General features: G+C 35.6%; 1 protein-coding gene across 4 annotated transcripts; it reads left to right on the top strand.

Annotated features, from left to right (window-relative positions):
* Window positions 1-27,608: 27,608 nt before the first annotated feature.
* LOC140763772 (SNF1-related protein kinase regulatory subunit beta-3) lies at window positions 27,609-39,084 on the top strand. Of its 4 annotated transcripts, XM_073102119.1 has the most exons (5): window positions 27,609-27,791; window positions 31,956-32,027; window positions 34,687-34,753; window positions 34,843-35,147; window positions 38,599-39,084. In XM_073102119.1, the coding sequence occupies exons 3-5, from the start codon at window positions 34,730-34,732 to the stop codon at window positions 38,831-38,833; spliced, it is 564 nt and encodes a 187-aa protein (XP_072958220.1). In that variant the 5' UTR covers window positions 27,609-27,791; window positions 31,956-32,027; window positions 34,687-34,729; the 3' UTR covers window positions 38,834-39,084. The 4 variants fall into 4 exon arrangements, with proteins under 4 accessions (XP_072958220.1, XP_072958219.1, XP_072958221.1 ...); XM_073102118.1 differs by lacking the exon at window positions 31,956-32,027 and having other exon boundaries at window positions 27,611-27,791; window positions 38,599-39,077; XM_073102120.1 differs by lacking the exons at window positions 31,956-32,027; window positions 38,599-39,084 and adding an exon at window positions 36,024-36,045 and having other exon boundaries at window positions 27,617-27,791.
* The last annotated feature ends 33,005 nt before the right edge of the window (window positions 39,085-72,089 follow it).

The following is a 72,089-nucleotide window of genomic DNA, read 5'->3' as shown; positions in this document are numbered from 1 at the left end:
CACAATTTGAGAAATACATATTGAAATTTCAACTTCATCAAAGATAAAAAGATGACCTTGAGTCATTTTATACGTAGTCTCCATGAACATACTAGGCAAGAGTTAGTTTTTCAAGAGATAACTAACCATGCTAGACTAAGCCTATACCTTCGCACTAAATTAGGAGATTGTCACAAAACAATAACTAATAAGGCAACTCACTAGTCGAACCCTCCTAATCTTGCCTCAAACGGAACATGAACTTAAACATCAATAATACCTCCCGAAAATACTCAAAATATAGTGATGTTATGCAAGGCAAAAGGAAAAGACCTATAAGTGATGCTATGTCTACCAATAATCTCAATCGATGCTACAGACATAAGCAAGTGGGGGCATGTAGTCATGAACTATCCTAGTGAGACCCTATACCTTAGGGAATAGGAGAACACGATTGATAAAGTTGACATTGATGTACAAGTCTATGAATCAAACCCTATTAATGTGCAGGATAGTGATTAGGATTGTGGTCATGAAGACCACCCTGTAAGAGCCGTCAGAGTGCATTGATCCAACCGAAGGACACTAATGATTGATGCCCAAACATAATTTTTTTACACATACATCAAATGTAGAATTTGAGACTGCAAGATGATTATCAATATAGATAGTTATATTAACGCATTTTTTTCTAGCATAGTGTCCTACATGAAACTAAAACCTACTCCTTAACTAAACCTTTACATGGTATCTTTGGTTAATAACTCCTCCATTTCCATTAAAGAAAGATGGCTTGTTCTTATCCAATTCTTTCTTTTTACAAGGAAGACCTTTAGTGCGACATCATACAGATGAACATGGGACATATTATTTTGGATTGTCCTTGCTTGTTCGATCATGATGTGACCATTTTTTTGGCATTGGAGCTCGTGACTTTTATTTTTCAAAGGCATGAAGATCACGATTAATCCCATGCGTCCTATACTGGCTAGGAAAGAAATAAGAACATGGTTAACAAAAAGGGTTTACACATTATCAAATCAAAAAGAATATGAAAAGGAAGAAAACTAAAAAATCAATCATGTTTACCTTACTGGCTCGTGAAGCTGACACTCTTATTATTGCTCCAATTTCAAAGGAGATAGCTCCGTTATTGAAAGAGTTTCAAGATGTTTTTTCTCGAGATCTTTTAGATCATTACCACCTATTGTTACGATCCAACGGCATGGATTAAGTTAGTGAAGTCGGTTCAGTCAAGTCATGTCAAATTAAGTTAGTTAGTTTTATCTTATTATTTTAAATTTTAAATAACATAGATAATTAATATATAGATCTGATCTGCTAGGATTTTTACTCCTATAAATAGGAGTGGATTTGTGTTGATTATCATCGTTGAATGAATTTAAGTTTAGCCAAATTATTCTTGTCATCTTTATCTTTTATTATAGTTGTTAGATTGCCTTTATATTCAGATGAATAAATTCTAACCGTAAAACTCTTCCAAGCATCTAAACCCTAATCACCATTCTCAATCACGAGACATGACACATGTGCTTTAACACGAATCGAGTCAGATCAGATTGCATCATGAGGATATTGGATTTGATGATTTAAGTCTATTTATCTTTTTATTGATTTTTACTTTTCTTATGTAAGCCCTTAAAACAAGTCTAGTTATGTCATGTAAGCTCTTAAGGTAAGTCTAGTTAAGTCACTAAGGTAAGTCTAATTAAGTCATATAAGCCACTAAGATAAATCTAATTAAGTCATATAAGCCACTAAGATAAATCTAACTAAGTCATATAAACTATTGAGGCAAATCCTAATTTGAGTCATATAAGTCTTTAGGGTTAGTCCGAGTATGACTCATTGTACTCGATCTCTATATATAAAGAGAATAGGCTTCTTTGTTTAAGCATCCAAGTATTGATAAATTATTTTAGCCTTTAATTTATCTTAGGAGTAAGAGTAAGATATCTAGGAGTAGAAACAAATTATTGATAGCCGTTTATTTTTCTATGAGTATATCTAACTTAGAACCCTAATTTTACCTCCAAACTATAGCCACCATCCTCCACTATAAGCCACCCTACTATATGGTCGTCCACCACTATCCTTGGCTGTTCGCCACTCTTTGACGATCGTCGCAACGTTGGATATTTTAACTTTTATCCTATTTAAACCTTTCTTCACTGTTTTATTTTTAATTGTTCACCCCAACCTCCAATTCATCTAAAATAAAGCTATTAGAACCCTACATTATGAGGCTACCACTTATAAAAATCTTATAATTTTTTTACATCCATATTGGTCTAGATTAAGTTTGTAACAATGGTATCAAAGTCGGCATTTGTTGACTAATAGTATGAGATCGAAGAAGGTGAATGAATAAGGAGCAACTATGGAGAACCAGGAACACATCTTCATTCTTGTGGGTGTTTCTCTAACGCCACCATCACCACCGGCAACCATCAGTGACAAACTACCAACATGGGCGAAGGCATTGATAAAATCATCAAAGAAAGCCATAGAGAGCTCCAAGAGGGTTGAGAAGGTGATCCAAGCCTTGATAGCAGTTATCCTAGCTTGTCACAACCCCCTTGCCACCACCGCCACTAGCCATCACGAAATAGTTGTCACCTCACCTTCCAGCATTAACAATAGTCAAACCGTGGAAACCTTTCAAACGGCGGCAACCACCTTTCCTCTAATCGTGGTGGAGCATCCTCCATCCCTGCAGATTGAGCCCTTCGCCATAGCAAACCCAGAATAGTTTCCAGCAATGGTCACGGCACTGTCTCCCCCACCCACAGTGAAAGATAGGCTAAAAACCTTAGCTTTCCACTAATGGCAATCCAGGCCCCACCAGCCTAAACTATCATAACTAATCACTTACTTAGATCACCCGCACCTAAACCATGGCCTAAACTACATGTACTAAAACTTTGGGTCAAACCACTCGTGGCTTGGATTTGGCACGAGCCACCCAATGCTAGGGCAAATTATTTATTAAAAAAGTGGGCCCTAGAGTAGAAACTACCATAGGGCCCTCGTTCACGTGGTAGATGAGACCTATATAAAGATTGAAGACATGTAGTTCATGAGCAACGAAAAGTATGGAAACCACTATAGACACCTTGGATACAATGTGGTCAAAGGTGTGGTGGATTAATATGAACCGAGTCAAATCGGATCGTATAGTGAGGGCATTAGGCTAGATGGATCAAGTCTATTTTATCTTTTGATTAATTTATGCTTATCTCTTATGTAAACCCTTCGAACAAGTTTAGTTATATCATATAAGCCCTTAAGGTAAGTCTATTTAAGTTATATAAGCCATTACGGCAGATCCAATTAAGTCATGTAAGCCATTACGGTAGGTCCAATTAAGTCATATAAGTCATTAAGACAAGTCTAATTAAGTCATATAAGTCATTAAGGCAAGTCTAATTAAGTCATATAAGCCGTTAAGGCAAATCCACTTTTGTCTCATTCTAACTTTTCTTTACTATTTTCTTTTTAACTTTTCACCCTAATCTCTTGTTTATATGAAAATAAAACCCATTAGAACCCTAATTCACGAGGCTACCACCTACATCTCTAACCATTTATAAGCAAATTTCCAAATGGTGTACTTTGACAACATGCTAATTTAAGAGCTAGTCGAATGAACAACATTTGGATCATTTATGCTAAGTCTATCTCGCCCCACCCATTGCTAACATCAATGCCAATGGTAAAAATTATTATTTTCAAGTCATTTTTGTATTTGTAGTTTCATCAATAGGAATGTACAATGATCCCAAAAGAGTTAAAACAATTATCAATTGGCCCGAACAGCAATCCAACACAGTTATGTCTCCAATTACTAATTGCTTAAAACAAGTGACTTTAAGTGGACTCAATATATAAGTAAAGATTTTGAAGAATTCAACAAAATGACGGTTGAAGCTCTTGTAATATATATTCCTAACTTTTCTAGAGCCTTTGAGGTGGAATGTAATACTTTGGAATTAGAGTAGATTGGCCTCCTTAGCCAAGAACATCCTCCTATTGCCTATTTTGGTAGAAGCTGAATGAGGCCTAATAAAAGTATTCCACATATGACAAAAAATCTATGTTATTATCCAAGTTTTGTGTTAATGGCATCATTATTTACTTACATATGAGTGTGCGCTATATTCTGACCATGAAGCCCTTTGATGCCTTAAACTCTTAGATGAAGTTGAACACCAGGTGTGGTCGCTAGATTTTATTCTTACAAATATAAATTTTATTCTCAAATATAGGGCCAGAGTCGAAAACAAAGATACCAATGCACTTAGTTGAAGGGTTTTCCTTTTTTCCATACAAACTACCAAAGTCACTAAAATTGATAGACTAAAGGAAGATTACAACTTATGCCCTAATTTTGGAGAAGCTTACTTCACTCTATGGAATCATTTAAACATATGTGTAGATAGTTATTCCCCATAGGAATGGTATTTTTTTTTTAAGGTCAACAAGCTCTACATATCTTGCACATCAGGACATGACCTTTTAGCTTAGAAAATTCATACCGGCAACAAGTCATTTTGTATGAGATAAGACTATTAAGGAGGTCAAACTCCACTTTGATTGGCCAAGCCTCAAACATGATATAGCCAAATTAATAGGTGAGTGTCGAATTTGTCAATTAGCTAAGCATCACAAGCAAAACATTGGTTTGTACACTCCGCTAGTACTACTCCATCTTTGTGGTCATAGACTAATTTTCTAAAATGACTCATTTAATTTTCAATGTACTAAAAGTTCTAATGCATCAAACATTGCTAAACTTTACTTTGCCATCTAGTTTAACTTTATGGCTTACCTAAGACTATATGTGTCAGATTAGGATGTCTGATTTATGAGTTACTTTTGAAAAATATTATGGCACATGGCATGGGCATGGGCATGAAATTGAAACTTTTTGGTGTAGGAATGAAATTAAAAACATTATTTCACTATCTAGTCAAATTGTGTGGCTTATCTAAGACTATCGTGTCGAATTAGGATATTTTATTTATGAGTTACTACTGAAAAACATTACGGCACGTAGTATGTGCATGAAATTCGATTTTGTAACACTTTATCATCCTCGAACTAATGGTTAGACAAAGAACTGATGGTTTGAAAATCATTTACTTTGTTTCGTGATTAATCATAATAAGAACCGGTGGAATTCTATTCTTTCTACCACTCAATTTGCATATAATGATTATATTAATAAGTATATTAGCATAAGTTGATTTGAGGTTGTCCTAATCTTAAAGCTCATAAATCTTAAGATCTTCGATCCCTATTCACTTCATTCTGGAGTCTCTAAAACTATGAAATAATTTGCACATATGTTCATTCATTTTATTAAGAAATCAGTAAGAGAATTAAAACTAATAATCTTTCAAGTCGATTTGCATAAACATGCTAAACAATTTTATGTTAGAGATTATGTCATGGTTCATATCAGACCTAAGCTTTATCTATTTGGAATTGTAAAGAATAACAAGCTCGTAGTGCTGAACCTTTCCAAATATTAAAATATATGTGACTAAATATATACTGATTTTATTGATATCTCTCTAATTATGACATTAGTTTCAATGTTAATGTTGAAGAAAGTTTCTAATAAAACCTCCTTTGACCATCCCAGATAATCTATATGATATATTTACTTCTACCCCTTCTATATACGGTAAAGAAAAGATAAAAGCTATTTCCAATTAATACTAAAAGAGGATTTCATAATTTCTTAGTTCAATGGAGATTGATCTAAACATCTTCGGGTTCTACTAGAGTAGCTCTCAGCCCCACATGATTGAGTCGAGTTTCTTCCCCCTCACACAGGCGTAGTAGGACAGCAGCCCACTTGGTGTCTCTTTGGCTGTCTCTTTGGTAGATTGTTGCATTTGGATTTCACAAATTTATTCTCTTTCTTGTTGGTCGATACAATTCATTCTACACCAAACATCATCCCTAACTGAGTAAATATAGATGTTACAAAAACACAACTAACACCAACACCAGTAACCAGTTTGAAATCTGACTGCACTGCAAATTGTGTTACTGGACCCCCCCCCCGGATAGTACACTGTTCCATGACATTCCCCTAACCTACGTTGTGACCATGCATGCATGTCGTCTCGCTTTTGGGACCAAACTGACGTGTAGATTCATGAATAAATATGGGCACCGAAAGCAACGTATCGGGCCACGTACGATGCATCCGGCCTTAAATTTCATTAATTGGATTCATCACTCAAACTGGTGATCCATACCCGACTATATTTTCTTTTTTCTTTTTCTTTTTCTTTTTTTTTAATCTTACAGTTGACAGTTGTGGATCTCGGGGAACGATCCTATGCAACCCCCGACTGCACCAATTTGATTGGGTCGGGGCTCGCCGCCGGCCGCTAGGAGATCTTTGAAACAGGGGCTGGGCTGTAGAGGATCCGCTGCTGTTAGAGGGAGTTGTTGGTGGGTGACGTGGCAGCCACGTACGTTGGTATGGCGTCGTGTACGGAGGCAAATGGGACCCCACAGATATGGACTGAGGAGGATGGAGAAATATTTTAACCCCTATTTATTTCAAAATTATGGAAATTATATACTATACATTAGAAACTATATTCATATCTATTACATGGATAAGTTTAATTATAATTCTATCTTTGGTCTGATAAAGTTGTTCTAAAAGTTATCTTTCCTCTCTTTCTACCACCTACTTATTTTATTTTACAAACCTAAAGCTCAATTTTCTCGCTTAATCTTTTCGGTCTATCTCATCTCTCCTACTATTAACCTATCTAAGGACATGCTTATAAATATGCATTGCATACTTACAATAATAAATAATAATACTTTATTTTAATATAAATCTATATGTTCATTTGAACAAATCATCCCAATCTATTAGAAGATCTTTGGTGTATATTCTTTCATTTTAGTGTTGAAAAGTACAATAGTATAATGCATGTATTTCTTTCTAGTTCTTTGTCAGTTGTATTGAAATAATGGAGAGATGGAATACATGGAGTTTCGAAATGTCAACATGCTACCTTGAGAGAAGTAGAATATAAAATTAAATATTTATTAAATCCAAACGAAAGACTTTAAAAAATATAGGTCGCCGTTATAGTCCAATAGTTAAATTACATCAGCATATAACAAAGGTACTCTCCTCTCCTCGTGAAAACTTAGGATTGATATTTAGTAAATTTTTTACGGAACGATGTTTACTTTGTTTCAATTTTTTTGTGTGATGGAATCAAGAATTTTGATGGGACAATATTTCTAACCATATTTTAAAATTGATAGAAACATTATCTGTCATAATAGTCTAATTAGAGATATTTTATGTATATTAAAAGAGAACATATTTAGAGTTTTTCAATTAATCAAATTTGAATTTCTTATTATATAGTTTAGTTTTCAATGCAAAAATGTACTTATTTGGAAATAAAAAATTAGATTAAAGCATTTTTTAGAGAGATTAGTGCTACCAATAGAAATTTACTAAAAGATTCCTATGCTAAATAAAACAAAATCAATCACAGTCTATCAAAAAAACAGAAAGAAAGAAAGACTTCAGCAAGTATAAACTACAATAAATTCAATAATTAATTAATTAAAAAGTTTAACCACAATGGGCTTAGCCCAACATGAGGTAGCCCATGAACACTAGGCTTAATATTTTAAAGGAAGATAGAAAACTCTATCTTATTAATTTATTTTGATTCAAACCCTATTTTATCATTTTTTTATTCATAAAATACCTAATTTTACCCAAAAAAAATCCAATTAATACCTTGATTAATTTCACTTCATCTCATCTTATTATATAAGAATCTAACAATAACAAAAAAAAGAAGAGAATATTTGATCTTCTTCAAAGAATTTTTAATTTTCTAAGTTATCTTTATCAATGCCCACAATGAGTTCAAATGAAATGGTATAGCTCTCAGTCTCAATTCTTTCTTTCTATCTTTTATGTTTGTATTTTCAAATTAACTATTTTTATGTCAATCATTCAAAGAAGTATAATTACTTAATTTTGTCATAGTTATATCAGGGTGATACATGGTAAACAAGCATTTATTAGATTTTCTTTATAAAAGGCAGGGATTGTTTAAATGAGAGAAATAATGTCTATGTTTCAAAAATTGGCCTGGTTCTCAGCCTTGTAAGAAATTAGTTTGACAAAATTATCACTTATTATTGGGTTATTTCCATATGTATATCTTTTAATAATATTTTATTTAAGTGTATACCACTTTAAAAAGTTAATATATACTTATATATCTCTCAAATTTATACAAGTTGATATTTAACCTCAATACTCCATAAACCCACCTAACGAACCATTAAAAATACTATTATTTGCATCCATTCTTTTTTAATTAAGAGCATTAAACATCTTTTTGTTTGCTCGATTACTAAAACTTAATAACACTCAAAGATGTTTACATATATATCACCACTCACCAACTCTGGAATCGACATTGCCGACATCCATTACTGGGGTACAAGTGAGAGGGGAGAGTAATAAATGGGAGGCATGGGAAGAGGAACCAGCTGCTTTATTGCTTGCTTCTTTGTCCTTAGAGAAGTGGCAGGGTGGTCTCATATTTAGCTATATTTATTTTTGTCCTACAGTGTGTACTGTCCCAAGTTTATTAAGATGCTCTTCCAACGGTGGGACTGCTGCTGCGAGTCATACAAAGAGGAAACTTATGGGGTGGAGGATTAGCCCTGCATCCAATGAGAATATGGTCCCCATATTGATAATTAATAAAGTTGGTGGGATTCTCTTTTGGGCTCGGATTCTGCCATTTGGGTATTATGATATGATTGACTAGGTGGTCTCGCAAATTGATTCGCGAGTGAGTTATTTAAGCTCGTCTTATAAAGGTGATCATCAGATGGGTCGGACCAATTAGGGCTGAGAACCCTGTTCTCGAGCTAGCTCGCCCAATTAATAAGTTGAGGTTGAATTGGCCTTGGCCCGCTTAGCTTGGCTCGAATCTTGTGTTTATATATTATGTATATTTAATACTTATCCTCATCTTTCTCCTCTTCTACTTTGTCTTCATATTTTTTTCAGATTGTTAGAGTCAACTATTTTTCCTTATCTTCATTAAGTGTACTTGAAGAAATGATAACAGAAGTAACTTTAGATTTTTTATTAATGTTATCATAGATGACATCTACAAATTCTATAACAGTAGAAGTGTCAAAATTGAATATTCTATATCCTTTACTATTATTACAATATCCTAAGAATATGTCTTTGCTACTCCAAGTGTCAAATTTAGTTAAATATTCTTAATCACACAAGATGTAACATTTGCTACCAAACACTTAAAAATATTTAACATTGAGTTTCTTGCCTTTCCATAATTCATATGCTGCCATTTTTATACCTAGTCTTAGATAGATACAATTGATTACTAGTATCGCTGTATTTACTACTTCAACCCAAAATCTTTAACGAAACTTTTTTAGCATGCAACATCACCCTCACTATTTTTTGCACAATATGATTTTTTCTCTCCATAATTCCGTTTTGTTGTGGGGTTATGGTGCTAAAAATTTATGCTTAATACTAAGAGAATCATAAAACATAAAATAATTTGTATTTTCAAGTTCTTTACTATGGTTAGAACGAATTCCAACTAAAGTAATAGAATTTTCATTCTGCAATTTCAAACAAAGGAATTTAAAAACTTCAAAAGTTTCAGACTTTTTGCATAAAAAGGCAACCTAGGAATATCTGAAATAATCATCAACCATTAAAAATATATACTGTCTACCTTCAAGACTTTAGTTGTAGAACACGATCAGCGATATCTGTATTTATTTTCTTATCTGATATCCTTATTTGTTTTTCAATTTGACACAGATTGCACAGTTAGGTATTCCCTTTATTAGTTGTTGTTTGAACAAATTGAATAATTTATTGTGGTTCACATGTCCAAGACATTGATTTCAAACAACTACAATGTACAAAGTAGCATTGTTACATTTCAGATTATTTGAAGTTCCAATAACATAATGATTATATGATGTTCTAGACTCATAACTTATAACTAGACTTGATCAAAGGTCTAGCCCACCCGTGCCTGGCCCGGTTTGGACTGGGCTAAGCTCGGCCCCGCCCGAGCCCGAACTACCCATGGGCGGCACAGGCTAGCCGTTTGCTCACTCGGCCCAACCGGAAGCTCGCCAGTTTGGCCTGGCCCGGAAGCCCGCTTGTTTGGTCCGCCTATTTGACACGCCCATTTGGTCCGCCTATTTGGCTCGCTCATTTTGCCCAAACGTTCTACTATAGTAGCATATCCGTTCTACTATAGTAAAAACCAACGGAAATTTTGGTATTGTACCATTTTACATTTTTTTAGCACACCTATCCAATTGGTGATCAACCCTGTATAGTACTCTCCGTACTATTTTTTTAATATATTATTTATTTTCTAAAAAATGGAGGAACATAAATGTTTTTAAAAAAATAAGGTAACGGTAAAAATTTTCTGAAAATAGCTACAAAAATTCTAAACATTAGAAAATTAGGACTTCCATTTTTTTTTACTATTTTACCCTTTTAACATAAATAAACAACTAGTTTATAGGGGGTGTTTTTGGTAATTTTAACTTTTCTCATGCTTATAAATAAATGATAAATCTTCTAAGTTCATCACACATTCTCAAATTCTCTAATATCTCAAGTTCTTTTCAAATTACAAGTTTCAAGGTTTTTATTCTTCTAATTAGCAATTTCTATCATATAGAATCACAACTAGAGGGCGATGATTCAATTAATCTTACATCCGCATCTCAACCTCAACCTGATTTGGAAACTTGAGCTTTGACTTTGGCTTCATTATCAATCGGTTCTAAGATATTAAAGTCCGAGGTTTGGAAGTATTTCAAAAAGATTGAAACGAAAGATGGCCAAGGTAATATTATAGACTGTAAAGCTAAATGTCTTCAATGTAATCATGATTTTTTTGCATTAACTGAGAATGGTCTACTCACCTAATGAGGCATATTAAAGATAAGTGTAAAAAAGGTCAATTTAATATTGGTCAAATGTTGCTTAATCAAGGTACTTCCAGAAATTTTCTAATTTTCAATAGAATTATGAAAATGCTCGTAAGAAATTGTTAAATATATTATTCGTACAAATAAACTTTTTGCTATGGGTGATGATTTGGAACTTAAAAATTGTTTACAAAGAGGGTTTAATTTGTCTTTTAAAAGAATTTCTCGTCACACAATTAGAAGAGATGTTTTAAAATATTTTGCTAAAGAAAAACGAAAATTAGTTTTAGATTTTGGAAAATTGAAATCTAGAATTTTTTTACTAGTGATATTTAGACTTCGTGCCAACGTTGGTCTTTTATGTGTATAACCACCCATTTTATTGATAATAATTGGAAAATACAAAAACGAATAATTTCTTCTTGAAAACTTGATGAGATTCATATTGGTGAATATCTTTCTCGTACTGTTATCTAAAATAAGATTTTTTTTTTCTCTCACTCTTAATAATGCTTCTAATAATGATTCTATAATTTCTAATCTTCAATGTTTTCTTCCTTTACTTTGTAATGGTGAATTATTATATAATATATGTATGTGTCATATTATAAATTTAATTGTACAAAGTGGTCTAAAAGAAATTTATGAGATAATTTATAAAATAAGAGAAATTATACATCATATTATTTTTAATGATAAAAGAGCTAGAACATTTGTAAATATGTATAAAAGATATGGATTGAAAGCTAAAAAACCTCAATTGGATGTACAACATAAATGGAACTTTACTTTTGAAATGTTAGAATTAGTACTCGAATATCAAAAACCTATAATTTCTTATGTTTCTGTAGATATTAATAATGAACTAGAATGTCTTACTGATTTAGAATAAAAAATGCAGAGAAAGTAAAAGATTTTTTAAAAATAATTTTTGATGCAACTAAATATATTGTCAATCTCTTATTCTCCTACAACTACAATCGCTATTATGCAACTTATTAATATTGTTAAAATTTTATTGTTTTTAAAAATGACCGGTCTTTATATAATATTTTACAAAAAATGGAAACTAAATATACTAAATGTTTTGAACCTTTTCTTTTACTTATTGGTTTTGACATTTTATTAGAACCTCAACTTAAAGAGACCGATCTTTTCGATATTTTTAATGGTTTGTATGACGATAAACAAGATGATTATGTTTCTCATACTGTAACTATTAAAGTTATTTTGAAAGGCTTTTAATGATTATTCTAGTATATATGGTTTTTTTTCCTCTATGCCTTCACCTTCTATTATTCAGTCTGAAAGTGGTGAAGTCATTGCTTGCCCGACTTAAATTAAGAACTTCTTCATCAATGCTAGGTCCGATAGAATACAGATTGGCATTGCTAGCGTGATCTCACATCCATCCGGTGTTCCATGTTTTAGTCTTGAAGGCTCGAGTTAGGGCAGACCAGATCATGGACATGGTGTAACACCCGCCACCAAACACATCCCCCTCACGTGGGAAGAACTCACTTGATTATCACATGACCCGTTGGTCAATGTTTCAATATAATATATAAGATAAAAGCTCATATTTTCTCAAATAATACAGATAGAAGAAGCCCATAATACTATGGCCACAACAAGCTTAATATACATATTCATACAGATATAAATTAATGCCCACATAAGAGCAACAAGCCATCTAGCTAAACACCAACCTTTGTGTTACAGGCCAGATCTGGAATGATCCGTCCGTAGGATGATTATAAAAATTCAGGTGGGGATAGCCTTGTGAGTTAGGGTTCTAATAGCTCTAGTTTCACCTAAATCAGAGGTCGAGATGAAAAGATAAAAATAAAATAGTGGAGATAAGTCAGAGAGGGTTCTAATGGCTCTAGTTTCACCTAAATCAGAGGTCGAGATGAAAAGATAAAAATAAAATAGTAGAGATAGGTCAAAAAGGGTATAATGGTAATTTTTGACATTGTGGCGGTCGTCGAAGGGTGGTGGATGACCAAGAGTGGTGGTGGACGGCCGTGTAGTAGGATGGCAACTGGAGGTAGGAGGTGGCTAAGGTTTGGATGCTTCTAATGGATCTACGGTTATGATCTACTCTTATGAAGATAAAGACAATCTACAGCTAATGTAAAAAGATAAGGATGAAATAATAACTAGCTAAACTCAGAATTCTCTCTATAATTGGATACTTAGACTATTTGATGAATAACAAATAAGCCTTGCCCTCTATATATAGAGGTGGGGTACAATGAGTCCTACTCGGACTTAACCCTAAAGGCTAACCTAACTTAAATTAGGACTTGCCTTAAAGACTTACATGACTTAATTGGACTTGCCTTAAAGACTTACTTGACTTAATTAGACTTGTCTTAAGGGCTGTCTTGACTTATTTGGACTTGCCTTAACTAGACTTGCCTTAAGGGCCGTCATGACTTATTTCGACTTGCGTTAATAGCTCACATAACTAAATTAGACTTGCCTAAAAGACTTACATCACGAAATAATTAAAAATAAATAGACTCAACTCCACTTGACTTGACTCGACTTAACCCACGTGGTCGGATCGTAACACTTTGTCAGATCCTCCACGGGCCTGGGGTCATATACTAATTTCACCAAACGGTGATAAGCATAAAACACAATAAGTATCAACTGCTATAATCTAAAAGCAGCGCAATGAATAATGTAACAATAAGTAAATATGAATATGTTCATCATAATCAAATCAATGCATTAATATCCCATACTCAACATGTTCATCTAATGCGCACATGCTTTAGCAAACGATAAACTAACGAGCATCAATTTGGACTATCAAGTCCTCAAACTCGAGCTCACATTAAACTCCTCCCATAGATCATGTCAACACTATGCCATATGATATGCATTATATCATACTACCAAATTGATACAACTAGAGTTGGATCAGGTTGTATCAATTTAAATAAATTTATTTTGGAAGAAAAATAAAGTTTTTGTCGGGGGGGCGTTCAAACGCAAGGGCTGTGTTCGAATGCACTGTGTGAACGCTTGCAGACGTTCACAAATACAGAGGACGGGGATTGTGCGTTCGAACACCTGCATATGTTCGCAACTATAGAGAACGGAAAATTCGCGTTCAAGCGGTCTCGAGCGCATTCGAACGCACCACGGTGAGAACACTTTGTTTTTAGGGTTTTATTTCTATTGTTTGAGTCCAAATGGTAGCCTCTAAGTATTGTGGAGTGCACCCTAATGGAGTTATGTTATGAAATCATATTTTCTTCCACATCTCTCTCTATCTCTCTCCCTTTCTCTCCTTCTTCCTTGCCATAACTTCACAGCATCATCTAACCTCCATTGGTTAGACCCTCCTTGTCTATCGCGGCCCTACTTCTTCTAGGAGTGACCCATTCTTTCCCTTCATCCTATCTCCATCTATATTCGGTAATATTCTCATCCACATATCATGTTCTCCTTCCTTTACACCACCATTAAGATCTCCCTTCAATCCAAATAACCAACCCATTCCTATCTTGGTCCGATCCTTAACACAAATTTGTAACATAGGCTTATGCAAAGCTACGATTGTAAGCCACATCAATACTTACACCTAACCACACACATGCCCCCAAAGGAGGGTAGAACCTAGCGGTAGAATCGTCAGCCTATCACCTAGTGAACAACATAAGGACCTTAGTTGTAAGCCCATCACATAAGTCAGTATCGCACATTGATATTACTAACAAGATTGCAAAGGGAAAAAATTAGAGGAAAACCCAAATTAATTAATGAATTGTAAATCAAACTTACCTAGAAGATGAGAGATCTCCAACACGACTGGAAGAAGAAAGGGGGACAAAGACCACTAGCAAAGGGGAAGAAAGAAGAAAGAAGAAAAAGAAAAGAAAAGAAAGAAAGAGAAGAAGAAAAAAGAGTGAGGGAGGGAGAAGGAAAGGGGCACATGTGCCCCGTATGTGTGCGCTTTTTTTTTCTTTTTGGGATGTTACATGTGGACATACTCAATCTCATGGAGGAGACACACCTAGTGGAGCCCGTTAGGATTCTAGCCATGAGGCGGCAATGTAGAGATAGGAGACTATAGATGGAGATTTTAGTGGAGTGGTTGGGTCGACACTCTGATGACACTACGTGGGGAGCTTGAGTCCAAGATAGTTGAGTATTTCTCTGACTTCACACTTTGAGAATAAGATAGCGGAAGCGTGATGGATTGTTGTAAACTAGTTTAAAGCTAGTTAGTCTAGTCAAGTCATAGTTGGTCTAGTTGAGTCATAAACTCACTTGGTGTGTTGGTCTGGTAAGTTGAGTCTAGTCTAGGTTGCTTGGAGGGCAAATCACATAAAATGGGGTAGCCACAATAAATGAGGTGTGGTCAGAACCCCAATGTATCAAGGAAGAACTACCCTAATTTTCTTATTCTCTTCCCCTCTCTCTCTCTCTCTCTCTCTCTAAAACCCTACCCTCAGCTAGTGGCGCCCATCCCGAGGCCACCAACTGAGTTTCCCTTATATTAGCCTAACACTTACACTCTCTTCTCCCTCACATCACTTCACCATAGCCTATCTTCTTCTTCATTAGCTCAGCACCACCCCATCTCTAATCTCCCTCACCACAACCATCATCTCCACCTTTGATCCATCTCCGAGCCAATCCAGCCTTAGCTGCAACCGCCATTGGCTTCCATTCCCAACCTTGACGACATCCCCACCACTAACTAGCTCGACCACAATAGAACTCAACTCCATCGAATGTGCCCCTTAGTGCTCTTATATTGCTCTAGGATATCAAGATGGTGTATCTCTAAGTCATGGTGATCAAGCCATGTGTCATCAAATATAGGTTGTCCTTTCTGATGTATTGGATACTATTTGTTTCCACCTTCTCTAGTTGAGATGATTTTATTACCTAAAATTTTATCAATTTCGTCTCATTGGCTAGTAGATTATTTGGAGTAAAATTTGGACTTTTATAAGCTACTAGTTCATCAATATTAAAAGTAGAAATGATACCGAAATCATTTTGTAGAACTAGAACATAAATATTATCATTATTTTTCTTGAAAATTTTAAACAATATAGCATTTTGTGCATGCAATTTAAAAATTTTTTGACAATTTTTAAAACTATCGCATAGTCTCCAAAATTAAATTCTTTAAATCTCCTTCTTAGATCAGCTCAAATTTTATAATTGATATTATTTTGAGCAATTCTATAACTAGTTGCTTTGTGCAAGTCATGAATATATAATGCAAATATAGATGCAAACATAGGCAACCTATGATAATGGGGCCATAAGAATGAGATCTATAGGTTGTTTAGATTTATAATCATATTAATAGAATTACTATAAACAAATTCAATAGTTTGCAGTTTTTGATCCCAATCCATTTGATTCTCGCTGATAAGAGTCCTTAATAGGTTTCGTAGACTCCTATTGCCTACTTCAATTTACCCATTAGTTCGAGAATGGAAAACAATTGAATACTGAACCTTTGTTCCCATCATATGCCATAAGGTTTTTAAAAATTAGCTAATGGACTTTACATCCCTATTTGACACAATGGTTTTTGCAAGCCCATGCAACCTAATGATGTGCCATGTAGGAAACTGATCTACTAACACTAGAATGAAGCCATCCTTTCGACTAGACTTTGGAAGTCCATATTAACATTCTGCCAATGATAGGTAGGAATAAGCAAAGGTGTATATAATCCCATATTCATCTTTCATTGTTGAGCGAGTTGATATGTGTGACATCGACCAACAAGTCTCACAACATCTCTCTTAAGACTTTGGCTAGAAAAATAGATGTTTAGCAATTTTAATAGTTTTTGCGTGCCTAAAATGTCTTGCTAGACCTTTAGCATGCAATTCCCAAATTAAAAATTCTCTTAACGAGGTGCTGGAGATATATAACTTTTGAGATTTAAATTGATAGCACTACTACATGATGAAACCATATATTTCTGGGTCATTCCATCCCTTAACAAGTTGTAACTTCATGAAAATTCGGACATGAATCAAAGTCCATGACCTCCGTACTCATTTTTGAAAGAAGGATAATGTGATAGCTCAGTGCATTAGCAACTTCGTTCTCAACTCTAGATTTGTGCAATACAGTGTACATATAATCTTGAAGAAATTCAATCCACCTACAGTGTCTAGCGTTAAGCTTCTTCTAGGAGTTGATATAACAAAGGTATCATGGTAAGAGAAAATAACAAAATCTTGTGGGAGTAACTAATGACTCAAGTAGTGAAGATATTAAACCACTGTATAGAATTTCTTATCGTAGATGGTGTACCGCTATCTAGTTTCATTTAGTTTTTTTTTTACTAAAGTAGCTAATTAGATGACCCTCTTGGCTCAGGACTCCCTCTATGCCAATTCCTGAAGCATAACATATAACCTAAAAAACTTTAAAACAGTCGAGGAGTTGCATGATGAGGGCTTCCACCATTTTTCTCTTACTTTCAAAGAAAGCTTTGGTAGCACTCCTTGACCACTCAAATTTACCCTTCTTGAGGCATTCAGTTATCAGAGTTACAATGGTACTAAACCCTCTAATGAACCCGACAATAGAAGGTTGCGAGCTCGTGAAAACTTCTTACATCTCTTATACCACAGAGCTCAAGAATTTTTTTTGTTTTGCTCAAGCTATTTATTAATAGCTTTGCCCTTTTTAGGGTCGATAGAGACTCCTTCAAATAAAATAATGAACCCCAAAAAAATGGCTTTGTTTGTCAAAAATATACATTTTTTAGGATTTGTGTACAATCATCTTTTCTTATGGCAGTATAGACTTGACAAAGATGGCATATGTGTTGCTCCCAAGATCGATTGTAGATAAGAATGTTATCAAAGTATACGACCAAAAATTGTCCTATAAATGGTCATAGTACTTGAGTCATCACTCTCATGAAAGTACTCGGAGCATTAGTCAAGCCAAAAGACATGATCATCTATTCATACAACCAATATTTTATTGTATAGATGGTCTTCCACTTGTCGACAAGGCATATATTAATTTAGCGATAGTCACTTTTTAGATCTATCTGTGATAAATATCATGGCACCTGCCATCATATTCACCAACATGTCATTCAAATAAGGAATGAGAAAATGGTGTGTTTAACATTATTTTATTAATGACACGACTGTCAACACACATACACATAGTTCCATTCTTGTATGGTATTAATAATACAGAAACTGCGCAAGGACTTAAGCTTTCCCTCATAAACTTTTTCTTAATTGCTTATCAACTTGTCGTTTAAGTTCTACGTGTTAAATTGGATTGGGTAGATAATGAGGCAAGTTAGGAAGAAAAGCATCGGACAAGATCGATAGCATGCTGAATATCTCACATTGGTGGTAAATTTATCTAGAAGATCTTTAGGGAAAATATTAGAGAATTCTTCAATCACAAGAGCAGTCAGGGATTGATTCATTATGTTTCTTTGAAATTTCTTGAGTAGCAAGAATTAAAATAGGAGTTTCCTTACTCATCTCATGCAACTTTTGGTGTAATCATGTTTACTCTACTTTTAGGCTTGCGGTATTAAGCTTCTTCTCAACACTACCAATTCTAGGCTGAGAGAGAATAATCCTATTCTTCTTATCCTCATGTTCAAACATACATATATTTAAATGACCATATATATGAGCATCATTATTGAATAGCCAAAACTTACCAAGAATAATTTGACCCATGTCTATGGTCCAAACATTGCACTAGATCTTATTCTTATAAGTAGTGAACTCTATAAGGACCAAGCACCGCTCTTTAGTCTTGAGCATGGTTGAGCTAATCCTTGAGACCTTTTAGCCTTTAGGTTTACTTTTAAAATAATGATAGAAGACACGACATTTATACAACTCTCACTTTCCACAATCACTTTGCAATTTGTACCTCCAACTTTTCTGAATGTATGGAAAATAGAATTATGTCTCCAATCAATATTGACCTTAGGTTGGAAGAGAGTATGTCTAACAACCTACGATCTGGTGGAATCTATGTGTCTCAGGCATTTTGAGGTGGTTTCTTCCCTTTTATCTTCAAAGTTTTTTTCTTCCCCATCTACATGGTGAATATCCATCAAACTTCGGAGTCCTTATAGAAGGGTTTTTCAATTAAGCTGATTTTATATAGGCTTACACAATTTACAGTAACATGCCTATAGCCTTGATATTTGTAGCATTTGACATGTGGATTAATCTTGGAAATATCCTTCTTGATGCTCTTACCCTCATAATCTACCTTGGGTTAGGAAGGGCTAGGGATAGATCGACTATAGGATTGATTCGCAGACTTGGGTTGGTAAGGACTTGTAGAGGGTTTATGAATCTAAGCCCTAGTTTCTTGATTCCTGGAGAGCTGACTAAATCTAGACTCCTCCAAGTCTTGGGTCAAGCTGTATGTTTTTTTTCAACGTATCAGTGCTACGAGCAAAGAGCTCGCTCCTTAGATCTTCATGTAGGTAAGCCCAAAATCTAGACAGAATTTTTATAGAGATTTTAGTTTCAATTAAACTACACTGAACCATCAACTCGTCAAAAATCACAACGTGATCCTTACCTGAGTTACTTTCGTGATAATTCGGTTCCACTTGCCTAGTCATCTAGGATAATAAGATGGAAGATATTTGTATTTTAGCTCATTTTTTATATTAGCCCAAATCTCAATAAGCAACTCACCCCTAATTTCATGTAGAGTTTCAACATTGGTCCAGTATTAATTTTCTTCTCTAGTTAATTTTGTAGCAGCAAACCTAACTTTTTAAGTATCGAACATATTATACATACTATTTAAAATAATGATACATGTCCTTAGCAAGTCTAGAAATTATTGAGGTCTAACCGATCATCAAATATTGTGGCATCCCCTTTAATACTCTGAAGGTATCATTCATCAAGATCTCATTTATTTCTTTTGAGTGTGTTGACATGGTAAAAGAATAGGAGACTTATCGCTCATTAGTTACACGTTGATATCCAAGTAGGGTGCCCTAAGTATCTTTGGCCTATTGAGTTAAAATTCCTAGTTGACCCATAATATAATCGAGTTTCTTAATAAGCTCAAAATTCATATTACTACTGTTGGACTCACTAGATTCATGTAGGGTATAGACTTTATCTTACGTGTTGGCATACACTAATATGCAATGAATGAGTTGAGTTGAATTTATTTTCTTTTACTTTTTTATGCTCATTAAAACTTAAACGAATAAATAAAAATAAATACAATTCTAGCCTAATAATATATAAATATCCACAAAATCTTATTTAAATGCAATTGTCTTGATCTAATCAATGTGATATGCTAAAAAATTTCTAAATTTAATAAATTGATTATATTTAAATTGTAATTAGGAGATTCAAGGACTAATGTTAAGATCAAATAATTTTTAAGCAAAAGTTGCGTATAGTCAATGCAAAGCTTTTTTTTGTAATGCTAATATTCTACTTGGCATAGTTATTCTTTTAATATCAAAACTGAAAGTTTATAAAGTATTTTATGTAGTTCAGACAACAGTAATTGATAATACTTTAGAGATGGAACTAGACAGGTATAACTCTAAAATATCTATTAGTATAGAAAGCATGCTTGACTGTCCGAAAACAAGGTTTGATTTCACACCTATTTTTTTTCTCCTCTCCTTGTCTTTTGATTATTTTGCTGTGTTGTCTTCTTTCTTCAAAATCGATGAGTAACAACAACACCAGTGGTAGTTTAGTAGCAGCACAGATGGCAACATCTAGGGCAGTTGACAATAGAGGGAAGATCGAAAGGACTGGCAGTAGTGGTTGGAGGCGGTGTCAATGGTAGTGATGGAGGTAGCACCATTGGTGGAGGGATCATTAGGAGATGGTGGAAGTGAAGGAGTTGTGGCGTCAATAGCGGCTACCGATCACATGAAGGATCCATTGGAGAAAGTCGGCTATGGATGGAGATCTTGACGGATGGGTAAGCCAAGAAAGCGACACAACTATCATCCATGATGGCACCAACCACGTGGGTTGCTACTCAGAGAGATGGCGACACAGCCGATGAGGGTGGTGATGGCAACGAAATAGAGGGGCATTTCGGTTGTCATCGAGAGGCTTAGGGAAGGTAGCGATAGACCAAGGTGCTGATGGTGGCATAGAAGTTGGTGGCCTTGTAGGTGGAGCAACGACATCTTTGAGTGTGGAGGGCTATGAGGTGGATGAAAGATGGGCTAGGTCTAGAGGAAGAAGATGATAAGGGTTAGGTGAGGTGGGTCACATGAGGAGAAATAGCGACATGTTTTTTTTTAAGCTACAATGGAAAATAAGGATTGATCTAACCTTAGTAATGGATCATTGAATGACACAATAAAAATTTGAAGATTATTGAGTCTTATGCGGCAATTGGGTAGTGGAGATGGATTCTTCTTGTCCTTCGTCGAAAGTGATCTCGTCGTGTGATTCAAAATGTGATGTTCTCATTGTGCATCAAGCTTCATAGCATTCTAGTGTTCGTGGGGTGATCAATCGAGCAAATAACAAATAGGGTGTGACATAAAATCTAGGGGACTAGGCTTCTATTGACTAGGATAATTCACTTGGATATAAAAAAACGATGCAAAATGATGTGGTGGAAAGAATGAGGTGGAGGAGAATGTAATAAAAGAGAAGATGAATGAGGTTTCACTCCTCCACCCTTAAATAATGGTTTCACACCAATTTCACAAAAGAGAGCAAATAAAAAAAAGAACTCTTCAATAACCTCAAAAGAAAGGACAACATGTTTATATATAAACTTAACAATAAGAATAAGCAAAAGACACTTTAGACAAATGAAAAATAGAAAAACAATCATAAATATCACATAATAAATAAAATAGCATGAACTCTCAATCAAAATTAGATCCTTACAAAAAGAATCATCAAATGTTGGCGCCTTCTAGGCTAGTACACATGCCATCATGTCTTATTAATAATATCGACATCAACATTCAACTTAGTTAGTTGATGATAATCAAATAAATTTTGTACTAATACTATAATTTATCAACAATCATCTAAACCATGGATCATTTATATGTATCAAAATACTAATATTATACTAACAGTCCTAACAAGGCTCACACATGCTATAATATATCATCAAGAGCATATCACTATTATAAATACACCAAAGAGTCCGTATTTACATAACGAAACAAGTAAATAGTCACCTATTTTTATAGCAGCAATAAAGATAAAGATACAAATCTGACATATTTTGATACATCAATTAACATCAACTTAACTAATGTACAATTATAATATCACACTACTCCTTAACTACTAGTAGGGTTTATAGTAGAATATCCTACTCGCTTTCTTCACCTAGAGTTTTGCCAAAAAAATAATAAATAAGTAAGTGAATAGATTTTACCTCGAATTAGTGATGTTAAGTAGAGAGTAAAATCATATACTAAAAAGTATAAATAAGAAAAAAAAAACATCATGTCATGAATGAGTATGTAAATATTTTCTCAATAACATATTACTTTTATGATATAATTATACTATAACAATATATGATGCATGATAACTATGACCATGGTATGACAATTTTCAATACACCCATATATAATGCATGACAACCACTTAATAATCATATATATCAATCAAATAATAATATAATTAGTGTATTTCTCAATATCTCAATCATTAACGTCGACTCTGAATGACACTATCATCCTAGAACACTATGCACAGTCCACACTTGGTACCTAATCTTATTATCCTGCTCAAAAGCTCAAAACATATCCTATCATTCATTACTAATACCTCAATTATAATCTACTAAGGGTATCAACATCTATTAAGATCGGGTACCTATTTAGCTAATAAGAATAACATGAGGATAATTCACCATATATGTCATAGTGAATGGTATATATCTGAATTCTTACTGCACACATAGACTATTGATCTCGAATGTAGGTTGCATGATCATATTTTTAGCGATCAATATATATCTCCAAGCAACCGTTAACCCTAGCACCCACTAGGGTATTCTAATACTTTTTATCAACTAGATTTCATGTTTTTCTTATAAATAATAGATTATATGCATTTATTCAGTACTATAACAAATAATACATTGTAGGAATTTAGGTGGTAAGAAAGTCGAAAGAATTACGATACAACACAGTCTCATATCATATGTCTAATGCATGTCTACTCATGCTAATGATCAACTCAATATATAAAAGATCAATAATATGTTCATCACAATTAATTCTATATATTTATCATCAAGATCAATCTAACAAATAAATGATAAAAATATGCTTATTTATAATCATCTCTATATAGAATTATATAATTATGCTAGAAACCAAAGCAAAATGCATACATATAAATAGATAATATATCCTAGGAAAATTTGCATATAACACCCTATCTTTTATTTTAAATTATGATTTATACCCTATATTTTTCCTATTTATAAATTGAGCCATATAATTTAACAAATAAATGCACAAACACTCTAGATTAGATTTGAACTAAAAATATGACAATATTCTATAAAGATATTATATTTTTAAATAACTAAAAAGCCCTTAGTATAAACCCAACCCAACTAAGTTATACTTATTTGAGTCCAATTGAGTCTAATTAATTATTATTGCTTATTGCTTTTAAATTCAAATTAAAGTGGATAATCCGAGAATGTAAGCTAATAGGGTAAATTGGATCCAACCCGCTATAAATCTACTCCTATAAGTATGTGTGGTCATGGATTAATTATCATGGGAAAATGAATATTAATTAAGTTAATTTCTTATCTTGTTTTTACTTTTAATTGTGGCTATTATAATGCTTTCGCTTTCCTAAGGTAGATCTTAACCTTAAAAAGCCTATCAAGCTACCAAACTCTAATCCACACCTCCCCTCACAAACCACCCTACCTTACAATCATCCTCTACCACCTTTGGCCATCTACCACCCTCCGACTACCATTGCAACATTGTATAAACTGTTTCAGCCAGATCCTAACCTTTCCTCACTCATTTTGGCCATAACTTCTTACTTCGATATCCAAATCCACTCAAACTAGAGCCAAAAAAGCCCTAACATGTGAGGTTACCTATTTGACAAGTTTCAAACCAAGATTATGATATAGCCAACCCAAGCAAGGATCGTAACTTTTATTCAGTGTATAGTATTAGAGTTAGCATTAACAAATTGAAATTTTAAGTTGCTTGTGGGATATAGAGATAGAGTCATCTTTTTAATAGGTGATCTTATTCAATAGATATATGTACTTTATCTTTTGTAGATGTGTATCTAAGTGTAATTTATGATGGTTTGTTATGGTCCATGTGGGCCATGCAAGATCCTGTAGTGATTTAATATTGCTAGTGTATTTAGATTTTTATGTATTAAAAGTTTATTTGGATTATGTATGATTTACTTCTAGAATGAATTATCTTGAGTATATGTTTATTTATGTGTTAACGTTTGTCCAACTTATAACGTGCCTCGCGCATGTTGTTTGGATATTTGGGTCACACTTGGATGATGGGTAGCTGTAGTAGAAATTAATTAGAGGCTTCCTACGTCAAGGTAATCGAGAGGAGTTTGAGCAAATGAGGGACTTCAATCAATAATCCTTAATGCGGTAAGAGCAATTATAAGTGAAACTTATTTCTATGATTTTTGTGAGTAGGTTGATCTAGTTTTGATGGTCCATAGTGTATTTCTTTCTTTGTGAGAGATTTTTTATGCTAAAAAATTGTCATAATTTTTGTTGTGTTTTATTTTGCTATTCGTTTCAACTTTACATTCCCTACATTTACTCAGCTTTCACTTTTTAATTTGAGTTTGATTTTCTTAGTTTTACTAGGAGTTAAATTTCTATCTCCTCTTCTGTTTTGGTGTTCTTTCGATTTTTAATAATTTTTATTAAACCTAGTGGAATATAGTTTTCCTCTACCAAATCAGTTTTGGTTTATGATTTCGATTTGAATTTATACTTTCTATATCTTTAAACGTAATAGATCTATGAATCCTGTTTTTTCAAAAATATTATAGGATTTAGTTAACCTTCCACCGATAGGGCTGTCAGAATAATCAAGCCAACTCAACTCAACAAAGCTTTTCAAGCTCGACTTGAAAATGAGGAGTCGAGCTTGATCTTCAAAACAAACTTGAAAATAATCTCCAACCAAGTTTGGTCATGGGTTAGCTCAATCAAGTAGGTTCGATAAGGCTCAAATAATTATATATATATAATATGAGAAATACTTTCTATACTATATATACTATACTTCTGTTATATTTTATTTTATTTAAGTGGATTATTATGTACTTTGATCTTGCAGAGTTTAGTTCTGAATTATGATCCTTTAAGATCTTTTCTAAATATATGAATATATCTAGTTTATATTTTTGAATTAGACCTTCAAGCTTAATCTAATTTAAGCTTGATTAGGCTCTAAATTCTGGTTTGAATTGATTAAGACTTGAAATTGCTTATTGATCGGCTCATTTTAAGCTCGAGTTCGGCTTGAGATTGAAATTGGCTCAATTGAAACGATTTCAATTTAAGCTTGATGACAAATATAGGCACAATTTTCTTTTTTTAATTCAAGCTTGATCAAAGCTAAGGTTGATCAATTAAGCTCGGATTGATTATACCCCTATCCACTGAGGAGTGAAACAAATGGATTTTAAAATTGCAAGAAGGCTCAATTAGTATAAGGCATGCCTTGTGATGAAAGTAATCACAATCATTGCTACCATATTGATCCATAGAGGCATTGTTGGCGTCGAAGATAAATTTGAAAAAAGGAGGGCCGGTTTGGCAGATGGAGTTGGCATCCTTAGGGCATTCATTGAAGTTGCAACACCATGACTTAGTTGGAGAAGAAAACACTCTTATTTACTAGCTCGGTCGAATTTAACTCAACTTATGCTCGATTGTAGGCGAGTTAAGCTTGAATAATATTTTAAGTTTGAAATAAATTTCAAGCTGAGCATGAGCAAAGCTAGCTCGCTTAGCTCTTTTACACTTCTACTTTTCAACATGCGTTAGATATCTATCTGAATTTTCTACTAATAAGAAAACTCGAATACCAGATACAAGTCTTTGATTGGATTAGTAAAGCTTAGTGAATCCAACAACCTATTTAGGTAGCTTTATTTACTTTAAAAATAAAGTCAATTTTAGAATAGGCATTCCCTTTTGTTATTTTTAAAATGAAATTTTTTTTCCAGAAATAACTATTCTTATGTTCACTTATATTCTGAGATAAGTGTGTAATAATTATCTTTAATGTGATATAAAGTGAACAAAAATATGAAAAAAAATATGTTTTAATTTTTATGAAATTATTATGATTGTCTTTTAATTTGACATAAAATAGATTGATGAAATAGATATTACAGGTAAGTTAATAATTAGGTTAGTGTGTGCTATAAAATATAATTTTGATAGATAATGTTTGTATTCTAGAATGATGTTGTATTTCAGAATAAGGAGTTGTATTTATGAATATGAAAAAAAAAATATTCATCAAGCCTCGTTAATTTTGAGTTCAAGGGATGTTCCTAAACTTGGTCGAGGACCCCTAACTTTGTTGAGTAACCAAACACCTTTTTAACTCTTTTTTTCCTAATCAAGTTCAATCCCCAATAAAAAAATAAGTAATAATACATAAATTTTAATTTTATCTTTGACATAACTTAAAACTATCAATTTAACATAACTTAAAACTATCAATTTAGATCTTGTCAATCTTCTCTCTCAATCCTCCCCTCTCTATCCTCTCCTTTCAAAAAAAAAAAAAAAAGATATTATTTTATTAGAAAAGAGTTTCTCTTTCACAAAAATTAATACATGAAAAAATAATACTAACACCCCAATTTGAAATCTTTTCTTTATCTATTTATAATTTCCCTGTAAAATAAATATATTTCTCTCCTAATTTTTTTAAATTTACTAAGTCCATTCTAAATTATAGAGTGGTTAAGTCTTATAAGCTTTTAAGCAAGCAATAACTCATTTATTTTAACTAAAAATTAGAATATGAACAACTTCTTTAAAAAAATATTAAAATATAATATTAAAAATTATTACAAAACTAATATATAGAGTAATATTTTATAGTATTTAAAATAAATATTAATATTATATTATTTAAAAATAAATAAATAATAATAATACGTAAACAAGGCTTACATATATTGTAAGCCCAAGCCTGTAAACAAGGCTTACATGCATTGTGAGCCCATTTTATGGGCTTATTTGCATAAGCCCGCAAACGAAGCGGACAAATTCATAAATTAATAATTTAAGATTTTATTATTGTTAGTAATAATATTTTTAAATTTATTAAAGTCAAAGGGCATATTTGTCCATTTATTTTATGTTATTTTTTTTATAAAACTAATATTATTTATATCATATAAAAATAATAATTATATTTTAGCATAGTTTAGAATTAAACACCGTATTACATTTTGAACTAGTTCTAAATATTTGAATTAAAAACCAAAAATTAAGGCTAGGTAATCTAGTTAGAGAAATAGCATCAAACCAAACAAGGTTCTCTATAGACTTTCGCACTTGCCCTTCTTTCTTTCTCTCCTTCACACTACCTTCTCTCACCATTCGAAGCCCTAAATCTAAACCCGGGAGCAATTTCCTTCGTCTCTGTGATGGCAGACGGCATTCGCGGCGACGAAGGGTGGTAACGGCGGCGGTTGGTGACGGTGGGAAAGGTAACTCTCCCTCTCCCTCTCTCTCTCTCTCTCTCTCTCTCTCTCTCTCTCTCTCTCTCTCTCCCTCTCCCTCTCCCTCTCCCTCTCCCTCTCTCTCTCTCTCTCTCTGTCTCTCTCTCTCTCTCTCTCTCTCTCTCTGGTATGCAGGGGCAGCACCACGCCGACATCCCTTCGCGATGGGTAGGTAGCCCCTTCTGTAAAGGCTGCAAACCTAGTGGAGGGAGGAAAGGGGAGTGGGTGGAGGGGGAGAGAAGGGGAATGGTACTGAGGGAGGGTGAGGTACTAATTACTAAGACCACTTATGAAATTGGTAGCACTAAGACCAATATATATAGGAAAGTCACGTTTGCTTCTAGTTCGATGTAATGATTTTCGAGCCAAAATTCTCTTTAGATCAAGTGGTATTTGGATTCAAGTACGCAAACGCTGTAGGTTCAGTCATGATAGCCAAGTTCTTCTCTGCATATCAAAATATGCCTTTTCTGATGTAGTTAGGGTTTAAGATAGGGTACGGTTAAGAATTCTACTGAAGTTTTCTGTGTTAAGATCAGTCATAATAGAAGTTTGCATATTTCATAGTAGTTAAGTATGTTCTTGGGGTAAGTTTACACATTTTAAGGGAGGAATGCGAAAATTGGAGCTGATGTTGACCGTTATCAAAGATGTAATTTCATAAATCAAGATATGCCATCTCTAATAAGTAGTCAAAAATGTTATGGACTTGATCTAATGTGCAATTGGTCGACCATCTGATGTTTAACAGTAATCTGCTAGAGGAGAAACAAGTGCAAATTCTAAAAGTTGTAACTATGTGGAAGAAATGTCCTGCAAAATTTTGGTTGCTAAGAGAAATATCCATGACTGCACTCTGACTTGTAATTTTTTTTTCTTTTCAATTGTATGTTGATCTGTTTGTTTGTATAAGTCTTGAGAATATGTAGATTTGCTTCTACTCTGTCTATTCTATCCTTTCTTGTCTTCTTGTTCCATTTCTTGTTTAAGTTACAAATCTCTCTATTCAATCTGTTATTAAAGTTATTATACTTTTTTCTTGGTCAAACTTTCTTCTTTGTTGCTATTTCTAGAGTCTGATTATGTGTAATAATAACTAAATATAAGAAAATTCTATCTGAGAAAATATTACCTGGCTTAATGATAGGTTTAAATAATTGTTGGGAGGAGGTGGGCCAGTTAGGGAGTCATGCAGTGTCTAGGGATTAGACGGGCACCTAGATTTATGGTCATATAATGCAAATCCTCTTATTTCATATGTACCTCCAATTTATACATAGTAACTATGTGACATCCATAACTAAAAATTTCAGTGATTCTTCTAGAATGGTGGTGACTTTTGCTATTGGCACAACAAGAGCAGCAGAGATAGTGAACAATTCAAAGTGTCTTTCCCATTTACTAGCTGAAATTTTGTCTCTGTCATATTGTTGGGAATAACAGGTTAGGTAAAAATACTCACTTGATAAGAATTAGAAGCTCTCTATAAATTATAATTTAGAAGGCTGTTGGAAGCAAATATCCAAGTAGGGACTGTATACTAATGCTCTATAATTTACTATTAGTAACTTCAAATCCCGCATAATCACCTGACTTCTAGCAGTTGAGTGATTGCCTAGATGGCTACACCAGTTTAATTTGCCTAACATGTGTACCTAACATTTGGACATGGCACATCAGTGGTCCTTTTGCCTAAGGTGGCTGGCTACCTTTATATTTTTTAATATATTGGCCCGAGGGATCTTACGGTTTCTAGAAAGCCCTTATTGTCCCCACTTTTTGTAGACCTCACCTTTGGACTTGATACACTTTGGGTCTCCCTAATGGGAGTCAAGTCCGTTAGACCCACCAATTGAAGATTATGAATATACAGCTGAAACCTATAATATATTTCGCTGAGGAAATTCTAACCACCAGAATCATAAATATTAAATAGTGGGAGTTGGGTGATCAAGATTTTAGAAAGACCTGCTTGAGGCAAGAGAAAATAATCTTCTCATTTTTATTGTCCCGCTTTTCTTCTTCTAAATGCCCATAAAGATCACCAGTCTTGAGTTTCTTTCCTTTGTTAAATGAGTACAAGAGTCTCATTTTCATTTGCTCGCTTTTCTTCTTCTAAGTGCCCATAAAGATCACCAGTCTTGAGTTTCTTTCCTCACTTTGTTAAATGAGTACAAGAGGCGAGGGTAACCGGGATAATTGGAAGGTTGAATTTTATGAACCTTTTGCTCTTGTCTTTGTTTATGAAAATCAGATATCAATTTTGAATGAAAGAGTGGCATCAGTCTTGAGAAAAATAGATGTAAGAACAAGTCCACTTTTTGGATAGAGAAGTTGAGAACCTAGTAACTGGCCTCCTTGATCTACATACAATAGGAAGAAAAGGCTGCTCTCATCTGCTACTGAAAAGAAAGAGTGGGGACAAGCTCTCTTGGGGATTTAATGCTTCTTGTTTGGTGTCAGTTGATTGGATATTTCTGTTCAGCTATTTCAGAGATTTGCATGTTCTCTTATCATAGCTTAGTGTTTCTAGTTTGGAATTTGAAGGTCAAAAGTTAGTCTTATGAGTCCATATTGCAAAGTTAAGATTGTCTCAATATTTTTATTACTCGGCAGCACCAGACCCACACTGAGTTCTTGTAGGGAGGGGTGGTTGGAGGGAGAGAATGAAAAAGATCATCAATTCTGGACTGTGATCAGGTCTGAACCAAGCCCCACCTGGACCACAATCCCATTTAGCATAAGTTAAATGGGTTTAGTCCTGATCATATTTGGTTACCCTTAAACCTAACCGATCAAAACCTAATTCATTCTAAATGTGCACAGCCAATCCTGTTTTGGGACTGACCATAATCCATAGCTATAACTGAACCAAAATTTATTTGAATTATGCTAAATGGGTTTTTGTCTCAGTCAATTTGGGACCTTTGGGTTACTCATGAACACATTTGGGAATCAATCATCTTCTTCCTCATTGCCTCATTGATGTCGTAGTCTCCTTATCCTTTCCCTTTTGTCCTTCCCTACTCTTTCCTCTCTCATTCCTTCTTCCTTTGTCTCCACTAAGGCACTAACTTCACTAGACCTCCCCACCCCTCCCTCTTCTTGTTCTCTCTATTTCAATCTTATATCTCTCAAGGTGGAGCCGTGGTATGAGTTGAATTCTCATATAGACAGGTTGCCAGCATGAGATGTGCCACCCAACATGCACTATGTCAGGTTGGCATTAAATTCCCTGCTAAATGTTAGTCTAACATTTGAAAGGTATGCAAGAACATCTAACTTAGAATCCTAATTTGTATAGCTCTACTATATGGATAAAAGTAAGAGGCGATGGGAGGCTTGGCGATTGCTAGTGCATGTTTCAAATATTTTAGAGAGCAAATATTGTACAGTTGAACCACTTAATTTTCTGTTTTATCTTTTATCTAAATAGCATCACTTGATTTGTAGCAATTTAACTAGTCAACCATAGTTCCCAGTTTTGTCTGATCCCAATTCTAGCCGAATCGACTGAAACACCAGCCTCTCTTTCTCTTCTCTCTCTTTTCTTTATTTCTTTCTCTCATTTTCTCTTCTTTCTCAATTTTTTCGGTGATCAAATAGATCTTCAATGACCTTGACCTCCGGCAACATTCACCGACGAAGATCCGACGATCTTGGATGAGTTTTTTTATTATTTTTTTAACTTTTAATTCATCTCATTCCCTCTCTCTTTTTCTTTTTGCACAGAGTAGATTCGATGATCTCTACTGTTGCTGAGAGTTTGAGAGAGTGGAGGGGAGGGAGGGGGGAGGGGAGGAAGTAGAGAAAAAATGAGAACCTTGTCTATGAGTAATTTTTGAATAAATTTTAAATTTTGAGATGGGAGAGGGGAGAGAGAGAGCTTGATATTTATCAAAATTTTAAATTTTAAGTAAGTTAATATATTTTTTAAGTTTTTAGGCTTCATATATGAGTACTTTTTATTTTCTTATTTTCCTCTTATTTTTTCTAAATTTTTAAAAAAAATTCTGCATTTTTAAATAATATTTAGAATTTTACATAATTAAAAAATAGTTTAATCTGATACTAGCAGCCGATACATGTCATTTTTTCATACAGATGATATCTATCTAATCCTGATACTAGAATCCTTGGTCAAAATTGCAGGAAATTCCTGTAGCTGTGGTTGTAAAATCCATCTCTTATATCTTTTAAAACCACAAATGTGCATCACATCAAGTAAGTATATAGGCATTTAAAGTGCAACCAGAGTAGTATACCCAAATCCCATTAATCAGAAAAACCTCAACATGGTAGTAGTTATAACTACATTTTGTTACTCCTAATATTTTGAGCGTCTTTTTCTCCTTATTTTTGTGCTATTTCTATAACTTATGCTTTACTATTTCTAAGTTTTATATGTCAAGAATAGAGTCTGAAACTGAGACTTCTAAAACTAGACCGAAACAGCTTGAACCAGTTGAGAATTCAAAATTTTATCTTCATCCAAGAACCAAGAGAACTTGAGTTTCAATCATGGTAACAGTACAGAGGTCCATATTATTCTTCAATGCTAAATTTACTGTTTGAATGTTTCACTTAAGTTTTATATGTAGAACTAGCTACAAAGTGCATGTAGATTTTCTTTTACTTATATGTGTTCATAATAGTAATATGTCACAGCCTCCTTTTAGTTCTTGAAAAATGCAGAGCATTCCCTTATAATTAATATAAGGCTTCATATGCTGATTAAAAGAATTATTTTGCATACAGGTTAGGACATCAAATTCTGTTTGGCTGAAAATCTTGAAATACTAGTGGACATTGTAACTCTCTTTGACCAAAAATTTTGAGATGTTAGTTTGCCTACATATATAAGGGCTTCTACTGGTTTTTCTAAGACCCAAACCAAACCCAACCTTGTTCTTTCTTCCCCCTCTTTTGTGATAGCTAATCCTAGCTGCCACACGTCACACTGTCTGCTCTTTCTGCCTCATCTTCTCCACTGCCTTCCCTCCCATCTCGTTTTTATATGGTTTCATTTTACCATGATATAACACCTTTTTATTTACAACAGTATGCTATTATTATTACGCTCCAGTCTTAACACTCAATTTAGAAGGAAAAGAAAACCAAATATCATCCAATTGAAACTAGCAAACATGATTAAATTAAAGGAAGCAGCAGGTTGAATCAGGATGGTAACTGCTGCAAGTAGAATAAGAAGCATGTCAAAAATTACAATTGGCCTTACACCTTGGATCATCTACATAGCTGAAGACCTATGTGGCAAATACCCAAGCCTTGAAGGTTTGACCAATTGTCAAAAAATATTACCGACTTTAATTTCTACTTCTGCTTTTTCTTAATTCAGTCAATTTAAATCATGCAAATGGTTGATTGGCATGGGAACCTAATGTGGACAAAGATAAACGGCCATATGAATACCCGAGTTAGCTAACTTGCTACTGCTTTGCCTCCTATTGCCAAGTCACCTACTAATTTTATTTGCAACAGTTGCAATGTAGCACGTCCATAAACTAGATTTCTTGATCACCAAAAAGGATCCAAATCTACATCAGTAGCTCTGTAGAATAAATCCATCTAGGATGTTGTCCTAGCCTTCCACACCAGTTGCACTACTACAAGCTAGTCTACTTAATAAAACAGGCTTTGTCCAATTAAATTTGGGAAATAGAGTAGGCATGTTTCATGTGAATGGAACACTAGTACTTGAAAGAACAATAGTGAAAGAAAATGTAGACCATTACACTATGGGTTTTGGCATGAGAAGTCCTGTTAGGAACTCACAGCGTAGGGAGGCATATAAGACCTTGCTCTCATATTCAGTCCTTTTAAGGATTGAGAACCTAGGAAACTAGCTGACTGCCATCATTTTGGAGTTTTACATTAGTTCCTCTATACTATGATAGCCAATTCATGTTGTAGAACATCTCAAATGGCTTTCTAAAAGCGTTATGTTTTTTTATAAAGGAGGGAGATCTGGAAAGAGGTATGAAATGTAGATCCATAAAGCAAAAATTACTGCAAAACTAGGATTATGTTTTACTTGTATTATTCTTTTTGCTATTAGCTAATGTATTTGGGTGCAATGAGTTGCCAGATGAAAGTTCTAGAGTGCACTAGCTTAACTCTAAATTCTTACAGAGAACTTATGCTAGCATGTGGTCAATTGTAGCTTGTAAAATGTGAATCATTCTCTTTTATTTTGAATGTCGCAAGTATTAACTATTGATCAAGGTTTGAAAATATCGGATTGGAATCGAGATCAGTCTTTCGAAAAAACGATACATATCGACTAATTCAGCCGTGTCAACCGTATCAATCACTTGGATCGGATCGAATTTTTTTTAACTACGTAAATTTTAAATTTATTTAAAAAATTCAGAAAATTTTCTAAATGTTAAGAAAAAATGATAAAAATTAAAAAAAAAAAAAAGAAAGAAAAACTATGGTGCAGTGAAAACTAAAAAGAATAAAAAATTAGATAGAGCGAGTAGAAGAAAACTAAACAAAAGAAAAATAACTATGGTATAGTGAAAAGAGAAAAAAATGAGATAGAGAGTAGAAGAAATGAAAAACTGAGAGATAAATAAAGAAAGAAAATTAAAAAATTACATATTGGTGTTTGCCGAAATTAGATCTACGTCACCGGAGTTTGTTCGAGCTAGATCTCTCCCTAAGAAAAACAATGACTTTATGGTAAGGAGAAAAAAGAAAGAGTGAGTGCGCGCGCGAGAGAGAGAGAGTTTGGATCGTGATTGGCCGATTCGGCGAACTATGGTATTAATTCCTTTCTGCCATTTACAATCTAAAGTTTCTAGTGCACAGAATGGTTCTAAATTTTCAATTTGGAATAATATTTTGTCCTCTGCAGGATTATTTGCTGTCTTAAGTGGAATTCTGCTGAGCTCAAAATCATGGATCCTAGTGGAGATGATCATGTAATAGATTAGTGATAAAACTGCTGATTCCATTTTTGTTCTTTATGCATCTCAAATTATCATGTTTACTGAAATTTATAATGGTGCAGGAAGGAGTCAGTGTTGTAGGATTTGAAGTACCAAGATCACCTGATTTAAGTTATAATAACCCAATCCCAGGGAATGAAGATGAAGCACGGGAACCACCACTAGTCCCCCCTCATTTGCAGCATACTCTTCTGAGCTTCCCACCGAGCCAAGATGATTCAAGCAGTCTCCCGCTGCCTCAGAACGTGATTCTGAACCACCTCTACATAGAGAAAGAGAGCTCCAGATCTGTGGTAGCTCTTGGAATCACCCATCGTTTCCGATCAAAATATGTGACTGTTGTGCTATATAAGCCGGTCCAAAGAAGGTAAACATGTTGATTGATCAGTTACCTTTCTTATTACGGCTTCAGTTCCATTTTTCACCAACTGCTCACATTGGGCTGTGCTCAACCAACAGATGGAAACCTGTTGGAATTGTGCATCCTTTTAAATGTACCATTTGTCTTTTATTTTACCTTTCTGGGTTTCACATGATGATGCAGATCAATTTTTGGGGGCTTCAGAGTAAGCATGACTGTTTACTCAGTTGAGCCTTTATATTCATGGCAGTAGATTGCAACTAATTATGACTCTACTATTTATGCTATGTAGTTCTTTTACATTTTGAGTACGTAACTTGAGAGCCAACTAACCAGAGAACCTATGTAGTAGTGCTTGAAGCTTTCGGTGAATGCGAGCTTTTTTTCTCAAGTGTAACCATTCCATCATTGTGGTGAAGTAGTGATTTGATAGGGCTTGCAAGTTCACTTGAGAGGATTTGTCTATTGCAAGGTTTCTTTTCTCAGTAATATGAGATGGTATGGAAAGGTGTCAAGGGTTTGCAGATCCCATTTTCCCTTTGTTTGGCTCTTGATTGATAGGTATTTTGAGTCAGTCTCAAAGGAAGGCCACAAAGCCAGTGTGCCTTTTCTAGTAAAAAAAGGTGGGCTACTTTTAGGGGGTTTCAGAAAGATTGGTCATTTGGTTGATGTATCCAAAACTGCATTGGTCAGATTTTCTCATCCGACTCTTGCAGTTGTTGCGATCATTTAACTGGAAAGTGATTCTAAAAATCTCTCTGCGAGAAGTAGAGAGAGAAATTTAAGGCCTGAGATGCTGCCATACCATCCTTTTTGTAGAAGTGTGTACTCTGTAGATAGCATTGCTCATAGGAGGTTCTATTGGCTGGTGCAAAATGTCAGGTTTTGAGGAAATCTTCACAAAACTTCTATCAATTGATCACGACTGTTAAGCACTTGATGTGAGCAATCCAGAAGTTTTACTGGCCTTGAGAAAGACTGAGGGAAATTGCTGGAGCTAGCTGCTAGGAAAGATGAAAAGAGGGGTGTACAGTAGAATCATTTTGCCAGTGTTGCAAGTAGTATTTTTTGTTTTTCTTTGGTCAACTGCGAACTGTAAAATGCATTCATAAGTATATATGCCAATGGAAGGATTGAGATGCAAGAAGTTCTCTAATGGCATGGAAATTAACGGTTATGAATTCTAGGAGAATAAGCAGTGGCAGTTTATGGGTTTCTTTGCAAACACATTTGTTTTCAAATGTTTATTATTGACCTGTGAAGAGAATATAAAGTTCATTGGTATTCAACCTTTTGAACCTGACTAGACTTAGCTGGACCAGTGTGCTTATTTAATAAGATTTCAGTCTATATGGATTGACATCGACCCATGTATATTGATTTTGGATGGGGTTGGGCTTACTACATGATTTGCAGACTTGTAGAAGTAGAAAGACTCTTTTTGACATGAGAAATTTTAAGTGGTCGGCATTTTTCTTTTGGAGCATGTATTGATGACACATCTTTGGAGTTCCATGATATTGAAGCTCAGTATCATTTGGATTAGGGGAAATTATATTTCTCTCTATGGTTATGTCTAAACTCTATTCCATTAAGCCTTGTTTGCTTTGAGTGTAGGGACCCAGGGATCCCTTAAACTGGTTTAGTAATCAAATATTTTTTTTATCATTTGATTAGATTTTATATCTAATTTAGTTAAAAAAAATTAAGACTAAAAAATGAGACTAACTAATCGAGTTCAAAATTTAACTTCAAACCAAACCAGGCTTTATAGTTTTATTTGTGTCATTTTACTCTTATAGTTATATTTAAACTGACATAGTTTTTTTTTTCATCGTATTGGACTAATATATAGGGCAAATTTAAAGATACTCATTAAAGATAAAGTTGTAGATACTTGAATAAGTTTTTTAATGTATCTAGAATAGTGTAGGTTGAATTTAAGATGATAAAGATAATAATAATATATATATGTTTAATATATTTGTTGTATTTTTGTTATTTGAAATTCGATAAGTATTATTTTTTATGTGTTATCTGATTTAAGATGACTATCTTCAAATTCAATTCGGAGATTTGTTAAATGTTATAAAAAAAATAACAGTTTTAGTTTGAATATAATCAGAACGGCAATGTAATTGCCCCATTGGATTATATGCTTTTCTACTGTTCTCCTAGGCTATGTATATGAACGCATGAATTTGGTCTGCAATTGTTGGATATTTGGCTAAGAGTTCTTAGAGTTCTCATGCACACTTGGTAACAGGTGCTTCTCTAGCAATCTTGAGTAATGCTATGTATACTGACTGTATTGGCCAGAGATTTCTGCACTAGGATGCCATTCTATCTAATATGACTCCTTTTCTTTGAGAGTTAGATAAGAATAATCCATCAGGCAATAGTTGGTATTAGAGCCAACAAGTTAGTAAACATGTACTGCAATTTTAATCAGTAGTTTTTGGAACATGTGGGCAAAAAATTCCTAGACCTAATGCATGAATACTTAGTTTGAGACAGGCTTGTACAAGTAAACTTGTGGTAGCTTATAAAGAGACTACAGTTGTGGTTCTTAAAGAGCTTTAATGCATAAGATTTCATATTGGTTATGCTTGGAGTTAACCCTAGATTATGTCCTTGGGAAAGTAGTTTGTGACAATGGCTTGTGCAAAGTTTGAGTCAGAAGGGGAAATTAGTGGTGAGGGTCATTTTTCTCTTCTTTTCTTTTGACGTCCCTCTAACGTTGACATCATTAAATACTACCTTCTCAACAAAAAGTAAACAAAGAAAAAAAACTAATAGCTCAAATTCTCCTGCACACCCTCCCTCCATTCTAAGTGAGATGAATATCTAAAGCCAACTTGCTCGGTGTCGGTCAACTGTCCAAGAAAAGCATCTGTGCACAGACTTAAACCATTGGAAGAAACAAAAAAGAATTAAGATTTGCTAGTTTAATTGAGGGCATACAAAAACAGAGCAGATTGTGTTGTGTTTCGTGAATATGGTAGCCGAGACCAAGAGAAATTATTAGATTATTGTAATAAGGTTATATAAATCATTATAAAATAGTTGGGCAGTTGTGTTTGACCTCAAAAGAAATTGGTAGTAAATGAAGAGCACGAGCATCCTCACCTGCCTGGGCTGGAGACAAGACACAAAGGCCCAAAAAGCAAACGAAATCTCATCCACAACAAACGATGAGCTGTACAATGTACTGCTGATCTGTCCTCACGAGTCTAAATTTTAAGACACTTTAACCCTCCCCCTCTTACAACGTTCATGACTCTTATTATATAACAACCCTATTTCTCAAACTAGCCACTGCAAGCCGCTTCTTCTTCTTCTTCTTCTTCTTCTTCTTCTTCTTCTTCTTCCTTTAAATAAATAAAATGTCTACTCTTGTTATAACTCTCATGTTCTTAGTCATAATACTAATGCCGATGGATCTCGTCGCCATCAGGAGCTCCACAAAATCTGTGGTAATAGCCGCGAGGCTGAGACCGAGGCCGCCACCGCATTATGTAGCTCTAAGATCACAATCGCATCACAACTATCGATACTTTCGCGATAGGGAGATTAAAGGGTGCATGCCGAGAGGTTTTCGAGCTCCGCCGTCGGCCCCGAGTCGGTATGTCAACTACCATACGCTCGGTTCAATCAAGTGTTCTCTCAAGAGGCATCACCGTAAGCCATGAAATATCTCAAGATGTTGTTGAAAGGTCTCTTCTTATATTGTAAATGCATTTTGGTTTTCTTGCTCTATATATATATTGTTCGTCTAAGTCTTTTAAGAGGTGGCTGATGCAAGTCATCCATCGCTGCTGCAAGAGTGTATACTTCATAACATATATTGATGTTCAATAAAAAGAACAGCATATACTATCTGTGTGCGTGCCTGCTTCTTTCTAGAGAGCTAGAGAGAGAGAGAGAGAGTAAATCTACTAAATATTAAAGATGTATGTCACGTATGTATACTGGGGACTAATACAAACATGTTTCCATTTTAAGAGTTAATTGTCATTCTTTTCGTTTCCTTAATTTTGAGAGTTGGTATTACGAATGCATGGGAATGACTATCCAAAGAACAAGTGCCACGTACGAACATGTCTTATTTTTCTAGATCAAGTCTAGGCCCAGCAGGACTCGAGCCAGGTTTGATTTGGGCTCGGGATGGACCCAATCCTAAATCTGCGTTAAACTTCTTGATTCAATCGAATGCTATAAATAACATCCGTCGTCAAATCAAATCTATTAGGGTTAATTATAACCTAGACAGTTAGACTCTCTGAACTATTCGCCATTTTCACACCGACCCTCTTATTTATTTTTTGCAACACTTTTGATTATTTAACTATCTAATTATCTCTCGCTTTTTCGATGGGTTAATAAAAAAATATCAAATTACTATTTCTACTCTTAATTTCTTTTTAATAAAAGTAAAACAATCCCTATAAAGCAGAAAATTGATCATGATATTCTTATAAATTTAAAAATTAATAGACAACTAATGGAACGAGCATTTCAGAGGTTTTATAACGTGAAAATGGGATAATTTAGAGGTTGATAGGTGTAGTTATTCCAACCTACTATCCACATTATATTAAGATTAAAGCTTTCCTTCTGCATGTGGTGCAAATATTCTTTCTAATTCCCTTCTCGTATATATAATCTACTTCAGTAACAGAAGCTTCCATGCAGGCCCAAAGGAACTTGATGGGCTAATTGAACATCCCAAAAGCTAGCCTTTTAGCACTAACACTCAACCTTGTTGATGTTTTCCTACAAAAAGGGAAGGAAAAATTTATTAGTTTCCATCTTTAATATGACAAAAGTCCTTCATTTTATAATCCAAACATTATCTCAAACCCAATTTCATATATCTTTTCTCTATAAATTGTCATGAATTCAATCCATTATGCTGAAAGAAAGGGAGAAACATTTAGTTGGATTAATCACTGTGCTGCTGGTAGAAGTAAATTTAGTTCCTAGAAAATTAAGAAAACTGAATACGAACTACAAGCGTGTGTTTTGGGCTCTCTTCTTCTTCTTCTTCCCCCATGAACAAAGTCTTCCTCTCAAAGCTCTATTACTTACAGTAGCCTGCTGCTTATTAATGACTTCCTTGCTATATGCATATGTTTCTAATAGCAGTTTGCACTAACTGAGGGCTCGAGGAAGAATCCATCATTCATCTTTCTTTCTTTCTTTCTTTCCCAAATCTTAGAATCTTGTCCTGATTACCTTCCATCTTAATAGATGATGCATTTGTGGGATAAAACATGGCACCTAATAACTCTTTTTAGAGAACTCCCTCTCTGTTGATCAGAATACTCTCCATGCGCTGATTGCATGTACTACTATACACTACTTAATCTAGAAGTGCAAGAATGTATCTGAGTTTCAGTGATGTACACACACGATAGTCCCTCTAAGGTTTGGAGCTTGTCCTTTCCCTGACCTATGAGTACTTTGAGCAACTTTATAACACTGCATTTAAACCAATATCTGCCAATATTTTGATCAGATGGGAACCTCTCCTAATTGTGCGGAAATGGGAGGGCTCTATATTTGGTGCACTCCAATACACCAGTTTCTATATTTATTATTTAATATATATATATTATTTAATAAGTCCTTTTAATTTATTATTTTTAAATAAAAAATATATGGTTGAAAAACTCTCATCAATATCTTTATAATAAGACATTTCGAAAATAATTTTAAATTACTATTTTTTAATTAAACACATTGAAATTATATTATACGAAATAAAAATAAAATTTTAAAATAACTTAAATAATTTAATATTAGACTCATTTTAAAGATCTTAATGAGACTTTTCTAATGGTACTATTTTTATTGAAAGTTGATTAGTAAAACTAACTATATATTCATTTTAACTAATTAGATTATTTAGTAAAGGATACAGACGGTATTTAAAATTTTGGATTAAGCTTTTGTAGGGCAAAATTGATATTTTTAAAAGTTAAATAGTTTTGGAGCGGGCTCCAAATTTTTATATGGGGCTCCAAATTTAGAGCTCCACTATAGCTGACTCTGAATTTGGAGCCCCATTTGAAGCCCAGTTGGAGTTCCACTAGGCTCCAAATTTGGTGTTTTAGAGCCCGTTTGGAGATGCTCATAGATACTTCATAGGTTGGCTTGAATTTGGGGTTATTGGGTTTGTGGCTTGGTTGCCTAATGTATTTTATCTTATTGCAGCAACTGATTTAAGTGATTTGGTTGTTACAAATTAGACGGATCTAGATATAAGAAAATTATAAAAATTTAAGTATCGATAGCCTCGCGAGTTAGGATTCTAATGGTTCTACTTTTACCTAAATCAGATGTCGGGATGAAAAGGTATAAATAAAATAGTAGATGAAGGTCAGAACGGGGCAGATTGATAAATATTCGACGTTATAGCGGTCATCGAAGGGTGGCAGATAGCCAAGATTGGTGGTGGATAGCCGTATAATAGGGTGATTGCTGGAAGAAATGGTGGCTAGGATTTGAAAGCTTTGGAGGTTCTGCGACTATAATGTACTCCTAGAAAAATAAAAACGACCTAACGGCTATGATAAAATAATAAATGTGATAATAAAAAGATAGCTAAACTCAATTAATTCTCAATGCTTTGATGCTTGGATTCCTCTACAAAGAAGTTTAGCCCCTTTATATTTAGAGATCGAGTATAATAAGCCATATTCGGATTTAGCCCTAAAGACTTATACGACTCGAATTAGGATTTGTTTTAAAGGCCTACATGATTTATATCTTAAGGACTTACATAAAAAAATAAGCATGAACCAATTATAGATTCGATCCATCAAAATCAATGTCCTCTTGATACGATCTGATCTGATCCAGTTCACATCATACGTCTCTATTTGAAAAACTGAAGCCTAAGAGCTATTAGAGAAGCCGGGCTAAATCTCCATATGTTGTTTCACGAATCAACCGGTCAAGGTTGAAACTGATCCCCTCCTTTCCAACACCCTCAACCGGGTTCATGATTTGGGATGTTCCAACAAACATTTAATTGATAACATTTTATATGCAACATTTCTCCAAATATAAATCTCCCATGTATTCCATGAAGTAAATTATGTTGCCGATGGGATTCTAAATGCTCTTTTCCCAGCATCATTTTGATATCTTTTGACCAATGATCTTAGCATGATAACTATAGTTCTTAGATCAATATAATTTTCTTTCTTTTATCAACAAAAAAGTGTCAGAATTTGTGCAGTATATACAATGCTTTTATGCATAAGAAATCATCTTCAATTTCTCAAGAGGACAAATGTCAGACATGTCACCCCTTTGGGGCAGCGAACTCCCTTTTGTGATCATTGACAAGGTTGAAAGTATTGTAAGTGACTCCGAAGGGTTAAGAAATTCTATCACATTAGATGAAAGAGCCCACACAAGACACAGGAAATTTCAAGGTCAAAGTTGACAGGCAAATCCCAGTAGTAAATGCTTTTCCAAGACAAATAACTACCATTTACACTCTTTCCCACATATTACATGTTTATTACTCTACTTAATTACAAGGACTCCAGTAACCCCAAGTGAGACAAAATTCTTGACTATCTTACTCCCTCTCCCTTTTATTTTTTCTAGTAACCTAACCCTCTGTGAAATTATTCTACAGACCAAGTTCAAAGTTGAATTTCCTCACCCCCAACACACACACACGCACACACACACACACACACATGTGCACCCACCCTCAGTTGTCAGAGACCTCAGCAGTTTATGTAGACTTAAAAGCCCCTCTAGGGCCCCACCTAGAATTCTGTAGCCTCACAGCCCACCACCTGATAGGCTGATCGGACCTAAACCCAATCTAGTCACTCTTGGGCCCACCTAAATATTTATACTAATGTCACATTAGAATATAGATGGGCTATATTATTACCACACAGGGTATCATGGTGTGGTGGACTTGCACCCCATTTCCTTACAACTAAGGACATTTAGTGCTGGTGAGCAAAAGAAGGGCCTCTCAGGTCTCTCTCTCTCTCTCTGAGTCTGAGCAATGTGATCTCAAATCCATAAAAGACTAAAGAGTGAGCATGCACCAGCAGCAGTTATAAAGTGCAGCACTCCCCCCCACTCTCTTCCTCTCACTAGTGTACTTCCACCACTCCTTATCCTCGATCTCTATCTCCTGGAGTGAGGAGCCAAGCTTGCCTATAGATAAGATTAGTTGGAGAATAGAGGGAATGGCGAAGAAAGAGGAGAGGTTGCCGTGCCACTCCTTTAGCCGGAGGTGCCGGCGGCTGGTCAGGGAGCAGAGGGCGAGGTTCTACATACTGCGGCGGTGCATTGTGATGCTGGTGTGCTGGAGTGATGGAAGAGATCAATGATTTGTCTCTATGATATGGAGTACATAGATAGATAGATAGACAGATGATACATAGTAATTGATGGGAAGTACTACACTGCATGATCCATTGAAAGACGCTTCGCTTTGGTTAATTATTGCAAAATGTGGTTCACTATGAGATATATTATATATCCCATATATATAGATATCATATAATATTCTTAATGCATGGATAATGTCACTCTAGCTGGTATTATTGGATGTACTTGCTGTTTGTTTGTGATGGTTTATAGTGTGATTATAATCTTATGGTGGCTTCGCAGAATCTTGTACTTGATTTCCTTTTTCTTTTTTCCCAGTAGACCTTAATTTGAGTGTACGGTTTTTCAAATCTCTTCTTAAAAGTGCTCTCTTCTGGTGATGGAAGATCGAACTAAGAGTTGTAGGGTACAAGTTGCTCAGCATTAGCGATTTGCTGCTCTAATGAATTATTTTTTCGTGATTTCCAAATGAAATGAACATTGTTTCAGAAATTAGGAAAAGATTCAAAAGAGAGGTCTCTTTAATTTCTTGAATTCTTTTCTCAGTTTAAGAAGATTCTTTCACTAAAATAAAATCTTTAAATGGTGAATGACGTCTCCATTTGAGCTAACTGATTTATCCTGAGATTATGATTTCTGGCATCAAGCTATTCAGCTTATATAATCCATCAGTCATGTTTCCTTTAGGTGGATTCAATGAACAAGCACTTAAAAGATGGTTGATTTGACCCTAAATCTTTTTCCCCCATTGAGCAGTGGTTGGAGAAACACTAGGTGTATCATTCCTTAAGAAGAAATAGACCTAAGTTCTTTACAAACACTAGGCTTTTATTACAAATTAAGCTTCACATTCTTTTTCTTCGTGAGGAAAAGAGGCTTTGAAAATAGAGTCACCATTTTTAATCAATTGGAATGTGGTCTTGTTGTAGTTGATTGTTTTCTATTCCCATGATATTAATGCTTAATTATCCTTCTAATCTCAGTTCTCATTTTCTACATATACAGCACCACCATCTCTTTTCTGAACACATTGCCTGCTTGTTTGACTATCTACTATTAATTAACCATGCCCAAATTATAAAAGCATGTTTTCAAATTTCAACTGTTGATCACATGAAAGCTCCAACTTTTGGGTCAAGATTGTATTAGAGCATCATCCTAATCTCTTTTTCTTTACTTGATATTCCATATGCATTTGATTCTTGTCCCTGTAAGAGGATATATTCTAAAGCCACACGATTCTTTCCTATCCCTAAAAGACGAAGCTTTTTTGTCAACAATTTCTGACACATTGCTGTGTGGTTTAACCAAACCATTTGTTCTCCAGATTATTATGCAACAAGTTGTTCTTCATGGGTCTTAGGTTTGAACCATGACTTGCTAAGAATCCAGCTCTGATACATTATTATATTCCAATCTATATATCCTTAAACTAATAGGTTTGTATTTTTAATTCATAGATGCGAAATGAGAATACAGTAGCCCTAGGAATCCACCATCGAGGAGAAAAACCTAAAGCAAGAGTTTGGCAAGTACCAATCTAATAAGCAAAGAGTGCAGAAAAGAGCACACAAGCTCTCTCACTGGAACCTGCCACAGAACTCTTAAAAGGAAAGGGACATCTCTCTCTCTCTCTCTCTCTCTCTCTCCTGTCTTAATTCTTTGTTCTCTCTCAGTCATACACGCTCTCGTTGCGTACTTGGTCGGCCACTAAGGACAAGCAACACTCATATATATATAGCCATTCATTGTTACGTAGCCGTTGTACTTATACTTGGATCGGTTCATCTTCTATACAACACAATTCAAACTCCCAAAGTACTATTCCTCTCTCTCTCTCTTTCTCTCTCAGTCAACCAGCAATTTGCTTTGAATTAAAGCATGACATACATTATCAAGAGGTTACCTAATAATTTAAACTTTTAGTTTAACCTGTTATCTATCTTTATTATCTAGTTATATAATTTATCTGTGAAGTACAAAGGCTGCAAATGAACTAGAACATGTTACAGATAGTGTATACATTGTTGAACTTTTAACTAACTTGATGGCATATAAAGATAAAACATCATTGACCTTCAAATGCGTCCTAACCTAGTGGATTATTGCGGAAACAACTTCAAGTCCATATAAATCTTCTCATATAACCCTCTAAGTAAATGAAGTGCCCTTCTCTTTAAGTAAGTTTGTGTTGTTATATTCAACTTAATTTAGTTGCATTAGGTTAAATAGCAGAACTTCCAACAAAAGCTAAAAAGATAATTGGTAATATTTAGAGAAAAAGAGAAGATCTCTTTTAGCTAGCTAGCTACAACATCTAATGCATCTTAGATCTTATTATTCCAATGTACTGCCACAGTAGTCAATAGATCAAGAACCCTGACATTAGCTCTTTTATTAATCCCATAAGATTGATGTAAAGCTCATGCCAGCCTCTCAACACCCTAATAATTGGCAAAGTCTCATCAAACCTCCCATCTGCTTTGTCACCAGATTCCAGGCTACAAGTCTTTCTTCTTTTGGCACAACTTGGTTAGTTGGAAGCTCAGTAAAAGTGTTCCCCTTGACATCTAAAGCTTGATATTGATCATGAGCCACTAACTTGTACAAGTATTAAGGCATCAATATTGATGATACATGGCTTCCCTACCTACTTTGCAATTACTAATTAACAGCATTCTTACTTGCTGTTATAGAGTAAGTACTAAAGGATCCAAATCAAAACTATATAATTTGTTCCATGACAAGGACTGCTTAATTACTAGAAGAATATCATTAATTACTTCCACCATCCTTTCTCCATCTAACTTGATTCACACAAAGACTCTCTATAACACTTAGGAACTCTACAAGTAAAACTTGCCAAGAATTTGATGAGGGCATAAGTGGCTGACATGGCATACCATATAAGGATGATGGATGTTGACTTAGTCTTGACCCAAGTTGGTGGCACAAAGATGCATCTATCTTTCTATTTAACATCCTATCTTTTCACCTACTTGTAATTTATACTCTATATTTTTAATATTATAAACCGAGAAAATTTATATAAAGTATTTCAGGTTAAGTTAACTATTATTTCCTAGAGGCGAAGAGTTTAATCTTCTCTAATTATCTAAAATCTCAAAGAGAAAAAAAAAAATAAGAGCAACTTGGATCTGATAAAAAGTTATAGGCATAAGCTTACTAAAGATAACTTCTAATGTAAAATTGGATTAAAATTAATTAATGAAAAGCTTAATCTTAGAGCAGTGAGAAGATCGATCGAGGTTGTGTGGTTTAAATCGAAGAGCCAGGTTAGAGCGGTCATATCATGACTTCCGTGACCCAACCATGCATGTGCCCATGACCTTTTAGGGGCATAGAGACTTAGAGAGGCATGGATGTATGGTGGATGGATATATGTATGACGATGATGCATGAATCATTCCATTTTGTGTCTCCCTAGTTTTATTTATTTTTTTCATTAATTAATTTAATTAATGTTGGTGACCGTAGAAGCGGGGCCCGCGATTGCGACCCGACGCCACGATTACTCGCGTCCAAACGCCCCGTGCGCGCTCCCATACATCGTTGCTGCCGAAGCTACGTGGCTCCGTGCTGCAACGTATCGATACGCGATTTTTTTTTTTTTCATTTTCCACCCCAGATTAATTATTTATTACTCGGGTTTGAAGGAATCGACTTCTGTCTTCTATTTTTTTTTATTAAAAAAGAAGTATATTACATGTCGCACCTTACCTTTTGAAGAATTTACTGTTCACAGTTTATCTCTTTAGAGCCTATTTTTTTCAAAAGCATCGATCCTACTTTAATAAAACTTGATGGGAGTGAAACTTAATTTTGTACGAGGGACATTGGAACCGATGTTTGAATTCTACTTGATTGGATCACTACATTGGGGAACATTGGATTTAGTCACTTACAATTTTTGGATGACATGGGATGACTTGCTTGTTTTAGGCTTGAGAGTTTGAACGACCTCATGACATTGCATATCAAGAGCACTATTGGACGCCAACAAGTCGTTCGAACACCCGACGTAGATTTCTAGTCTAGCTTAAGTTATTCTTAAGTGTCTGTTTAGTTTAGGATATAATTATTTTTGAGCTAGTTTTGAGATAACCTCTATATATATGTGAAGAGCAATATAATCTAAGATATCAAAGAATTACTCGATTTGCCTCAATCTCTTATTCTCTATCTCCTTGTCGGTCTCTCCCCGTATTCTCTCAAACTAGTCAATGCTAGGGGTGTAAATAAGTCAAGCCTGAGCAAGCCAGCTCTAGCTCAGGATTGGCTCAAAATTAATTCAAGCCGTCCACAATGTGTTTAAGCTTGGCTTAGTTCAACTCGAGCCGAACCAGATTGAGCTTGAGCTAAGCCCAAGTCAAGCCTAAGCTTGACTTGTCGATAAAGGAGGAGGAGGCGGTGGTGGTGGGGACAGTGGCTTGACTTGTTGATGGTGGAGGACTAGGAGGTGGAGGAGGCTGATAGAGAGGAAAAGACGGGTGCGACTTGTCGATGGAGGATGAGGATATCGAATGAGGTGAAGGAGGAGGATGAGGAGGTGGAGGAGGCAGAAGATGAGACGGCCAATGTTGATAATGATGGAGGAGGAGGTTGACGTTGAGGCTGAGGATGATGGAGGAGGAGGCCAATGACAACACTAAGGACAATGGAGGAGGAGGCCAACATCGGGGCCAACAATGATAGAGGAGGAGGCTAATGCCAGCCTACTTCGCTCTTCTCTTTCCCTTTAAATCTCAAATCTATCCATTTCATCACCACCAACTAAGTCATCGCCACCTACCACCACTCCACCCCTAGGTTGCCCATACCATCTCTAATCTCAAATCCAACCCTTACCATGTCTTTCCCCCTTGCTATCCCACAACAACATCAACTCTATTATTGCCTCACTAAGCTCACCTCTTAATACCCATCATCCTTTCACCTTCATAACAACTCCTAATTAGGGACATATCATACGGTATCGAAACATTGTTCCTCGGACCAAATGTCTACAACAAGAGCAATGGTGTCATGGCACCAAGAGGGCACATCGACAGTGGTGGAAGTGGCTGATTTCAAGAAGATGGAGCAAAACACTACTCCACCAACGGTTGCCGTCTACCATGCTTGGACAACCAAAATCAAGTCAAGTTAATTAGTTAGTTAGATTTATTTATTGTTTTCAAATTCAAATAAAGTGGAAGAAGATGAACGATGAATAAGCAATCATGGAGAATTAGGAACTCATCTCTATTCCTATGAGTTTCTCCGATGTTACCAGCAACAAAAATAACCACTAGCAACGAAGGAGAGCTCTGAGAGGATTGAGAAGATGATCCTAGCCTTGATGGCCATTCTCCTAACCCAGTATGGCCACTCCACACCAGCACCATTGGCCAAGGAGGAAATCAGCCAGTCACAACTAGAGGACACAAGAGAAAAGTGGAGGAGAGTCCCAAACCGTGGCCAAAACTCCTCCTCTGGTAGTGGTGGAGACCCTCCCACCACCATAGACCCAAAGCATCACCGCAGTAATGTTGAAGTAGTTGGTCGAGGTGGGTTCTTGGTTATCTTCCCTACATGCTATGAAAGTTAAAGTAAAAAACCCTAGCTTTCCACCAGTTATGAACTAGATTATCTCAGCCTAAATTGCCATGTCTACTCACTTCCTCCGACCACCCACACCTGAGACATGGCTGTTGTTCATGCCAACACTAACCAGAAGATGACTGATGACGGTAGTTCTCACTACACCAAACCCGTCGTTGGTGGTTGTGGGTTCAGCGCTTTGACGACCACAACTAGCTTCCTTGGGTTGACTACCAACCAATGGTGATTGACCCAATAGCTGTCATGATAGGAAGATACCCATACATCAAGCTAGCTTTGCTGGGGCTTCCCATCATCGCCACTCCCTTACAGTGGGGCCATAGGCCCCATTCATAGTTGCGAAGGGTCGCTAGACCCGCTGGCGATGCGCCTTAGCAGTCATTGCATCAAATTTAGCCTGAGCTTGATTTGGCCTTTCACCATTGCTCGTCACTACTCCGCCACCGTGAGGACCCATCGAATGGTGATTATCGTCCGTCACCTACCATGCCTGACCTCCACTGAGGCTAGAATGGCCTATGGTAGTGCCCCTAGGCCGAAATCCTATCTCAACCATAGGGTTAGGGTTAGGACAAGTGCATGGAGGAGATGAAGTACACAAATTCAAAGGTAGGTCAAATTTTTACAAACTAGTTTGACCACCTCATGCGAACAAGTTTATGACCTAGGTGCATGACTAGGAGCCTGAGTACATGCTTGAGGATGACTAGTGGAACCACTTGGTGGGCTCGCGCCATTGGACTGAGTAAAACTTGCATGCAGCCCGAACACGACATAAGCTGACCCATGGGCTTATGACCCACGTGACTAGCATCAATCATGAAATTACTTGGCCCACAATGAAAGGACATATTTTAGGATCCAAGCTCGAATTGTTAAGGTTTTAAGGCTCACTATTTCTAATGAGGCATTCTCTCTTAAGAACGTAAGGGACTAGTTACCTTAAGGACAAGGTGTTGAAAACGTGGTAGATTATTATGATCCGACCATGTGGGTTAAGTCAATTGAGTCAAATTAGTTAGGCTTATTTACTATTTTTAGATTTTAAATTGATAATCCACATATGGATCCGATCGTCTTGGATTGTACTTTTATAAATAGAAGCGGTCATGAGTTGATTATTATGGTTGAATAAATCTTGAGTTTAGCCAATTTATAATTATTGCCTTTATCTTTTACGTGAAACTTAAGTCATTAGATCCCTAACTTATGATGCTACCAACACAAAAAATTTACATAAATTTCTTATGTGCAAATTAGTCTATGCATCGCAGCGAGCCATGCAAGCCTTTGTCAAGACATTGACACAAACCATCAACTCGTGACTTCACCTTATGGTAGCTTAGGCCCCCATTTGCAACTAGATGCCTTCACCTCCTACGATATGTGAAGGAGGGTATTAAGGCATAGACCACCACCAAGCCACTACCACGGAAGCCCTTGCTGCTCACACACCAGCAGCGAGGTGTCTTGAAGTGGACATCGATTGCCACTAGCAACCACCTTAGTCACCAATCAATGACATTTATTATTATAAAGAATATGAGGTTCTAGTGCTCTAATGCCCTATCCTAGGGACATGGCTATCCTCACCATATCTGAGTAGACCCAAGGTGAGAAGAACGCTGAGATATGGAGATTCAAGAACAAATAGTGTATCTTGAATTCCTCAAGTTTGGCAGTAGGGCTCCTCTTGACTAAATCAACCATGTTGAGCAATATTTCTTGTATCAGGGGACAACAAAGAATAAAAGGTGTTATTGGCATCGCTTCATTTGGAGGAAGTCACCATACAATGGTATCAAGCCGCCTAAAGAGCAAGGTTGTTCGACTCATGTAATGAGTTATACTCTTTGTATGTAGTTCAGACCAACTGAATATGAAGATTTCCAGGCCATGCTCACCAAACTAACCCAGAATACATTATTTTGAACTAAGCAAAAGGAATTCGAACGAGTGAGCAAGGGACATGGTGTTGAAGAATAGGCTTATTAGCCATCTTTGTCAAAACATACAAGCTAAGGTGAAAGCCGCCCGACCTCTGACTTTGCTAGTGGCTTTCACCACAACCCAAATGATGAAAGAGAAGATAAATAAGCTACGGATCACCTCGCAAGATGGCTAGACTGATGTAGAGGCAAGGTACCCACCTCGGCCACCGATAGCCTCAATAGTTGCGGTTGGACTACCATGGACAACGGAGACTCGACCTATACCAAAGCCTAGTCCAAAGGCTAAGGGACTCCCAAGAGCTCTTATTCATTATCTAACATAAGCCTAGGTGGAGGAACAAAGTGCTAAAGAGACGTGTTTCTATTGTGAAGAATAATACACGATAGAGCATAAATACACTCGATTGGTAGCCTAAGGGTTGCTCTTGGTAGAAAAGGAGGAAAATAAAGATGACAGACCCTTGGAGGATGATGTAAATGAAGAGTTGGTTGTTTAGGAGCTGCTGAAGGACAGTGAGGAATTTCATACTAAGATTTCCTTGCATGCTTTTGTCGGTTCCACCACACGAAAGACTCTCTAGATTGATGACATCATAAAGAAGCATACAGTGTGGATACTTATCGACACCAAAAGCACTTATAGTTTTTTGGATGAGCAACTTGTTTAAAAGACTGGGTTGACATGGGAGTCAATCTCAGGCTTCGATGTGATGATTGGAGACGACGCCACTTTGCAGGCATAGGGCATATGCTGCAAGGTTATACTGAATGTCCAAGGATACTTGTTGACATTGGACCTTCATCCATTGGCTTTTCGGGGATCAGATATTATGCATGGCACCCAATGGCTCCAAAGTTTGGGTTCGATCATGTTCGACTTTGTAGAGATATGGATGGATTTCAAATGGAACAAACATCATGTGCAACTTAATGGAATTAAGCACAAATTCTATGCCACCTTGTAGCCGATAATGGGGCTGCCTAAGATCAGTTGTCACGAGATCTTAATGTAGATGATAGGGCTGGGCTGGCTAAACCACTATGGATAGTGCCGAACATGCTGGAGTTATCACGACCACTAATAGCTTCACCTGAGGCCACGAAGGACACATCATAATAGTAGACCACATTATGATTGTACCCAACTAGAAACTGGGGCACTACTTTCTTGATCCATATTAGGTCATGGATCAAATTGGAACTATGGCTTATCAACTTGACTTGCCTGAGGAGTCATGGATCCATTCGATTTGTCACATCTCTAGCTTGAGAGCTAAAGTTGGACTAGCCGAGCCGATTATAACTAGCTTACTCAATCTAGAGCCAAATCCAATTGAACTCAATCCTATGAAGGTCTTAGCTAAGAGACGGGTCTACCAAGGTAGTACATTGGTGATAGAGGTGTTGGGTCAAATGGTTTGGCAAACCTGCTGATGAAGGAACTTGGGAATTCAAGTTGGACTTGTGGATCGCTTCCACAATATCTCACTCTGAAGGCAAAGTGAGAAAAAGTACAGTAGAATTATGTGGTTCATACTCGGTTAGATCACTTCACAGGAGACATTGGTTTGCTGGGTCAAACTCGCTTATCTTGGTTTAGTCACTTATTATTTTTGGATGATATGGGAAGATTTTCTAGTTTCAAATTTGACTATTCAAACGTCTAATAGGTCGTCTGAATGCTAGCGTTCAAATGAGCTCATTAACATTGATAGAGAGCATTTTTTGACATTGCATTCGAATGCCCAATGAGCCGTTTGAATGCCCGACACAAATTCCTAATCCAACTTAGGTTATTTTAAGGATGTGTTCAGTTTAGAGTTTAATTATGTTCAAGTTACTTTAGGCTAAATATTTGGAAAGAAAAGGAAATATTAGATGCCTCTCTCTCTCTCTCTCTCTCTCCCTTTCTTGATCTCTCTCTCACATTCTCTCAAGCCAACTGATGTCCCTCCTTCCCTAGAGGTTGATGCTCTCCTCCTCCCTCTTCGACCTCCAAACCCTGTAGACTCATATGGCCCACCCACGACATCATCACCACGCAACCATCACCTCCATCTATACCATCATCGCCACTTACCACCACTAGACTGCCTCATACCACATCTAATCACATCAACTCCACCATTGCCACACTAAGCTCACCTCAACCATCTCTATCGACTCCACCACAAACACGGTTGCCCTAACCCCTTAATCCACACTAGCCTTCCACCTTCATAACACCTCCTAACTATGAACATCTGTAACTTTCTATTATTCATGATTAGCTTTGGTGTTTCATCAGAATAGAAAAAAAAAGGCTTGAAATATAAGTACTAAAAAGATTAGATATGAAATATGAATTCGTAAAAATTTGGGTGTAAAATGTTACCTTTCCTCTCTTTTAGCCGTACTCTAATAATATTATAAAATTGATAGGGTTTTTACCTTACTAAAATATCTTATTTTTTTTTCTCTTTAAGTTTAGTGTGTAAATTATCTTTTGGTGATTTTTGTCTTGCATAAAAAGTGGATTGAATTTTCTTTTCTTGTAGTACTTATAACATTAGGTAATTCTTGCAATTCACAAAAGGGTTTCCAAAAGAGTTGAAAAGTTTTTAGGTAAAAATGATATTTTGCAATATGTTCAAATTTAATTGAATGATTTATAACAACCATTATGATATTTAAAAATTTATTTGTGTTCACTTTAGGAATATATTTTTTCCTTATTGTAGAGTATACCCTATTATTTTAAAATAAATATTATAATAGCCTTATTCTAAAATATGATACGATTCGGACTTCACCGATGTCGTCTCGAGCATGGAGTCACTTTAGGAGTGTCTTTGTTTCTTATTTTAGTGTTTAATTTTCATGAAAATAAGTTTTCTATAAGTCGCGTTTGAACGCGGGTGAAGTAAGTTCGAACGCAGTTGTGAATGGGATTATGAATGTGGGTGAAGAGTGTGCATTGTGCGTTCGAACGACCCGTTCGAACGCACGGTGAACGCCTGCATCGCGTTCACAAATCCAGAGAAGTGGAAAACATGCGTGTTCGATCGCGCGTTCGAATACCTACATTGCGTTCGCAAATCCAGAGAAGAGCGAACTTGGTGCGTTCAAACGCGATCAGGCACGTTCGAATGCGGTCAAGCACATTCGAACGTGGTCGGCAAAATTGTATTGTTTAGAGTTAATTTTGAGTTGTTGGTTAGCCTCTAAAAGGATGTGGATGGCAACCGGAGGTCATTACTGATTATTGAGAATTGAGTTTTGCCTTGCCTCCTTCGTCTTTTTCATTCCCGTTCTCTCAATCCTCGGCGACGCCGCTTCTAACCTCCCTCGACCGGCCAATCACCCTAGACCCTTAGGGGCAGTCCTCTCTTCCCTCTTCTTCCAATCTATCCAACACTTGCCTTAACCTTTCCATCGACCAAAACCCTTCCTCCACCACTTTTTCACCGGTGCCACCCCATTAACGCCGGTCCTCCACCAACTACCATTACCTAGGGTCACGTGCCTCTATCCACAGATCCTAAACAGACCATCCTGATCTTCGTCCACTAATTGGATGATATCTCGAGATCTCCATATCCGATTTTCTTGAAACTAGATTTGTTGGAAAGCTCTTTTCTGGGGCTACAACATATCAAAATTTTACGTCGATCCGACAGCTACATCTTTCGGGATTATTATTTTAAAGTTTTATGTCAGATCTAGTCCAGAAGAGATCCAACCTTAGCTTAAGGGGAGATCGTATCAAAATACAAATATTATTTATCAAAATTACATTTATACCACACTAACTTAATTATCAATTTACTCTTGATATATCTTATCAATCTACTTTATTATAAATAAAAAAAAATATTTATCATAATTTCATAAAAAATAAAAAATTATCTTCTCTTCTTTTTCTTCACTTTATATTATATCAAAGATAATTATTATACTTTTAACAATACAAGTGAACATAAAAATAATTATTCTTAAAATAAAAATTTTATTTTGTGAATAAGAAATAAAAATATCTCTTCGGAAATTATGATATCAATATCTTTTCCTTTCGTCAAATAATTGCACTAGATTTTTTTTCAAACTAAAGGTATTTTTATAACTTGATAGCTAAGCATGGCTCTAATATTACTGTAACCCAACAAAATTAAGGGTGATTAGTATAAGTTCATCATCTTAAGTAAAAGAAAGAAAGAAAGAAATAGGCACGATTTAGAAATAATGATAAAGAAAAAAAGAAATAAATAAAGTTTATTCTTTGATTTAAAAGATCACTTATACTCTTGGAAATGCTCTTTACTTGAACTTTAGCTTTATAGCTGATTGTGACCAATAAATCACCAATTCTACTTAGTGGGACAGAAATGCCAGACTTATCAATTTACCTACTCGTCTTGGAGGCAGAAACAATGAACCTGTTTGAAGTGACTCATTTCATACTAGAAATACCCCATCTATGAAAGAAACAATTAATTTTAGTTCCACACCTACCTGCTCTATAATTCGCATCTCTTCAGTCTTCTCACTTCAATGTCGATCGGAGAAGTATGAGCTTTAATGTCATGATTGCATGCATTCAGTTGAGGTATCATACTAGCTGGAACAACTTCACCAGATTATATATATATTCGAAGAGCACTTTTTTTGTTTATCAATAGGTTTAATAAAAATCTAATGATTAAAATCCTTAAGAGTATAATAGGAATATAAAAAATTTAAAAGATATGTTTTTTTTATACGTAATATAGTTTTGAAATCTCTACCGAGAAATCGATACCGGGTGTAAAAACTAGCTATTATAGTCGTTAGATTAAGATTATAAATTTTAAAGGAGTATTAAAGTATTTGTTATATTCGAAAAATGACATCATTGGTTTGTAAAATGGTATGAGTCAAAGGCTGCAACCCATTATAGCCTCTATATTTTTCTTGCTTTTCATGAAAGCTAGTGGATTGTTAACATTTTGTAGTCATTTTGATAAAATAATTGACAAATTATAATTTATCATCTATGGTTTAGTTTAATTTTAATTTACCCTCCTGAACTAAATTGCGGCGGTTATTTTTCATTCAAAATACGCGAATGGTCTTTCATTAGCACCAATATTTTTGGTTAGGAATATATAGCAAAATAACTAAACTATTCATCTATCTAAAATTTAGACTACGTTTATATGACTCTAATTATAGAGCATATGACAATTAAGTGCTTAAGTTTAAAATACACAAAGACAAGTTAGAATCAATGATACAGAATATTGTATTGTTAATGTTCCAACATAAGAATAGTCATATTATATATGTTGAAGAGATATTTATAGGGAAAATAATATTGTGGACTGATTTGCCAATATGGCCAGAAAAACATTCAATGATACAGTTTTGTAGTTTATTATTTAATACATGGTTTTCCCTTTGTGTTTTTTTCTCAACTATATTTAGGTAGTAACACTATATGCATGGATATATGAGAGAAAAGAAGCACATTTCTTATTTGTGTCATTAATTTTATGCAGATATTTGAACATATTAAATCAAAAGGAATAGAGGAGATCCTTTTGGTGATTAGTCTCTTCCTTAGCTTGTCTTTGTGATGGCTGAGGGAGAGGACGACTCAATGAGGCTCTTTCCCACCTCAGGCCCTCCTCATAATCTCCCCTTCTTCCTCAATGCATGTTTCCTTTGTTTCTTGTTCTTCTCTTCAAGCCAAGATTCTTCTACCACCAAGCTAACCCCATCTTGGGTTAGATACATGGTTAAAGGCTCTCCACCAAGAGTTGCTAGACGTAGCATCATTTCAATAAGATGTTGACTAAACTGAAAACTTCTATTACTGCTGCCCTCTTTATTAATCCTTCGATGCTAGAGGAGAGCTGAGCTAAATGAAAGAATGCCATCGTCGATAAATTTATAGGTAATACACCTCCTCGCATGTTGTTAGAGCTTGAGTTTTTTAGAGGACCACTCATTACCGCTAATAAATCCAATGGTTTCTTCTATTCGGCTTTAGAAAAGAGGAGGACATAATCATTGTTCTCACATAATAACTTTGGTTAGTTAGAGGGTCATTGCTCAACATTATTAATTGGAAACCTAACTTTTGTCTTCATGAGAAGATGATTTCTAAGACCTCTGTATGAGCTAGATTTATCTATCTTTCATATTAGTACTGAAAATCTAATATTCTTGTCAATGTTGGTGTCATGGATAGAAGATTGTTGAGCATCGATGAAACCACCATCATGGGTGGAAGAGACAATTATGATAGGGTTTTGTTGAGCTAGATCTCTCCAAACCAATTAAAATGGGGATAATTTCTTAATCCTAAACATGTTTATAAAGTTATTGTTTATGAAAATATACCATATTTTTGCTTTACTTGTGGTATCATGGGTTATAGATTGATGGAATGTCCTCTTCGTAAGTTGCTACCAAAAAACCTCCCCAAGGGTGCTAATGCCTCAGGCTAGGAGAATAGTGTATCTTTTATGAAGATTTTGAATCTATTGCCCCATGCTAAGGTATAGAGTTTAGGAACTGAAGGCAATCACCCCCTTAAGCAGCCACCTTGAATGAAGTAAACCCCATCGGCCATTAGTGCCATTTATGAACCATGGACATATTAGTCAATAGACGCTCGACTAAGGGTGGTCAGGGTGGCCATGACAGTCGAGGGTGCACCTAAAGTGGTCATAGAGGTGGAGGTGGCTAGTCCCTTGCACTTGATTAATGTGTCAATATTTATAAGTTGAGTCACACCCAATCGTATTAGGGTGGGGTTCAACCAGATCAATCGCATTGTTTGCTCAATCAGCTAAAGGGATGAAAAGCTTGACATGAGTCATTATGATGGAGCCTCGAATACCATAGCCCACAAGCTCCCAAGGCTCCACTGGTCTCAATAACTATCATGTTGTTTTCTCGAAATTAGATGCTTCATCTTCCCAAAACTAATTGTTATTCTCCTAACCAGCGTTAAACCTCTCAGCCAAAGAGAAACAACAAATTCCTTTCCATCGAAGGATTTCAAGTTGCTCATTTTGAACCTATGCCTAGCTTGGCATCAGCTTTGTCCTTAGCGGAAGAGATTGACCTTGGGAGTGGTACGCACTTATATTGACCTATGATTATTAATCAGGATAAGCTTTCAACTGTTGTCCATTCCCATGTTGAAGTGGGCAAGAAAGTGACTAACTACCTCCATCCCTAAACTACCTTTGTCCTCTTTTGGAGGTCCTAACTAGGACACTAAGCAAGGCAATGGGTATACAAGACCTATACCTAAATAGGCCTAGAGATTTTAGGATCCATATTTATTGTTATAGAGTATGGAACCTATATAGGGAGAGGTCTAACAAGTGAGCACCGAGGCTAAGCAAGTGCGCATTGATGCAAGCTAGACGGGTTCAGCAAGGGTGCATCTCTAGCCTGCAAGGCTGCAAGCAAGGGTGGCATAGTGTTTCTTATTGGTATGGTCACAAAATCCCTAGTCGGCAATTCAACGGTAGGCTTGGGTCTAACATTGTCTTTATTTTATGGAAGAACATTCATGTTCTCAGTAGTCATCGCTTTTAAATCAATGAGAACAAAGCATATCATGGCCATCAAGGATTTAATATCAGGGATCTGGTGTGGTGGCCATGTAATGTTGACTTTGATACCATTAATGCGGCCCAAGGGCCAAACGTAATGCTACCTCAAATTTGGACTTGAAGGGGTGTGCATCGACGGCTATGATTTGTAACATAGGTGGATTGGAGTGGTGGGCATTGTGATTTAGTCGGTGGGCACCAAGGCAGAGCTAATTATCTAGTTCGTGGCAGAAGGTTTAAAGGAAGGTGGTTAGAGCTATGGGTCTAATGTCCCTTGGTCAAGGCTGGTCTTGCCAAAGTAGGAGGTTGTAGGCGTGGTTTCTTTGCTAGATCTAGGGTGTTGTGCACCGAGGGAAAAATCGACAAATAGATGGCGAACAAAGGAAGGAAAAGAAAGGGGGAGAGCTGATAGTGGTATAGCTCTTGATTGATGATGGTCAGCGTGCAATGAGGTTGGCCTTATAGGTAGATAGTTGGCTACTATGATAGACCAACTGACTAGGAAAAGAAAGAAGTTGTGCAAGAGGAAGGGATGACTAAGGTTGAGATGGGCGAGGTGGGGGAAGTTAGACGATAGAGATGAGGAGAAAATTAATCTAACTCAGATCAAATTTTATGCACTAGCCACCACCTACCTCTCTTTTTTTGTCACCTCACTGCAATTTCCCTGCTAGGTCCTAAGAACTCATCCTACCTAGATGCAAGAGGTCACCAATCCTTAGCTTGATCTAAGCTATATTATGCCTAAAAGTTCTTTGAGCCTAACTCAATCCAAGGCTTGGCTTGACTTGATCCATGAGCTCTACCATCCACTTGCATAAAATTTCACAACTATGGATGTCGATGGGTCGTGAGTGAGTTGAATCTTGCTCATGCTTGTCTAAAAAATAAATCTATCGTACTCAAAGAACAGAAGACACTAAAAATTGAGCTAAAATCCTTGCTCGTGCTAAAGCAAAAAAGAATAAGAGCCAGTTTTAGCTCATTAAACTTGATGAGCTAAGTCAAGTTTGTTTAGAGCTATCAGACTTATGAAATTAAAGAACAAATCGATATGTTCGAGCTATATTGAGTCAAGTAAAGGCACACTAATCCTAATTTATTTCAGCACATTTATTTTTTGAGCTCATATTTAGCTTATTTATTAGCTGAGCGAGTGCGATCTCAATTGAAATTTGCATCAAATACAGAGATATTAGGTAATAACAAGATTGGCATCTATATTGACTTTTTTTTTCTTGAAATCTATAAACACGACTTCCAATTCTATTTTTAGAAGAAATTAGGATTAGACCCCAATTAAGCTTTTATTGAATAAAATGTTAGAAATTAAAGAAAGAAAAGAAAAAAGAAAAAGGATGGCAGATTTGTAAGGGAAGACGGCATGCCAATTCTGACAATTTGAGGCAGTTTTCTAGATTTGATCACCATGAGTTTTTGCTTACCAGATGATAGGAATTAAGAAATAAATACCTTTTCTAAGAGCAGGTTTAACAAACACCTTATGCCATGAGTTCCAAAAAAAATGCAAGAACTGAGCAAGGGAATTAATTTTAAAATTATATAGGAAGTGCATAAGAATGCATGAAAGAAAGAGCAAGATCAAAGAATGTAATTAACGAATTCAACGTCATCACCACAAAGAGGATAATTGTAAGAAACCAGAAGACCAATCGCTCAAGAGAATTCATCATATGAAGTTATGAACTAGATCTGAACTAATCTGGACGTAATAAAATTATAAAACTTTTTTTCTTAGTAGCCTCATGAGTTAGACTTTTAATGGCTTTAGTTTACATGAATTGGAGGTTGGGATGAAAGTGAAAAATGTAATAGTAGAAATAAGTCAGAACGGGAGAGATCGGTAAATATCCAACTTGTGGTGGTCATTGGAGGGTGGCGGACGACTAAGGTGGTGGTTGATGGCCATATAGTAGGGGTGGCTCATGGCGGAGGATGGTGACTAAGGTTTGGGTGCTCAAAGGTGGATTTAGGGTTACAATCCACTCCTATGAAAATAAAGATCTAATGACTGTAATAAAGGCAATAAGAATAAATTTGCTAAACTCAAGATTCATTCAATGATTATAATCAACTTATGACCACTTATATTTATAGAAGTAAAGTCCTAGCAGATTGAACTCACATACAAATTATCCACTTTATTTCAATTGAAAACCGTAAACAAATCTAACTAACTTAACTTGACTCGACTAACTTAACTCACGTGGTCGGATCATAACAATTCACCATGCTTCCAACACCTTATTCTTAAGGTGACTAGTCCCTTATGCCCTTGTACTCGTATAGCTTGTTATACGAGTTGAAAGACTCGGGTTCATCCTCTTAATCACCTAGAAACATTACAATGACTGTTTAGCACTAGCAATAGTCATCACAGTAATAAACACAAGTATTTCTTTCTGTGCTCCTCCAAGTCATTGTGTATAAAGCGATGTGAAGTCTGTTGGAGGTTGACTTAAGCCACTACACGGGCTGGGTCGAGTTAGTTGTAGTTTCTAGTGGGTCGTGGACTAGGCCATCTTCCTTCACTCCTTGTGGATTTGATTTCCTTGATCCAACTTGGACTCCATTAGAACCATCAATGAGAAGGCCTCTTCATAGGTAGTGGGCCTTAGCGCCTTGACCTTAGCCCAAATGTCAAGCCTGAGTACACTAATGAAGGTACTATTTAGGATTGAGTTCGACCAGTCAATGATTTGATTGCAGATTTATTCGAACTCCTCCCAATAAGCTCAAGCTATTGTTGATTGAGTCAGCTTAGTCAAAATAGCCTTGAAGTCCTTGTATTGGGTTGGACTGAATCAAGCACAGATTGCATCAACAAAGTCCTATCAAGACTAAACTCGTTGAGTTTGCTCTACGGGTTGTACTACCTAATCGCCTTGCCTTGCAAGTAAAATGATGCTAGCTAAATCTTCTGATGGTCCATTGTGCCATGGTACGTGGTACGCCTAAGGTGGTCAAACTAATTCACAAAATTTGGCCTACTTTTGAATTCGTGCACTTCATCTCCTCCATGCATTTATCTTAACCCTAACCCTAGGGACAAATTTAGATTGTAGCCTAGGGTTGCTACCATAAGCCGTTGTAGCCTTGTGGCATTTGGGTAGGGTGGCTAGCCACTGGTAGTAACCATCCAATGAGTCCCTAGGGTAGTAGAGAGACAGCGAGTTGCAATGGCTAGCCAAAATCAAGCTCGAGTTTGAGTTGGTACCGCAGTGGTTAGGGTGCATTGTTGGTGGATCCACTACCTTTTGGCAGTTACGAAAGGGAACTCAACCCCACTATTGGAGAGCTATAGTGGTAGGAAGCCTTAGCGAAGCCATCCCAACAAAGGGATAGCCCCCTATTATGGTAACCATCAGCTTTAGCCACTCAACGATCATTAGTGGCTGTGACAACAACCACTAGTTGGCTGCGACAACAACCGCTGATGGTTTGGATGGGCTGGACTTGTGGGCACACAGCTTGGGCTCACTATTGTGAAGAGAGTAGTCGTGGGCTATCGACTGGTCACTTTTTGTAGCTACCATCGGCCTAGATTAATTGTGGGTCTTGTGGAAGGGACAGAATGTGGCAATTGGGGCCCATGGGGACTGGATAGCCACTGGTAGAAAGCTAGTATTTTCGGTCTTAGCTTCCACCACCAATGGGGAAGACAACCTCGACCCTTGCACTGGTGGTTGCTTCAGCATGGCAACAATGGCTAGAAAAGTCTACAATGATGGGGGACCAACTTGTCCTCTCTCTCACGGCTTAGAGTTGATGGTCGTGGTTAGGCTATTTCCGCCGTGGCCAAAAACGCTGGTTGCCAAGTTAGTGCTGCTGAATTAGGAGAGATATCACCAAGGCTTTGATCAAGTCCTTGAGGAAATTTTGTATGTCCTTCATGGATTCTCTCAACGAGTCCATGAACTCTATCAATGCATGTGCCCACGTGTGTGGTTCATCGCTAGTGGTTATCTGTGGTGCCCATAGGAACATAGGTGAGTTTCTAGTCCTCCATGGTTGCTCCTTTCTCAATTGTCTTCCTCGATCTCATGTTAACTATCGGCGAGGAACATTAGCTCTAATACTAATGTTACGAACTAGATTTGGATCACTCTGGATATAAGAAAATTATGATAATTTTTGTGGTGGTAGTCTCGTGAGTTAGGATTCTAATAACTTTGGTTTCTCGTGAATCGGAGTCGAATGTAAAACAAAAAAATAAAAAAGTGGAAGTAGGTCAGAATGGGATAGATCTATAAATATCCAACGTTACAATTGTCGTTGGAAGGTGGCGAACGACCATGTGTGGTGGTGGACAGCATATAGAAAGGTGGCTAGTGTTAGAGGATGGTGGCTAGGGTTTGGGTGCTTAAACGTGGATCTAGAGTTGCAATCTACTCCTATAAAGATAAAAAAAGATCTATCAGCTATAATAAAAGATAAATACACTAAGAATAAATTGACTAAACGTATGATTCATCAACGATTATAATTAATTAGTGACAACTCTTATTTATAAGAGTAAAGTCCTAGTGGATAACCTATGTGGTTGGATCATAACATGAAGTCTCTAGTTATAGGCTAACTATAGGACGGCTTTAACCTATTGAAACAAAAATAAAGAGCAACAGAACAAAAGGTTCTCTTTCGTAGAGCCCTTAAATTTGTTCAAATAATTACTCTGTCTGCTAATAACCAAAATAGCAGAGAGATCAAAAGAAATAATTTATTTAATCCAAAGAAGCTAGTCATCCTCTAGAATGAAGAATTTTAGAGAGAATATCTTAACTAACCAAATCAAATACTTTTTCAAAATCAAGCTTTACTAGAAGCTCTGGAAATGTCTTTTTATGAGCCCAATTGATTATATCATGAGGGGATGCAAGGTTGTCAATACTACTATATTATTTTCATGGGTAAAAATTGTTTTATTATTCTCATGGGTGAAAATGATTATTATTTCTCATTTTGCGATTATATCATGTAGAACAAAATTGAGCCTCGTAGCTAACAACTTGGTGATAATTTTTGAGAGAGCAATCCTTGACAAATATCGCAAATACCGCATCCTTCTTTTTTTAGAATAAAGATATAAGTAACTTTATTAATACCATGCAACCAATGATGGTAAAAGTCATCAAAAAGTTTGAGGAAATCTGCCTTTGGTAGAAGGCCAAAATTTTTTGACAAAATAATATTGGAAGTCCATCATAAATGGTTACAAATTGATTATCAGTTAGAGTTGATTCACAACAAAGGGGTTTAGGTGTTGGATAAAGGTAGATGATGGCGATGATGAAGGTGAAAGGTGGTGGAGCACGGTGGAGAGAGAGAATATGCGCGATGATGGAGATTAATATGCTTCTATTTTTAGGTTATCTTACTCTTACTCCTAAGATAATTTCAAGGCTAAAATAATTTCTCAATGCTTAGATGATTAAATAAAGAATCACAATCCAACTATATATAAAGGTCGGGTATAACAAGTCCTACTAGGGTTAAGCCTACAATGTTACAACGACTCAAATTATAATTTACCTTAAAGGCTTACATAATGTAATTAGGCTTGTCTTAAAGACTTATTTGACTTAATTAGGTTTGTTTTAAGATCTTACATGATTTAATTGGATTTGTCTAATGAGCTTATATGACTTAATTAGAGTTGCTTTAAGGGCTTGCATTATGAATTAATTAAAATATAAATAGACTCGATTTATCAAGCCCAATATTCCTATGAGTCAATTTGATTAGAACCGGATTGTATCAAGATGACTAATCACTAACGTCCTTATACTTGTAGAGCTCATCATGTCAATTAATGGGTTTGCCTTCTTCAAAACTGCCTAAGAACATGACATGAGTTGGCTAGCACCTACATTTATAAGTAGGGGTAAAATAATCATTGTAGTAAAAGCACAAGCCTTTCCTTCTGCATTCCTCCAAGTCATTGGGTACCAAGCAAAATGTGATCAATTGGCGGTTGAGCTGACTCATTTGCATAGGCTGAGCTAGAACAGGAGGAGTTGGCTCAAGTGGGTCTTAGGTGTGAATTATCTTTCTCATCTTTTCTTTACGAAGCCAATTCAACTGGTCTAACTTTGATTTCTTCAATACAGCTAAGGAGAAGGCCTCATTAGAAATAGTGAGCCTTAGTCTTGATCACCTCAGTCTAAATGTTAGGCCTGAGCCTATTGATGGATGTGCTCTTCAAGGCCGATTTGACTAGTTAGTGACCCGGTTGTAGACGTTTGAACTCTTTCCAATAAACTCGAACTATTGTTGATTGAGTCAGATTAGTCAACATGGCCTAAAAGTTCTCATATTAGGTTGGACCGAATCGATCATAAATCGCATTAGTAAAATCTTGTCAAGACTTGAATGGTCGAGTCCACTCTACCAATTGGTATCACCAAATCGCCATGCCCTCCAAGTGAAATGATGTGAGCTGCTGGACTTAGTAGTTAGGTGTGCCATGGTACCTGAATAACTACTTCACTAGGTAGGTCCAATCTAGCTAGTCACCTCTATTTTGGGAAATCAAGCTCGATGGTTCAAGCTTGAATTCCCTAGTGTGGTCCATCATGGTAAGCTAATTGACCTCATGGTGAATGTTGGTCATGTGGATTAAAAGCACATGGTTCTAGCTCACGTCGAGTTACAACTGCATGTAGATCCTATTTAGTCAATTAGAGTGGGCTCATCAGGTTATTCCACCAATTGTCCTTAAGCTCGTATCATGCAAGGTCATGCTCATGGGCCCCAAAATGATTCACATGCAGTGGTCGAACAAATTCACAAAAATTCAGCCTACGTTAGGATTCATGTACTTCATTTTCTCCATGTAAATACCCTAACCCTAACCTTAGGGATGAATTTAGATTTTGTTCTAGGGGCATGGCGACTAGCCAGTATAGCCTTGGTGGTAGCTGGGCACGGTAATTGACCAAAGGTAGTCGTCATCTGGTAGATCCTTGCACTGACGAGCGATGTTGGAAGGCCAAAATTAAGCTTTAGCTGAATCTAATACAGTGATAACCAAGGCGCATTGCCAGCAGGTCCATTGGGCCTAGTAATTGTGGATGGGGCCTAGAGCCCCATTGTAGCTGGGCCACGATGATGAGAAGCCCTGGCAAAGCCGCCCTAAAGAAGGGATAGCTTATCAGTTTCGACCACCCGATGATGAGAAGCCCTGGCAAAGCTGCCCTAAAGAAGGGATAGCTTATCATGGTTGTAATTGTCAATTTCGACCACCCAATGATTATCGGTGGTCAAAGAAGCCAGTCGTGGTCGTCGGCCACCAACAGTGGGTTTTCTACAGCAATTAGGCCATCGATAGTAATGACTATGGTTTGGGTGTGGTTGGTTTAAGGAAGGGAATGGACATGACCATTTGGGTCGGGAGTGCCTAGATCACTGCCAATGCAAAATTAGAGTTTCAAGCCCTAGCTTCCACTGCAATTGAGGGAGACAGCTCGGGGAATGTCGCTGGCAGCTGCTCCAATGTCATTGTGGTGGTGGTTTGGGTCTATGGTGATGGGAGGGTCTCAACTGTAGCTAGAGGAGGGTTTTTGTCGCAGGTTGAGAATCATCTCCACCTCCCTACTGAATTGAAGGTGGTGAATTCATGGATGATGGCCCCAGTAGTGTAGGTTGGTTGTGCTAGGCTAGAAAAGTTGCTATCAAGGTTTGGAATGCTTTTTTAATCCTCTCGGAGCTCTCTACAACAAATCTAATAGCCTCCCTCAATGATTCTCTTAATGAGTTCACAAACTTTATTAATTTCTTTGCCTATGCAAGTGGTTCAGTGACGACAATGGTTGGTGGTGCCAAGGAACCCTCTGTAAGGATAGAGATGAGTCATTGAACCTCCATAGGTGTTCTTTTCTCTTTCGTCTTTTTCAATCTCGTGCTAACCGTTGGCCAACTAACGTTGATTCTAATACTAAATTATTTCGAATCGATTAAAGTTGATCTGTAACAAAGAGGTCTAGGTGTTAGATAGAGGTGGATGATAGTGAAAGGTGGTGGAGCACGGTGGAGAGAGAAAAGATGGCCGGCTATGATTGTGATGAAGAAAAATTAATTTACTTTTAACTCTTACTCCTAAGATAAACTTAAGGCTAAAATAATTTCTCAATGCTTTAATAATAAACGACGGCTCTTCTATACAGAGGTTGAGTATAATGAGTTCTACTAGGACTATTCCTAAAGACTTATACGACTTGCATTATGATTTACCTTAAAAGTTTATATTACGTAATTGAATTTGTTTTAAAGACTTACTTGACTTAACTATACTTATCGTAAGGGGTTACATGACTTAATTAGATTTATCTTATGAATTTATACCACTTAATTAGACTTGTCCTAAGGGCTTACATAATGAATTAATTAAAAGATAAACAAACTCGATCCATTAAGGCTAATGTCCCCGTGAGTCGATTCGATCAGACAAGAATCATATTATAAATTAGAGCCTAATTTATTAGAACTCAAAGTAAACACATCATCTCTGATCTGAAAAATTCATAAAAGGAAAAGAGGAAGCCAAGAGCAAAAAGATCAATGGCAGCAAGAGATGGAGAGACTTAGCCTTTCATCAAGATTGGTCTTCCACACTGCGTTCATGTCAAACTTCAATAATTCCAAAAAGAAGTGATAATTTCTTACCACCACAAAGCACATTAATGTAGGTTTAGTGGATATATTCTCATATTTCTAAAAGGTGAGAAGGTATCGCAATTAAAATCTAACAAAATACTAGTGGGAGGTGAAGTTTCAGAGAAGCACATTTATATATATCATTACCTCTACAAACGTAGAAAAAGTACTTCAATCAGTTACTTGTGCTTCTTCTTGCACCGTTGACGTTAACCCGAAGACACGACAGGATGCACGTGCGACACATCCCCAATTGCCAAACACAAGAGAGAATCTTTGGATTTTCCAAAAATAGAATCCCCCCCTCCCCAGCAAAAGAGAGAATCAATCTTGGTATTTCTTTTCTTCTTTTTTTTTTTATTGAAGCATGAACTCAGTGGTATCTTATTATTAAATACGGAGGATTGAACTACTTTTTATACAATACAATTCAAGTCTATTTTTGTTTTGTGTTATTTAGAGAGAAGTGAAAATTTTAACAATACCTCACTAAATATCAATGTCATTAAGATGATAACGGCAAAGACATCATTCTCAATTACATTTTCTCAAATCCAACGGGTGGAGTCTAATTTGGGTCGAGTTTAGCTGGGTGCTGATTCTTTTCTTCTCTCGCCCCATCATCGTACCCAGCTGTTCATACTTAGCACGAAATTTATTTTTTGAGCGTAATTATTTATTTAAGCTCGACTTGTTTAAGTTTGATTGAGTCTAAACCATGTCAAGACTATTTCAAACCGAGCTGATCAAACAAAGCTTAATTCAAGATTGAGTTTAATAAGACTTGATTAAAAAAACAAAGAACTCTAATATGTAAAACTAGTCAGTGTTTTATACAATAAAATACAAGTCTTCTTTTCTTTTATATTATTTAGAGAGAAGTGAGAATTTTAGTGATAACCAACTAAATATTGATGGCGCTAAGATGATAACAGCAAAAATATTATTCTCAATCACATGTTCTCAAATTCGACGAACGGAGTCTAACTTGGGGCGAGTTTAGGTGGGCGCTGATTTTTTTTTTCTTCTCTCGCCCTATCATCGTACCCAGTTTAGTTATCTACTCAATCGGAGGTCTATCCCATTAATTTATTTTGCGAACTTGTAAAGATAATTTTTGAGCCTATTTATTTATTTAAGCTTGACTTATTTAAGTTTTGAGCAAGTCTAAACCATGCCAAGATTGAGTTCAATAAGACTTGATTAAAAAAAAAATAGAACTCTAATATATAAAACTAGTCGGTGTTTAATTAAGTAGGATGAGATCAAGTTAGTGATAGACACAAAACATTAGATCTTATTCTAATAGGCACAAGTTATAAATATACATATTTATTCTAGTTTTATTGAACCGAGCTCGAGAGAACTAATTTATAATTAAATATAGCTCATTTAATTTTAAGTCGAGCCTAGGGCCAACGTCGAGCTGCTCTATTATTTTGATAGCCCTAAAGATAGGGTTGAAAATTAACAGGTTAGATTAACCCCAACCCAACCTGCTATCCGACCCAGTTTGAATCGATCTAAAAAATTACTAACTAACTGGGATATGGATTCGAATTCGAGTAAGATTTTTTTTCAAGAAAAAACTTAGATATTGTTAGGATTTTTTTAAAAAAGACTTAGATAGAAATACATATTGAGTACAATTTTTGGATACGAATATAGATATTCATTAATCTGTATATCTTTTAAAAAACTCATAATTTTTAGTTTGCTTAGTTAGATGGTGAATACTGTATTGTAACGAAATATTTATATCCGAACAAAAAAAATAGAGACGTTGAGATGAGTTAGACCACCATCCGATTGAGATCAGTTTTCATGCCGTAGAAACTAAAAGATAAAAAAGAAAAGGGTATAAAAAGACGTGGGGCCCTCTTCTTTATGTTCTAAATAAATTAGAGGAGCACGTGCGGGTGTGAGTGTGAAAGGGTCCCACACAAAAAGAGTAATAAAGTGGGGGTGGGGGTCGGGGTGAAAAAAGGACACAGGGGCTTTTTCACGGGTGGCCCCACTTTTGCTGCCATTACCCGCCAATAAAGAACGTCTCACATCGCACGTGGATCCACTGACACGTGGGACCCACCACCACCCACGCGTGGGTCTCGCTCTCTCTCTCTCTCTCTCAACATCTCTCATGGCAGGGGAATTTATTTATTAAAGATCACAAGAGAGTGAGAGTGCTGCATGGGGTGGGTCTTCTTCTTTTTCGTTCACTTTGAATTTTTATTTTATATAGACGGGAGTTCGGAGTAAGAATGATTATTAATTAGATACGTTACTTCCAGGATATGTATCCCTAATTTGAAACACGGAAGATGGCTGATTCACGTGCGTCCCTTGCCACACTTTAGACTTGGATTTGAGCCCACTTAATTTCAAATCGAGCTTAAAAAGACGACTCACCTAAACTCAATTGTAAGTTTTCTTGGCTCAGGCTTTGACTCGGTCTACCCCAACTTAAAGACATCCCTTTTTTAGGTTTGGATTTGGCTCGAGCTCAGCTCTATTTGAATTAGGCCAAGCCTAATCAATATTTTAGGCTCTAAAGTAAGCTTGAGCCCGACTTACTTGTGCTCTCAACTCTGCGGAATGTAACCTCTACATATCTATTATAAGATCAAAGTTAATTATATTATTATTATATTATTGGTATATTTTCTAATAGCTTTTGGTTTAACTGGCTAACTAATATATGCAAAAATAATTGAATAGATATGTACTGTCGCCGACGACCACCTTTTGAGGTGTGGGCATGGCCAATAGGAAAGCATGTGAAAGCCTATGAATATATATATATATATATATATATATATATATATTTGACATGTCCAACATGAATAAATATAGATAACTTATGAAGACTAAATTATACTTTAATTCTCCTATCCAACTATAACTCAATGTCACACTACATCTCTGAATTAAGTTGATAGGCTGCTTACAATTTGTGAACTAAAATGTAGAAAATTTTATCAAACATACCCTTCATTTTATATTATTATCATTCATATCCTATCATAGGAATATCATCATTCAACACATGTATTCTCTTTTAATGTCTCAAAAAACACTATGAGCTAATTTTAACCTAAAGCAGCTAATAAAATAGAAGATAATCTGTTACTTTTGAAAAAAATATTAAATATCTAAATATGCACTCCTTATTTAACTTCATGTTTTAGTGCCCACTTTGATTTTAATTTTAATTAAAAAAATAGTTTAGTTAGGAGTATTAAGGTAATCTTATATGTATAATTTACTTAACTCATTTATACGGCGAGTTACGAATAAGAAAACTAACATCAACGTACTTTTGAGGCATTAAAAATAAATTACAGGGGTTGATTGATAAATATCCGTACAATATAATATCACGTTAATAAGGGGTTTTTTTTTAAAATAAACTTTTGAATGTTGGGCCTTCAGCCAAGGCCTAAGGACTTAGAACTATTCATTGCCTGGGCCTGTGGTCAATCTTGGGCTTTAATTATTTGGGCTCAAAAATCTATCCTTTTTGGTTTAAAATTTAAATTAAAAAAAAATTACAAACTACATTTTGATTATATTATTAACAAAGCTCAGTTTAAAAATATGGAGCACATAATGGATTGGAATTAGAAAATAGAATATCTTTTTCCATTTCAATGATATTTTTATATTTTTCTAAATTACCCTAACCTCAGTCTCTCATATGATCTTTGAGTTTAATCAATAGTAGTTTTAAATATGTTGATCTTTTAGGTGTTTAGATGAGATTTTTTTAGTATTTCAGAGGCTTAATTTTAATCTAAAATGTCTAATCCATATGATATACTTGATCAAAGACATCTTTTAACATATGGAAGACCTCACTGCAGATTAGAACAATCTATTTCATCTTAATCATAGAAACATTAAGTACTTATAATCTCTTAGATAATTTATTTTCTACACGCTTAATTTGGTTTCTCTTACTCTACAAATAGATTATCTTTGCACCCCAAATTAAAACAACTTGTTGATATTGATGATATACTCCTAAAGACCTATAATCTTTCTTTGTCATGTATGTTGTATCAAAAGATATCATAGTTGAATCTAATACAAGCATATATTAGCCCAAAATATAACAGTAATCATTAAGATCAAATACCCATTTTATTTATTTATTTATTTATTTTTGCAACTTTACTCTTTTTTGGTTGTAAATGATTGTAACACCCTAATTTAAGTGGACTAAGTTACTTAGGCAAGAATACAACATTACCAGAGAGAATTCCAATTTTTTAAAATAGATAGAAGAAGAGAGAAGATTACTTTTTATTGCTTCTCCTATAAGAACACAAATATGAACTTTATTCTTGGCCTATACGAAATCCAAATATATGAACTATAGAAACCAGTTAGTTTGTATGAAATATATTATTAATTACTATATTAAGAATTGAGTTTAATAAAATATGAGTGCATTTTGAGAATTTTTCTATGAAATCCTAAGTTAGTATCTTAAGTATCATACTTAATAATTATGAAATCTAGTATGAGCCTACTATATAATAATAATAATAATAATAATAATATATCTCAATCCCTTTATCTTAGCTGAGGAGGTGTTAAATATTATCAAGATGCAGAAGTTACTCTTATTATAGTAGTGCATGTGTGATAGTTGCACGATATTATACATCATAAACAAGTATAATAGAATGCACATTATTAGCATGTATATGCATAGTAATCAT

Source organism: Typha angustifolia, chromosome 7 (genome assembly GCF_048772165.1).
Source record: "Typha angustifolia cultivar Huaian chromosome 7, ASM4877216v1, whole genome shotgun sequence".
Classification (NCBI taxonomy): Eukaryota; Viridiplantae; Streptophyta; class Magnoliopsida; order Poales; family Typhaceae; genus Typha; species Typha angustifolia.
The sequence above is the reverse complement of the archived record's forward strand: the minus strand, read 5'-3'. Positions and strand labels throughout refer to the sequence as shown.

What these genes read in the sequence shown, in the direction of transcription:
- LOC140763772 (XM_073102119.1), top strand. Translation starts at nt 34,730, where the DNA reads ATGGATCCTAGTGGAGATGATCAT. An exon ending in ATCCTAGTGGAGATGATCAT is followed by an intron (nt 34,754 to 34,842) that starts GTAATAGATTAG and finishes ATAATGGTGCAG; the next exon opens with GAAGGAGTCAGTGTTGTAGG. An exon ending in TATAAGCCGGTCCAAAGAAG is followed by an intron (nt 35,148 to 38,598) that starts GTAAACATGTTG and finishes CGTCGCCATCAG; the next exon opens with GAGCTCCACAAAATCTGTGG.